At 32.3% G+C, this 55,472-nt stretch overlaps 2 protein-coding genes, 1 non-coding gene and 4 pseudogenes across 3 annotated transcripts; 2 read left to right on the forward strand and 5 right to left on the reverse strand.

Annotated features, from left to right (window-relative positions):
• The first annotated feature begins 9,165 nt into the window (after nucleotides 1-9,165).
• Nucleotides 9,166-16,348, forward strand: LOC107961423 (40S ribosomal protein S8). Its single transcript, XM_016897563.2, has 5 exons — nucleotides 9,166-9,231; nucleotides 9,299-9,371; nucleotides 14,996-15,326; nucleotides 15,548-15,717; nucleotides 16,125-16,348. Exons 1-5 carry the CDS (start codon nucleotides 9,228-9,230, stop codon nucleotides 16,204-16,206), a joined length of 660 nt encoding a protein of 219 aa, XP_016753052.1. The 5' UTR covers nucleotides 9,166-9,227; the 3' UTR covers nucleotides 16,207-16,348.
• A 1,750-nt stretch (nucleotides 16,349-18,098) lies between these two features.
• Nucleotides 18,099-18,171, forward strand: TRNAK-UUU (transfer RNA lysine (anticodon UUU)). The gene has a single exon. It is a non-coding gene; the product is annotated as a tRNA-Lys (tRNA).
• A 983-nt stretch (nucleotides 18,172-19,154) lies between these two features.
• LOC107961412 (probable sodium/metabolite cotransporter BASS3, chloroplastic) lies at nucleotides 19,155-22,401 on the reverse strand. The gene is made up of 5 exons (XM_016897555.2): nucleotides 21,904-22,401; nucleotides 20,510-20,605; nucleotides 20,094-20,400; nucleotides 19,752-19,999; nucleotides 19,155-19,634 (listed from the first exon to the last, which is right to left on the reverse strand). Exons 1-5 carry the CDS (start codon nucleotides 22,251-22,253, stop codon nucleotides 19,388-19,390), a joined length of 1,248 nt encoding a protein of 415 aa, XP_016753044.1. The 5' UTR covers nucleotides 22,254-22,401; the 3' UTR covers nucleotides 19,155-19,387.
• A 5,989-nt stretch (nucleotides 22,402-28,390) lies between these two features.
• LOC107954174 (linoleate 9S-lipoxygenase 5-like) lies at nucleotides 28,391-32,340 on the reverse strand (annotated as a pseudogene).
• A 4,776-nt stretch (nucleotides 32,341-37,116) lies between these two features.
• LOC107954192 (probable sodium/metabolite cotransporter BASS3, chloroplastic) lies at nucleotides 37,117-45,923 on the reverse strand (annotated as a pseudogene).
• A 1,201-nt stretch (nucleotides 45,924-47,124) lies between these two features.
• On the reverse strand, nucleotides 47,125-52,046 carry LOC107961446 (probable linoleate 9S-lipoxygenase 5; annotated as a pseudogene).
• Nucleotides 52,047-52,066: 20 nt separating this feature from the next.
• Nucleotides 52,067-52,658, reverse strand: LOC107954201 (linoleate 9S-lipoxygenase 5-like; annotated as a pseudogene).
• Between the last annotated feature and the right edge of the window lie 2,814 nt (nucleotides 52,659-55,472).

The raw sequence follows: 55,472 nt of genomic DNA on the forward strand, positions 1-55,472 counted from the left end.
CTATTCAATTCTTACAATAAAATCAACATATGAATAATTTAAAGCTCTAATTCCATGCCAAATAATCATATACTTCCAGCACATATGTATAGAAACTTTCAATTTCTTTCATAGAATCAAAAACTAATGAATTCAACAAGTGGACGTAGTTGTAAAAGTCACAAAAATACAAAAATTTCAAGAAATAATAAATAATTGAACTTAATTGGAGTAAAAATATGAAAAACTAGCTTAATTGAACTCCTCCATGGCTTTTTTCTGATTATAATGCAGAAAAATAAAGAGAAATCTAGATAATTCCACTTTAGTCCTAGCTTTATTAAGTAAATTTTGCAATTTTCCAATTTTGCCCTTAATTCTCCTTATTTTCTTGCTGATTTCATGCCCTTGCCGTCCAGCCCAAATATATCTTGGGTCTATTTTCCTTTTAAACCCTCTTTCTTTTATCAATTAAGCTATTTAATCATTTCCCACAATTTTGCATTTGATACAATTTAGTCCTTTTTGTTCAATTAACTATCAGAACTTTAAAATTTCTTGACGAAACTTTAATACTAACATATTAACACTCCATAAATATTTATAAAAATATTTATGGCTCGATTTAAAATTCCCGAGGTCTCGATACCTCGTTTTCGATTCTAATTATTTTAATATTTATTTTTAGTACACTATTCACTATTTCAAAATTTTTTCTAACTTCATATTTAATTTATACTCTCTAAATTAATAATATTTCCTACTCATTTTTCGGATTTAGTGATCTCGAATCACTGTTCCGACACCACTGAAAATTAGGCTGTTACAGTTTTACCTAACACGTCACACAACCTTTTGACGCGAAATAGGATGACAACCCAAGCACCCTACCCCGGTTACTCAGCTACTCACATCTTAAGCTGCACTCATAACCACAGAAACATTATTATTATTAAACGAAATTTTAATTTTTGGAGGACTTAGGATCAACAATCAAGTGTTAAAAATAAGTTTCAGCAACCGCCTTAATAGTCATGAACATATTTTAAGCATGCAATTGTATTAAGTGCCCTTTTTTCATTTAGACTTAATCAAACTTACTGAAAGCAAATTAGGATTAACTCTATTAATCATAATTATTTTAACTAAAAGAAATAAAACAGTGGAGATGAAATCTATCAAGCAAAATCATAATTAACTCAGTAGTTAAGAATCATGCATGGAGGTCAAACAGTGGTCAAGTCATAGTCAAATTCTTGGGCATGAAAAGAGGTAAAATATTCTTAAAAAAATAAATATGGACAAAAACGAGCATAAGGCAGTAGCAACAGTAACATAGCAGATAAAATGACAGAAATAATGAGGAACGCCTCCCCCTACTTAAAACACATTATCCTCGATGTGAAAAATAATATTAATAAATATGATGAAAAGAAAGAGTTTAGAACACTCCCCATGTCATCACTATCGTTTATGTAAAGATCCAAGTAGGAGAAGGTTTGTTGTCGCGTGGAGGAGAGGAATGAGGGGAAAGCGTTTGTCGGCTAAATTGACGTGTTGGGTCGCCAGGAATTGACGCCGGCGACTGTTCATGGTGAATGATGGTTCGGCGGCAGCTCGGCTTCGGGTTCTCACCATGGTGTTGGAGAAATCGGCGGTAGAGGGGGTAGAAGGAAGGTGTGGCGGCTGGTGGGGTTTTGGGTGAAAAATGAGATAAGTTTTTAGGGTTTTGGGGTGTATAGGTGAAGTGTTTGGCTGAAGGGTTGATGTTTGGTTGCAGGTTGTGGGTAGTTAGGGGCAAGAATGCGCTATTCCTAGTTAGAATAGGGATAGGATAAGGGTTGTTTCATGCCAATTTTTTTAGTTTTCTACTTTTTCTCCCTATTTTCACGCTGATGTACCTAGATAAAAGAAGAGAAATTTATTAATATCCAAAAATAAAATAATAAATAATAAAATAAAGTAAAATAAAATAAAAATACTAATAAAATAAAATGAAATAAAATAATAAACAATAAAATTAAGAAAAGTAAAAAAAATAAAGGTTGGGTTGCCTCCCAACAAGTGCTTGTTTAACGTCGCTAGCTTGACGTCGTAACTAATATTGGAGCTGTTCCAACTGAATTTTTTCATTTGTATGAGCTTGGGAATTCTCCTTTTCTGCTACATCCACCATATTTGGGTTCAATCGTCCTTGTGCCTCTTTCTTTGGTTTTGTTTTTTTCTCCAAGAAAATCTTATGTGTGCCCATCAAGGGGTTAATCCCTTTTAAGTCGTGTATGGTCCTATCATTTTCCAGAAATGTGTATTTGAGATGCTCAAAAAGTGGTTTTAATTCCAGATCTGGTGCCTGTACAACAGAAGGTAGAAGTTTAGTATCCATAGGAGCCAATAATTTATTAACAAAAAAATCATCAAACATCATTTTGGATTTATTTCCATAAGATGACTCAAAAGTTTTTTCTATTGATGAGTCAATTATATCAACGCGTTTTACGTCCAAGACTTCACTTGGGTGACTAATAGTGCCATAAACGTTAAACTTCACGATTTCTTCGTCAAACTCCATCGTGAGGGTTCTGTTTCCTACGTCAATCTTAGTATTTGCAGTACTAAGGAAAGGTCTCCCCAACAAGATGTCTAAAGACCAGGAGCTTTATCCTCTTCCATTTTTATCACATAAAAATCTGCATAGAAGATAAGTCCGTTGATTTTCACTAATACGTTTTCGAAGACTCATTCGGGATGCACAATGGACCTGTCTGCCAACTGAATGATAACACCTATTTTTGTCAAAAAACCCGCGTTAAGTGATTCATAAATAGAAAAAGACATGACATTTATGAAGGCCTCTAAATCACATATAGCCTTCTTAATTCCTAAATGGCCTATTTTGCATGGTATTGCAAACATGCCCCTATCTTTACATTTCGCTGGCATTTTCCGCTGTAAAACTGCAGATACATTCTCACCAACACTTACCTTTTCATTACCTGTTAATTTTCGTTTGTTAGTGCAGAGTTCTTTAAGGAACTTGGCATACCGCAAAACTTGTCTGATGGCATCCAACAGTGGTAAATTGATCTCGACATTTCTGAATGTTTCGAGGATCTCCTTGTCTTTTTTACCCTTTTGGTACTGATTTAATCGTCCTGGGAATGGAGGTTGAATTTTCGGAAATGGGGGTTTCACTTGGACCTGTTCATCATTCTCGGGCTTTTCTTGGGCAGAATCTTGGCCAATATTTTTGTCAATAATTGGTTCCAGTACCTTTCCACTTTGCAACGTCACTGCATTTGCTTGTTGTCTTGGATTAGGTTCTGTTTGTGACGGCAGCTTCCCTTGAGAGTTCAATTTCTCAATTGATATGGTCAACTCTCTTATAGATGTCTTTGTTTCTTTTTGGAAATTAAGAGTTTGCTGTTAGAAATCAAGGACATTAGCTGCTAATTTATTGACAATATTTTCTAGAGAAGTACCTGAATCTCGTGGCTGTTGTGAAAACTGATTTTGGTATGGTTGATTATACCATGGGTTGGCCCCAAACTCAAGTTAGGATGGTCCCTCCATCCTGGATTGTAGGTATTAGCGTAGGGGTCATATCGCCTTTGTGGTGGTCCAGGGAAGTTTCCCACAGCATCCAAATGAGCCATAGTATCATCATATAGACTAGGGCATGCATCTGTTGTATGTTTAGAGATAGCATATATTCCGCATAACCGGGCTGTTTTTGCTTTTTCTGCAATAAGAGAATTCATCATATTAGTAAGTCAATCAACTTTATCCTCTAAGGTTGAATTACTTAGCTGGGGAACCCTTTTAGGGGGTTTAGGATTGGCTCGAAATTGCTGAGAATTTGCAGCCATCGTGGAGATTAAGTCTCTTGCTTGTTGTGGAGTCATGTTGACCAACGCTCCTCCACTGGCGGCGTCTACCATATTCATCTGCATGGGTTTCAGGCCTTCGTAAAAGTATTGGAGGAGAGATTGCTCTATTATACTATGTTGTGGGCAACTTGCACACAACTTCTTAAATCGTTTCCAATAATCATAAAGAGACTCTGCTTCTTTTTGCCTTATTCCAACGATCTCTCTTCGTAACTCAGCTGCTCGTGATGTTGGAAAAAAACTATTGAGAAATAAATGAGAAAGATCAGCCCAAGTTGTAATAGATCCAAGAGGTAACTAAAATAGCCATTCCCTAGCTGAATCTGCTAGTGAAAAAGGGAGAGCGCTCAATTTAATTTGATCCTCAATTACCCCCTGAGGTTTCATACTAAGGCAAACCATATGAAATTCTTTCAAGTGCTTGTGGGGATTTTCGTTTTGCAACCCACGAAAAGTTTGCAGTAGTTAGATTAAGCCTAACTTTAATTCAAAATCGATATCCATAGTAGGATATGCGATGCATAGTGGCGGCTGTTCTACTGGAGCCTCAGCCAGTTGCCGAATTGTTTGAGCCATAAAATGAGGTGCTAGATCAGGGTTTTCGTCAACCCTAGCGTTAAGTACTTCTTCTGGGGAATCAACTTCTACTTTTTTGCCTTCAAAAGTTTGAATAAGGTTTTCATTAACCCTAGACTCTGCTTCGTTGTCGATTCTGATTTTTTTGCGGTGGATTACTTTGAGTCCCAACTACCGCTGACTGCTTTTTCCTTAGCTTTGTTTCCTTGCGATTAGCTCTCGCAGTCTTTTCAATCTCTGAGTCAAACGCAAGAGTACCTGGAGCAGATCTGGTCATAAGAAACAAAAAACAATATTAGTACGTTACCGGTCCCCGACAAAGGCGCCAAAATTTGATGCGATCGTTGAGAGCTTAATATCCTACTCCCTGTAAAATAGTAAAAATAACAGTAAATGGGAAGTAGGGTCGAATCCTTAGGGACCGGATTGTACAAATGCTCGTTTCTTGAAATCCTGGACAATTTCTTGGCCAAGAAAACCAGCGTTCCTGAAAAATAAAAATAAAAAACAGAATTAAGAATTTAGAAATAAAGTAAAAACAAAATTTAGAGTTAAATTGAAATTGCGAAATTAAATAAATTGCGAAAATTAAAATGGAGAATATAAAAATAAACAGATTTTGGGAAAAGAGGGACTTTCTTATGTGGCGAGATTCCAGCCTTCGGTTGTCTTGATCCGACTTGGGTTCAATCATTGGCTTTTAAGTAACCCTTCTAAAGCAGGATAAGCCAGTTATAATGGAAGAGGACGTCTACGACCACCAGCTCCAAGAATTAGACTTAAGATTTGGAGGAACCTAACTCTAGCCAATAATCGCTTCTGTGGGACTATCTTCTGCTAGGTCATAACTTTCCAATGGCGAATACCACGCCTTTTTGTCTCTTGGATTTGCCAAACTCTGACGCATAAAGCCAACGAACCGACTATGCAACTTTCCCAAAACGTACAAAGCGGCCGTTCTTTGCACAAGTTGAAAAGATCACCTATTAAGGGACATGGACGAAAGCGTCAGCCTCGTAATACGGAGAAGCGATGAATATCCTGTGGAGAAAGCTAAGTGCGAATTCTAAGCCTCATGAACCTTTTTAGGGAATTTCGACAACCTTCAGCTAGATTAGTTTAGTGGCTCATGATTTTTGGAAAAGAAATAAATATAATAGAAATGAGATTTTTATTGAAGAAAATATAGAGAGAACAAAAGACAGAGTTTTTGGGAGAGGGAGTGTTTTCAAAAAAAAAATGTCGAATATATGCCACTCCATCCCCTATTTATAGTACTAGAAAACCTATTCCTAATTAAATACTAAAAGATAAATACAAATAAATAAAGATAAATAAAGATAAATGAAAATAAATCCTAAAATTAAATCTAAATAAAAATCCTTAATAATTATCCTAATATAATTGAAACTAAAATAGAGTCTTGTACTATAAAATATCTTCTTTTGCATTGTAGCCCTTATGTCGTCCATGCTTGCATTTTTTGGCGCCACTTCTCTCTTACTTGGCATGTTGGCCAACTTCATCTCCAAATTCATGCTTTTTTTCCCTTAAATTTACTTCTGCCTTCAATTAAGTCCCTAAAAGATAAAAGATCATAAAATAACCCAAATTAGTAGGATCATACTCAAAATAATTATGCAATTAGCACATAAAATATGTCGTTCTAGAGTATTATCACACTTTCACCAATCTTAGGTGGAGATATCATGGTGGTTATGGAGGCTAACCATACATGTATCATGTATGATCTCTAGAGAGATTGAGAAGTTGGGCAGTAACACGACCACCATAGCTATACTCGGTCAATTTTTGACAGATCCATCAACTCGGTCCGTGTTTTTGCAGAACATTCCAAACAATACTACATCTGGAACACTGTAAGTTATAACTTGATTTTTTTATTTCCTTTTCCAGAGCTTTATATTGTCATTCTTTTGCCTTTGTTCATCTTTTTGTTAGCCTGCAACAATGCATAAAACAGAGTTATTTATAGTGTATATATTTTGTTCATAGATCACTAATATCGATCCTCGCTTTTGTTCATAGATCATCATATCATATATATTTTGCAGGGACATCATATCATATATACCTACATATGTATATCTATAAAACTACATTTACAATGGACACCTGTCCAATTCTTTTTCGTTCTTTTTTTTTTCCAAGGAGAATTTTATGGGTAAATTTCAATTCCAACTTTTAGATTATAAGAATGATTAAATTTCAATTTGATTCCTATATTTCACTTAAATTAGAAATTTAATTTATATATTTTAAATTTGACATAAATTGATACCTTAACTTTTGTAATACCATTAGTCAGTCTAAATACTTTATTCAAATTAAAATGATTATGTGAATTTTTTAAGAAATATTAGCACCATTAAAATTCTTTACTAATTTCAAGTTCGTTACAATGTTATTTTTTTGTTACATGAATATAAAGTTTATTTTATTTTATTTTTCAAAATGTCACACTAAAACAAAAGAATTCTAATAGTGTTAACAAATTAACCTAAATTTTTAAATTCGAAAAATAGAGAGACAAAAATTTTGAAAATAAAAGTATGGAGATTAAATTCTAAATATACGAAAAGTAGAAAAACTTTGAGCAAATTGTAGCCTTTAAGTTTTTACACCATAATTAGTTAAGAAATAAATAATTAACCCAATGCGAAATGTGTGTAAAAACCATACTATATATATTATTACAAGGTAAATATATATGACAACAATTCAATTTCGATTACTTCATAAAGTGACACATAAAAATCACAATGAATTTTTGAAGAGAAAATGGAGAAAGTAGAGGTGTCCATGGGTCGGGCCGGGTTTGGGAAAAATTTTAGGCGCGTTTCCTAGGCTTGAACTCAAAAAATGGGCCTAAATTTTTGCCCAAGCCTAACCCGAATAAAATATTAAAACCCAAGCCTGACCCAGCCTGCTCATATTAATTTTTATATTATTTTTATATAATTTAAAAAATATATATAATATATCAAAAATAAAAAAAACATTAAAATAAATATTTCCCAACAAATTGAAAATAAATTAAAAAATATGTATACTTAAATAACACTAAGATAAATGTAATTTAATAAGCAAATGTGAAAAATAGTAACAAAATTAACAATAAAACTAGAGTTATACAATATCTAAATAATAATAACAAAATAGTAATAACATAATTGTGAAATGGTAGCAAAATAGAGAAAAAATAGCAAGAAAATAATAAAAAATAGCAAAAAAAAGTAAAAAAAGCAACAATTTTTTTTTTCATTTTTGGGCTGGGCCAATAAAGCCTTATTCGAGGCTAGACTCATTTTTTAAATGGACCTAATTTTTTTGTCCAAGCCCATTTTTCAGACCTATATTTTTACCCAAACCCTCTCACTTTTCGAACGGGCCTTTGGGCTGGACTAAGTGGCTCGACTCATGGACAGATCTAGGAAAGAGTACTTTAAATTTTTTTTTTGGTGAATTACAAGAGGAGGTTAGAGCCTTAACAACAATGCGACTAGTGCGGCTTAAATCCAAGTCACATCTAGGACGGTAAATATCCTAATCATTAGGCCAATACATAAGGTTTGAGAATACCTTAAATTTATAAAAAAAAACTTAATATTAATTAGAAAAAAGTAAAACACCAAATGTTAACAAAAAAAATAAAGTAGTAAAAGTAATAGTGAACAGAACTAATTGAAAAAAACAAACTAAAATGCTAATAAATGCCGTTTTTTTAATTATGAAAATAGGTCGAATTTTTAAATATTTATGGGAGTTGAGTGATTTAAGTAAAATGCTTTTAATTAGAAGTGCTTTTTATCACAATAGGTTATAGACCTCAAAATCTTTTGTTTTCTTAAGCAATGTGATATATATTAGCTTGTTATTAAACAATGTGAAGTTACTTTTTTTTTAACTAACAACATAAAATTTAAAAGAAAAAATTTTTTTAACTAATATAAAAAAAATCTTTAAAAAAATCTTTCTATCGATAGAAACAATATTTATTGGTATTTTAGTCGAAAAAACAAGACAAAGGAAGAGTTACAATAAAGCTAATGAATATAAATTATTTATATAATATAATACATATAATCATAGAGATAATGATTACAGATTATCTCAATATATATATTTTACTTTTAAATTTAATTTGAATTTTTATTTTTTAATTTGAAATTTTACTAAATATTTAAAGATGAAGTAGATATAATTTTTAAAGTAAAATTTTAAAATGTTAAAGGTTATTTCTTTTAAAAAAATTAATTTTAAATGAATAAATAAATAAAAATGTTCTTATTTTATGTTAATTAGATAAATAAAAATTTACTTTTAAATTATTTTTTATTTTAAGATAAATTTTTTAATGAAACCTTTTTTATTTTAAATTTAAGTGTTAAGATAAAACATTTTTAACATAATTTGAAATTCAATTATTTTTTATATTTTTAATTTGAAAATTCACTAAATATTTAAAAAGGTTAAAATATTAAATTTTTTATTTTATAATTTAAATATCCATATTAATAATAAATTTAAACAAATAAAATAAATAGATATTTAAAAAAATTAAATTTAAATTAAAATAGATTTTATAATTAAATAGTAATTTAAATCAAATTTAGAAAAAAAAAATTGTTCAAAATATACCGAATTTGTAGGCGATTAGCAGCTAGCCTCTCAATATAAAAACAAAGGTAGAGGTTTGGTAGCGCCTGGGAGAGTGAAACCAAAGAGTGAAGCAGAACCCGTCCCTTAAGCCGTTCTGTCATCATGGGTAATTTTCTTGATACCTCCATTTTCTCACCCTCCAAACACTCTTTATGCTGTTTTTCTTTTCTCAGGTATTTCCCGGGATTCTATGCACAAGAGACGTTCCACCGGTGGCAAGCAGAAGGCTTGGAGGAAGAAACGAAAGTAATTTTCCATTTTGTGCCCATTTTTCTACGTTTTTGTTTTTGTTTTGGTAAATCTGCTGATGAATAATGCGTTGGGATTCCTTTTCCTTAAACAATGGATCTGTTAAAAAAATTGTTGATCAATTATCATTGATGGTAGAAATAGAGTGGGATTTAGCAAAGGTGCCTCTTTTTGAAGCATGACATTTGATTTTATGATTTATGATTAAATCTGACAAATTAACCATTCTTGAGTCAATACGTTTATATGTATGGATTATGGAAGATTCAAATCATGTAATACCTACATGACACGCATATATGTATAATATACATACTTATATATGTATATGCATGGATCTTAATTCAATCATGTATATATATTCATGGAAGATTGATATGTTTAATTTGGATGTTGCTGTGGTCTTCACGTATGGTTTTATGTTTGAAATCTTATGCTTAGATGATTCAAGTTTTATTTCTCCGATGCTTTATGTTTCTTGAGTTATGTCTGTGTGATATCGGTGTCTAATGTTACACCTGGACACGGAAATAAGGATATGACCTTCCAAATCCATGGAAAAACTCGCATCTGACACTTATTTCGAGTCCAAATAACATAAGATTCGAGGGCCAAGATTGTTGGCACATAATTAAATTAACCTTGCACAAATAAATTATGAAAAGTTAGAAGAGTGAAGAGACTTGAATATGAAAAGTGAAAAAACTTGAATATGAATAGTGAAGAGACTTGAAGATGAAAAGTTAAGAGGCTTGAATATGAAAAGATACCCACATGCATGAATAGTCACAACTCCTAGCATATAGTGATATAGATGAATAGTCACTTACAACTCCTATATAAAGAGTTGTATGTGATGAAGAATTATTAACTTTGTGTGCTTGAAATAAAAGATTATTTGAAAGAATTTTTCTATACAAAATTTATTTCTCTTCTCCATTATATTCTTTATCATTTTTTTGTTTTATTTCTCCAAATATTAATCATTCAACTACAAATTGGTATCAGAGCCTTGTTCGATCGAAATGAACAATTCTATTCCTCTTTCTTCTGTTCCCCAATTAACCAAAGAAAATTATGGCAAATGGAGTATCCAAATGAAGGCTCTTCTTGGATCTCTAGAAGTTTGGGAGATTGTTGAAAAAGGTTATAATGAAGTTGAGGCTGAAGAGGAGGAAGGATTAACACAAGTTCAAAAAGAGAGTCTAAGAAAATCAAGGAAGAAAAATCAGCAAGCCTTATTTTGGATATATCAAGGAGTTCAATCATATGAAGCGGCTTGGGAAAAAATAGCTTGTGCCACCACGGCAAAACAAGCATGGGAATTTTTACAAAATTCATTCAAAGGAGATGAAAAGGTGAAAAGAGTTCGGTTGCAAACTCTTCGAGGAGAGTTTGAAAGATTGCAAAAAACAGAGTTAGAATCAGTTTCTGATTACTGTTCACGGGTTTTGTCCATAGTCAATCAATTAAAAAGAAATGGTGAAACTATGGATGATATTCGTGGTGTTGAGAAAATCCTCCGTTCTTTAGATTCCAGATTTGACTACATTGTGGTTGCCATTGAAGAATCAAAGGACTTGAGTACCATGACTATTGATGAACTCACAGGTTCGTTGCAAGCCCATGAAGAAAGATTAAACAAGAAGAAAGAGGAAGTAGATCTAGATCAAGCACTCCAGTCAAAGTTGTCTCTAAATGAGAAGAAGGGAGATTTTAAAAATCAAAGAGGGAGAGATCGTGGTCGTGGAAGAGGAAGAAATTTTAGAGGAAGAGGCTCAAATTCTCGTGAAAGAGGTGAATATGTAAGCACGGAGAATGGATGGAAAGAAGCCAACCAAAGTCAAAATTTTAGAGGATCACAAAGAGGACGTGGACGTGGAAATCAAAGAGGAAGAGGTCGTGGCTATTTTGAATGTTATAATTGTCGCAAACCTAGTCATTTGGCAAGTGAATGCTGGTATAAAAAAGAAGAGAAAAATGAAGCTAATATAGTACAAAATAATCAAGAGCAAAAGCAAGAAACTTTGTTGCTCGTATCTCATGGTGGAGAGATTGATAATGTCTGGTACATAGACAGTGGTGCTAGCAAGCATATGACAGGTAACAAAAATTTATTTTCGAAGTTCTTTGAATCTGATTGTGGAGAAGTAAAAGTAGGAGATGGCAAAGCTTACAAAGTTAGCGGTGTTGGTGAGTTGGAGTTCAAAACAAAGCAAGGAAGGGTAGAGAAAATGTCTGAAGTTTATTTTGTTCCTGGTCTTAAAAATAATCTGCTTAGCGTTGGGCATCTCTTGAAGAAGGGGTATGATATTCATTTCCGAGACATGGCTTGCTATTTATCAAAGAAAAATCAGGTTGTTGCTAGAGTTGGAGTGGCATCAAATAATCTTTTCTCTCTTACCCTTCAAAATCAGAATATGTCTTGTTTTATTGGTGCTCATAAAGGAATTTCAAAGTTATGGCATGATAGATATGGATATTTAAACTATGGAAATTTGGAGATGCTTTCAAGGAAGATGATGGTTAGAGGTTTACCAAAAATCGATCGGCTTGATGATGTTTGTGAAGCATGTCAACTTGGAAAGCAACACAAAATTGCTTTTCCTTCTCAATCCTCGTGGAAAGCAAGAAGACCATTGCAACTTATTCACTCAGATCTTTGTGGTCCAATGACAGTTTCATCTTTAGGAGGTAATCGTTACTTTATCTCTTTCATTGATGATTACTCAAGAAAGTTATGGGTGTATTGTGTCAAAGAAAAATCAGAGGCTTTTCAGAGATTCAAAGATTTCAAGGCAGAAGTGGAGAACTTTACTGGGCTGAAAATTAACACCTTGCGTACAGATCGTGGAGGTGAATATTTTTCAAAAGAATTTGAGAAATATTACTGAGATAGTGGCATCCGGCATGAAATGACAGTCCGCCATACACCTCAGCAAAATGGTGTGTGTGAAAGAAAGAACAGAACAATTATGGAAATGGCTAGATGTCTTCTTAAGAAGAAGAGGTTATCAAGAAGATTTTGGGCTGAAGTTGTTTCCTGTGCAGTTTATCTTATAAACAGATCACCGACAAGAAGCTTGGAGAATTGCACACCACATGAGGCGTGGTATGGTATAAAGCCTAGTGTTAGTCATCTTAGAGTATTTGGGAGTGTTGCCTACTCTCATATTCCAGATGCAATGAGAAGCAAGTTGGATGACAAGTCAGAGAAATGCATTTTCATTGGCTATAGTGAAAGAAGTAAGGCATACAAGTTGTACAATCCGGTGACAAAGAAGATTGTGATAAGCCGAGATGTTCGGTTTGATGAAAATTCCATGTTTGAAGATATGGAAGTTGAAAAGGAAAATTTGCCAATTTTTCCTTTTGAACTTGAAAAAGAAGAAGAGGCAGTAATTGAGAATGCTGAAGATGATGCTCAAGTAGAAAATCCTCCTGCTTCCCCAAGTTCTTCATCAAATTCTTCTTCATCCAGCCCGATCCGAAAAACGAGAAGCATCCAAGAGTTATATGATGTAACGGATGAAGTTGTGCAAAATGATGCTGTATTCTTTGCCTTCTTTGCAGGAGAAGATCCAATTTCTTTTGATGATGCATATCAAGAAGAAATATGGAGGAAAGCCATGAAAGAAGAGATTTGCTCAATTGAAAACAATGATACATGGGAACTCACAGATTTACCACTGCACAAGAATTCAATTGGAGTCAAATGGGTGTACAAGACAAAGATGAATCCGAATGGCTCTATCAACAAGTACAAGGCAAGAGTGGTTGCAAAAGGATACAAGCAAAAGGAAGGAGAAGATTTTACAGAGGTATTTGCTCCAGTTTCAAGACTTGAGACAGTTCGGTTACTTATTTCTCTTGCTGCCCAAAACAATTGGAAAATGTTCCAAATGGACGTAAAATCTGCGTTTTTGAATGGTGTTCTCAAAGAAGAAGTCTATGTTGATCAACCACCAGGGTTTGTCAAAAAAGGAAAAGAAGAAAAAGTTTACAAGTTGAAGAAAGCTTTGTACGGGTTGAAGCAATCACCCAGAGCATGGTACAGCCGCATCGATTCTTATTTTCAGAAGTGTGGATTCCAGAAATCTCCATATGAGCATACTCTCTACATTAAAGGCAATTATCAAGGAAGATTCATGGTTGTAAGTCTCTACGTTGATGATCTTATTTTCACAAGAAATGATGTGAAGATGTTGAAAGAATTTCAGCACTCAATGATGGCAGAATTTAAGATGACAGATTTGGGAGAACTTCATCATTTTCTTGGCATTGAAGTTCATCAATCCGAGAAAGGAATTTTTATTTCACAAGAGAGCTACGCAAAGGAAGTTCTAAAAAAATTCATGATGGAAAATGCGAATCCAGTCTCTACTCCATGCATTACAGGTCTGAAGTTATTTAAAGAGGGTGAAGGAAAGCTTGTCAATTCCACCATATTCAGAAGTTTGGTTGGGAAGTTGATGTATCTGACTTCGACAAGGCCTGATATCGTGTATGCTGTTAGCTTGGTAAGTAGATTCATGGAGAAACCTTACTCCAATCACTGGGAGGCTGCCAAGAGAATATTAAGATATGTGAAGGGAACCATTGATTATGGAATTTTCTATAAAGCTAATACATTAGTTGATCTCATTGGTTATACGGATAGTGATTTAACAGGAAGCATTGATGATAGCAGAAGCACTTCTGGTTATGTTTTTCACCTTGGTAGTGGTGCAGTTTCATGGAGTTCAAAGAAACAATCAATTGTGGCGCTTTCGACTACAGAAGCTGAATATATCGCTGCATCTTATGCAGGATGTCAATTGATTTGGTTACGTGGAATTTTGGAAAGTCTTAAGCAGAAGCAAAGCAAGTCAACAATTTTGTTTTGTGACAATAGTTCTACTATTTCGGTCACAAAAGATCCAGTTCTTCATAGAAGGACAAAACACATTCTTATTCGATATCACTTCTTGAGGGAACTAGTGAATAATGGTGATGTTCAAGTTGAATATTGCAAGACGGAAGATCAGATGGCTGATATCTTCACAAAGCCTCTAAGTGGACAAGTCTTCAAGAAAAATGTTGAAAGGTTGGGAGTTCAAAGCAAGTTTAATTTAAGGGAGGCATTGTTGGCACATAATTAAATTAACCTTGCACAAATAAATTATGAAAAGTTAGAAGAGTGAAGAGACTTGAATATGAAAAGTGAAAAAACTTGAATATGAATAGTGAAGAGACTTGAAGATGAAAAGTTAAGAGGCTTGAATATGAAAAGATACACACATGCATGAATAGTCACAACTCCTAGCATATAGTGATATAGATGAATAGTCACTTACAACTCCTATATAAAGAGTTGTATGTGATGAAGAATTATTAACTTTGTGTGCTTGAAATAAAAGATTATTTGAAAGAATTTTTCCATACAAAATTTATTTCTCTTCTCCATTATATTCTTTATTATTTTTTTTGTTTTATTTCTCCAAATATTAATCATTCAACTACAAAGATGCCTGTTATTTGAGGTACTTGGGCAGTACTTTATGGATGAGTACTTTTGGGAATATAGATGCACTGAATTCCCGGTTTTCTTTATTGATGATTTCAGTTTTTCTCGGCGACAGGTATGAACTCGGCCGCCAGCCAGGAAATACAAAGCTATCAAGCAACAAAACCGTCAGGAGAATCCTTGTTAGAGGAGGCAACGTGAAGTGGAGAGCGTTGAGATTGGATACAGGCAACTATTCATGGGGTAGTGAATCCGTAACCCGTAAGACTCGTATTCTCGATGTCGTATATAACGCCTCGAACAATGAGCTTGTTCGCACACAGACTCTGGTAAAGAGTGCCATTATTCAAGTTGATGCGGCTCCGTTTAAGCAATGGTACCTTCAGCACTACGGCATTGACATTGGGAGGAAGAAGAAGATGGCCTCTAAGAAGGAAGCTACTGAGGTAGAAAGTTTATAAATTAGCTTTCCCTTACTGAAAATTGAAGGTCACTTTCAAACTATGTTGCTACATAATAAAAAAGCTTAAGAAATGAAATTGAACATGCTCATATTAGATACATACATATATAAGATACTCATACTCGAGTTAAAGTAACGTAGGTTTTGATGATTGGGTTTAGCTTTGAGTTGATATTTATTGTTTCTGCATAAAAAAACTGACAGGAACCAGAAGGGGCTGCCGAGGAAACCAAGAGGAGTAAGCATGTAGCAAGGAAGCTTGAGAAGCGCCAAAAAGATCGCAAACTTGATCCTCACGTTGAAGAACAATTTGGTGGTGGTAGATTGTTGGCATGCATATCTTCCAGGCCTGGTCAATGTGGCAGAGCTGATGGGTAAGTTTTGGTTTCTAATCTGTTTCTTATTGGGATTTGCATGCGAGAGTCGTGTATAATTATGCATATGACATGTTCAAGTTTTGTATTTGGAGGGTCATATTTAAAGGAAGTGAATAGATAGAGCAACACAAGTTATTACTAATCTTTATGTTATTTCAACATTTTTATTTGTTTGAAATATCTGTGTTTGACATATATTTTAAGTGTCTTTTAGATGATTATGGATTCTTCCAGTTTTTCTTAAGCTATCCTCCATCAAAGGACTTTCAAATACATCAAAAATTAATATATATATATATATATATATATTTAGCATGCATGTGTAAAAAGATGCTTGCATGCCATTTGACATGCAATTTTATTACAAAATATTATATTTAATTTACTATAATTTATATGTTTAGGTACATATTGGAAGGTAAAGAATTGGAGTTCTATATGAAGAAAATGCATAAGAAGAAGGGCAAGGGTGCGGGAGCTGCTTAGATGAATTAATTTGGTGTTTTTGTTTTTTCATTTAAAAGTTTGGTGACAATAAACTAGAAATAGTTTTTATATATTTTTATTTGGTTGAATTAATGGTATTCAATTGTTTTTTAGTATGAATAAAGTTTTTAGCTGTTTTTTAGTATGAATATGGTATATGTAGATGATTAAGTCTCATTATGTGTGCGAGTTTTAGTTCACTTAGTTTCAATTTGTTGGCTTTAGTTTAGATTATACCAATTTTTAGTCTGTAATAATTTGATTCTAGTTAGTGATTGCTTGGATAGTCTGTTTGTGATAGTTCGAATTGGACTTGTTACACTTTAAATTTAAATTTGCTATTAATCTCTATAGTTTGCAAAAGTTATGGATTTAGTCCATGTACTACTAAAAATTTATTAAGTTCAAGTTTTTGTATTTCTAATCTAATTGGTAGGCATATTATCATGTGTAATGCCTTATCAGTTTGTTATTTCAATATTTATGTGTAATTATCCAATTGGAGAATATGGACTAATTTTCAACTATGCACATAGTACATGATTAGTAATTGGATTTAATCAAATAATTAGATTTAATCAATAGTATTTAATTATTTGGGCCAGGACTAAAATTTTAAAATTTGAAAAATACAAGACTAAAATTGATCAAATTGAAAAGTATAAGAACAATAACATTGATCAAATTAAAAAATATGGACTAAATTTACAATTTTTCTAAAGTACATGAATTAATAATAGAATTTAACATAAAAAAATAAGATAGTAGTTTGTTTAAGGTTTAAACTCAGAATTATGTACCAATTAAAGATTTAAAATCAATGCGAGTTCTATCTCAAAATTATGTAACAAGCATCGTATTAATTGTTAGCGCTTTGTATTTGTTTTAAGGATTTATTAAACCAATTAGTTATTGAGTTGTACATGTTATGTTATATAAAAAGCGTTTCGATTCTTGTCATAATTGTACCATACTTCAAAAAAGTATTTTGAATTTCGAATTCTAAAAATATGTCTTGATTTATTTTCGTACATTTTCTTATACAAACATAGGATTTTTTTAGATCACTTCAAATTGATATATTATTTGTATATCCACTAAATTCGAAAAAAACGTTTTCTCTATAGGGTTGAAAACAAGGGAAGGAAATATAGTAATTCAGAGAAATAATGATTCATAAAATCACAAATTTTAAATTTAATGGATTAGTTTTGACAATCCAGTTAAAGCTCTTATATATGTGCTCCGCAATCCGCTACAGTATACATATAAAAAAAGTTATTATTCTATTATTTAATTATTTATTATTATAAATTGAATATTATAAAAATAACAAATTATTTTAACACTAACATAACAAATACAAATGGGCGATGGGAAAATAAGAACCCGGAAATGAAAAAAAAAATATTCAAAAATTTAAGAAATCAATATATATATTTTTTGTTGTATTGGTGAGAAATGATAAAATTTCATATAAAAATCACAGATAATTATTTTATACTCCACAAGCGGATATAAGATGATGTTAAATATCTGTTTTTAATTATTTAATTATTATCTTATTATACATTGAAAATAGATTACATCAATCTAAACCTACTTGTGGAATTTTTGTATTCCACCGACGGGTGTATAGAATGATAATCCAAAAATAATATCTTAATATAAATGTATGAATGCTATAACATAATGTATCCCGTAGAAGCCAGAGGTGATGAAACACAGTTACAGCTTCAACTGGGGAGTATTTGACCCTAACGTCGTAATTCCCTCCAAAGAGAGGGCAAAAGTTGAGTTTGGTTTGGCAATTTTACTCTACTCTGGGATCGCATTGATAAGTGCTAAGGTCGATACCATTTTAAAACAGAACTTTCAACTTTTAAATGTGTGCCGTCTTAGCTCAGCCGGTAGAGCGCATGGCTTTTAACCATGTGGTCGTGGGTTCGATTCCCACAGACGGCGAACGGTTGTGTTGAATTTTATTGTTTAGTTCCTTCTTTTCTTCTTTGTTTATGTTATTATTATGATAAAATCCAATACCATTAAATAAAATAAATTTGACAAATGGTTGATTTATGTCTTTAAAAAATTAGGGTTAAAGTTACTACCTGAAAAGTTGACATTTCAATCTTTATATGTTAAGTTTGTCATTAATTGAATGACACAATTTAACGGTTGTGCACAAAAAAACCGAAAACAATTTTAGGTAATAGCAAAATCAATTTTCTACCTTTACTCATTCTTCAAAATTATTATTTAACTTTTTAATTTTATTTAATGTCATATTAGTTATGCTATTCTATTAACAACAAATTAACATGCAATGATTAAAATGTCAGTTTTTCAAACATACAAGGACTACAATGCTCTTTTCAATAATAGAGGGATTAAAATGAACTTTATGATATAGTACAAGGACTTGTTGCGAACTTTAACAAAAAAATAGATTACCTTCTACTTCCATACCTTAAGTTTTATATGTAAAATATCATGTTTACTATATTTTTTAATTTGAAAGATGGAAAATGTTAGAAAAATATATTTAAAATAATATAATTTATTTTGTAAAATAATAATATTTTAATAATTATTTAATTGAGTTAATTTATAACAACCATTTAAAAATGTTTAATATGGAATAGATATTTATAAAATATATTTACTAAGCAAATATATTTATAAAAGTTAAATAAGACTTTAATTGAAATAGTAAAGTAGGTTTAAATTTTATTATATTGTTTATATTTTTTATAAAAATAAAAACGTAAAAATACCATCAAAATAATATAACTTACTTAAAAAAGTAGAGATATTTTAGTCAAAATTTTAATTTGAGCTCGAGTTTAGTGGCATTCAAACTTGGCTCAACTCAATTATACCCCTAGCGCACAAGGTGCAAATTTGGAAGAAAGGAAGAGAGAGAACAAAAGAATGCACATTCAGAGTGAGAACCTAGATTTTGTGATTTATATACCTTACCTATACATGCATACATACAAAGATTAGCAACTTTCAAGTTACAAGTACTGCTTTTCTAACTGTTATATGTTCTAGGAACAGTTGTCCTTTTACCTTCTATGAATTGTACAACATTCCTTTTCCTATTTCAGACCGTCTTGTGTCGGAACTTTAGCTTGATTCAGCTCTGAGTTCCAGGAACATGTTTCGAGTCTTCGATTCATTGCGCCTCCTGAACAGCAGGGCCAGTTTGTGGGCCAAGTAAAGACGGTAAGTCTCTAAGACGGTAACCACTGCCCCATAAAGAGGCAAGTGAAAGACCCATAATAGCCATTACTATGACAGAGCATGCCGCTGGAACTGCTCGACTGCTACCTCCTAGGAACTGGATTGCCAGAAGCCCTGCCATTGTCGAGCTTTGCATTCCACTGCATAACGATACTGTTCGGCAAACTTCTTCTCTTTGCCTGCGCATAACAATATGGTATCCCCATATCGGTAACCGGTTATGCGTTGGACGTGGTTAAAGCAATTTTCGAGGAGCTTCTAAATACATAGGATGTAATATAGGAGGTTTGAATTACCTGAAAGAAGGAATCTTCAATATCCAATATCCGATAGCGAATGCCACAGCGTGAAACGCCAAAATCGGAAGAACCAATTGGAGACCATCTTTTGATAGAATTTGACTCTGATTCAGTGCAAGAGGGCTACCGATGCACAAGGATGTACAGATCATAGCAACAAAAGGCATCACAGGTTGGAGGATAGTAACTACTGGTTTTGCATACGTATTAAGCACAACTCCAAGAGCGACCGGAACAAGAACCACCTAACACGAACAACCGAGCTAACATTTTACATTTTTGCACCATAAAACAAAAATGCTAACTCGAGAATGCACATCGGTTTAATCTATACATTACCTGTAAAATTGACTTTGACATCATTACTGCATCAACTGGAACAACGGATCCAATGAGGAGGCAAGTTAAAAGGGGTGTGAGGAGCACCGATGCAATGGTGGTAAAGCTAGTGAGAAGAATACTCACTGCAACATCTCCTTTGCTTAAAAAGCTAGCATAACTAGACAATTGAGCCCCTGCAACACACGATGTGAGTATAAAACCGGCATAAAACATTGGAGACATGCCGAACGCCTTTGCAATTAGAACCCCGAGACCCGGTTTGAGCATATACTGTACGATAAGTCCAACAGATAGTGGTAATGGTCTGTAATGAAACAAAAACATAAAAAACTTGAGAAAAACGTCTAAAATGAACTGGTAGCAGCATAATTAGAAACTATATATAATACATATATATATACATACAGTTATACCTTTTCACTGCAAGTGCAAAATCATCCAAGGAAAGCTTAATTCCAATTGACAACATAATTCCACCAAGAGCAGGAGCATATAATTCCTTAGATACCCTGCATAATAGTTTTATTTATTAATTCCAGAATCATTGTCCATTGTCTAATAAACTATTGAGCATTTCTGGTTCCAAAGCGAAAGCCAACTTTGAAAGAAAAGAACATGAGAACTTGACAAAAATATAATATAAAAAAACCTGTCAAAAGAACTAATATTTAAAACGCAAAAAGTGGGGCAAAAATAGTAATGAATAACCAATGTATATATATAAACTATCTTGAACACTTGAATTAGGCAATTATTCTCGACTCTAAATTTTTTTTTGAGTCCTTTATAATTATTAAACTTGATAATTATTTCACATTTAACTTAGATTAGAAGTGATATCGGTTTAATTCAATCGGGTTTTAAATTTTTTGAACAGTTCATAATTTAGTTCTCAACTTTTCGTATTTATTTTTTATTTTTTATTTTAGATTTATTTTAACAAAATGAGCATTGCTTTATTTTATAGTTTTTGAATATTATTTGACAAAAATTTAAAATCCTTTTTATAAATACTTTAAAAAAATCAATTTTCAACCGTTTTTAAATTATTTCACTGTAAAATGTTTATTTTTATATCATAAAAATTAAAAATTAATTATATATTAAATAAAAAATAGACTTCATTCTGTTTTCAAATTTACATTCTATTGACTGTTCAAACATTTCGATTCGAGTTGGTTTTTGATTTTTGAGTCTTTCCTACTTGACATTAAGTTGAATTGACCCAAATAATAGAGATAAAGTACCATTTAGTTTTAAACTTGATAATTCTTTAACTCTATCCTAACAAATTTTTTATCCACATCAGTTTCACAACTTGACAACTTTTTCACTTTTATCCCAAAATTTGAATTGCATTAAAGGTGTGATGGGTGATACTAAATTTATATAGAATTTTAAAAGTCTACAAAATACAAAAAAATATTAGGAAATTATAAAAAAAATAAAAAATTTTCAAGTCCTAAGAGTGTCTGCAGAATCCAAATTTAGGGACTAAATTATGAAAATCTACCAAACTAAAGGATTAAAGTGTAAAACATTGGCAAGTTCATGTGCTAAATGCTGCTTTATCCCAAAATAATATGCTTTCATGTATTGAAACTGTAGTTCTTCAAAAGGACTCAATTATATAAAAATAAGAGAGGTTTCCCAACAACGGATTCAGATTCAGAGTACAGAGTAAAGCAAAACAATGGAATTTACACACACAAAAAAAAAATCGAAAACCCAGAAAGTTTAAAGAAAACAATCATTGAAAAAACTGATTAAAAAGCCAAAAAAGAAAAAAAAACGGAAAGAAGCTTACCAAGTGAAAGTGGAGGGTTGAACAAGAGAAGCAACAGCAGTAGCAGCGACGACGAAAGGAAGCATCGCCGACAAAGCCTGAGACAAATCACCTTTCGTTGCCCCACCATCTGTCTTATTCCCAATCGAGACCCTTTGCGACCCAATTCCTCGTACGTACGGCGTCGTCGAACAGGCGAATACCAACAACCTTCGTCCATTACCTTTGCTGCCGACGTCGACACAACCGTTCCTCCCACACGGAATCGAACCAATTCTCGAATAACAACACGGCGTTACTTGTTTCGAACAGATTGAGAGCTGCTTCCCGGTGGGGACTGCGAGAGAAAGAAAGGGAGTGATCGACGTCATTGCGGTGGATCGATGTTTTCTTCACTATTTAAAGCCGGCGCCGGAGATAGGTGGTGGCCTGCCGGGGAGGTTTGAGTAATGGAAGGGTGGCGAAAACGAAACCAAAGGAGGTGATGGATTTGGTTTTTGTATGTTAACATGTAGTTTGGGAACTTTAGAGTGTGCTGATAGTGTAGTTTAAATTGGACGGTCACGATGAAGTCAAAGTCATTTTGTGATATTTGCAATGGAGTCCTTCAACCGTTACACATTTCTACTATCTTCCCAATTTAGATTCTTTTGTCTCATAAATAATCATTCTGGTTTGACAAAAAAGCAATATTATTTTTTCTTAAATGAAATTTATTGGGTATAATAATTAAGAAATTATTTTTAAAAATGGATATTTTTATTAATTTGCATACTCTTACCCTTTATGCATCTCTAATTTCCCTTTAATTACACATTATTAAACTTATTCACTTTAATTAAATTATTTTAATTTTCACCTCACTTCCTTTCAAAACTAATTTTCTAAAAAGTTTATTAACTTTGTTAGCGTGACATATACATGGATTGCCACCTGAAAGATATGTCAACATTTAATTAATTTTTTTAAAAATATTTTTTATACTTTTTTAATGATTTTGAATTTTTAAAAAAATGATTTTATAAAATTTTTAAATTTTTTAAAATTAAAAAATAATTAAATGTTGATATGTCATTAATGTGGTATTCCATGTGTATGTCAGGTCATCAAAGTGAAAAAATGTTATTTTTCATCTATTTTAAAGTGATTTGACAAGAAAGTACAAATTTAACGACTAAAAAGATGAAAAATAAATGAATGATTAAAATATTTTTTTATAAAGTTGGAGGGTAAAAAAAATCATTATGCCAATAATATTATTTAACCATCACAGTTTCAAAGTTTGAGATTAATAAAAAAAATACATATATATATTTTTAAAATAATAAAAATGCGAAGATTAATAAAACATAAAACATGGTTTATCGTAAAAAAGATTTATGGCTGGTAGCAAGATAAATTCGTATTTTTAATATATTTATTTTTAGCTAATTATCGGATAAAATGCTATTAAATTTGGGTTTTTCTTATCAGGAATGAAGTTGGTGTGTTGAATTTAAACTCTTACAAAAAAAAGGAGGGCTAAATTGGAACAAAAAGTAAAGAGGAGGGCTTGATTGAAAGATTGAAGATTTAAAGTTAGCTAGATAAAAATTAAAGGGTTGAAGATCTAAAAAAGTGGCTAGATAAAGATTGGAGTACACCGAGATAAAGGCTAAGCTTAAAAATATTTTATTTACCAATTTACTTTATTTGCTTAAATTTATTTTTGAAATTTTGATTTTGTTTTTATTTTATTTTATTACACTTCGTATTTTCTTATTTTATTATCTTTATCAATTTAAACCCCCTATTTTATTTTTTTTAGCATTGTTACGTACAGGTCGTGAGCACGACTATGATCGCAACAGCGAATCTAGTCACAAGAAAAGGTGAAATTAGATAATCAGTCCATGTGGATTGGACTTTACTCCTATATATTTTCAATTTATTGTTATATTTATCGTAAGAATTTATATTTGGTAGTTTTAACGTCCATTAATAGCTTATATATATTTAATTTGATCCATATATATAAATTATCACCATATTAAAATTTTATAAAAATATAAAATGTTTTTGACATGGCACACAAGACGAACGTATGAATTATCATTGGAGTAAAGGATCTAAATGAATTAAACACAAAAAGGTAAGGGGAAAAGAAGTATATGCTTGAACTCAAGGGCGTACGGAAATAAATAATCATATTATATGATACCTTAGGAAACTTGTCGAACATAATAAGTGGAGGATGGGAATTTGGTTGAAATGTGTTAGAAAATGATTGGATTCTAGTTTGGAATGTTGTTTGAAAGGTTTGAGTCTATCAAAGGCTCTGCATGTCCATGCATGTCAACTAACGTCACATCAATGCACCACGTGTTCTTATATCGTGTTTCCTTATATTTTAGAATTATCCAGATGTGTTTGGGGTTAATTCTAAAAATAGTCACTTATGTTTGGTAAAATTTATATTTTGATTATTAAACTTTAATTTATTACAATTTAATTTTTAATATTATCAATTTATAATATTTGGGTCATTGAAACGTAAACCTATTTAAGGGCCGAGTTATTTATCTAGGCCTGAAGATTTATCTGAAATTTGGAAGAGTTTGGATAAAATTAGGCCTAAAATTGGACTTCGATAAAAAATTAGGACTTGGGCTTAAACATTTAATGTCTGGGCCCGATAATACCCATTTTTAAGTTTACTATACTTTATATTATATCATTTTTATATATTATGTAATTTATTACAAATTAAAAAAATAAAATTTTATACTAAATATATAATACTACTCTAATGTAAATAATAAAATAATGTTAAGATGACTATATAAAAAAATTCAATTAATAAAAAATATATAAAATTATTAAATATTAAAATAATGTAAATTTTTTAAAACAAAATTAAAAATAATATGGGTGGGCTTAGTTTTTTTTTTTTGTAAATACGGGAGAATTTGGATAAAAATTTAAACTTATATTTCGAGTTTTATCGGACTTAAACAAATATAAAATACGTTAATATTATACTTAGATCTGATTTAAATCTGACCCGACCCGACCCATTAACATATTTATTAAATCACATATGATCCATTAAATGCTGATGTGACTATAATTTAAACACGTTTTTTCTTAAATTTTGAACAATTCTCTCCATTGTTTTTTCGTTTCTTCTGATTCTTCTCTCGTCTCTTCCTTTCAGCATCATCATCACCATTTTCTCTCAAATCCGAACGATAGTTGCGTTACTGCCATCATTTCAGGCGATATTGATTGTCGAAATCCACAACCAAATTCTTCTTCTCTTTCTCCTTTCCTTATTAGTTTGGATTTTGAGACTATTATTTTTTAACAATTACCTAAAAGCAAAATTTATTAAATAAACATTGTTATAGAATTTTTTTTGTCTTCTATGACTTAAACATCTTGTAGTCTTATTTTTTCATAAAATCATAATAACTTAAAAAATTCGATTTTGGAGAGATTCAATTAAACTGGAGTAAAATTATAGTAATACAAGTCTTAGAATTATGCATAGTTCATCTCTAACTCGTAAATAAGATGATAATACGCTTAAGCACACTCGAACTCACGTCCTCTTATATTGGTAACAACTCATGCCAATTGAACAAAAACTCAATTTACAACTTAATTATAATAGTTTATTTGTAAAATTTATAATTATTTATTTTAGAGAATTTGGTTTGCTTTTAATATGAAAAGAAAAGAAAAACTAAATTTTATAATATAAATCTTCAAGTTTTATGTTCTACTTAATACGACTTCACGTTAAGAAAACTGGATTTTTTTAATAATTTGAGTCTTTTTCTAAAGGCTTAATGGCAAATTTAATCACTAACATTTGCATGTTTTGTCAAAATAATCCTAATTGTATTTTTTAACATTTTTTCGCTATCAACTTTTGTAGGAATATAAGTTATTATAAATTATTAATGTGTGTGTCGATTTGGTTTTTTTTAAGTAATGTAAGTTATTATAATTTTATTTAAAATAAAAAAAATGGAATATTTCTTTTCAAAAAAATAAAACCATATAAAAAAATAATAATTACTATTAATCAAATATTTTTCGTAAAAAAATTAATCAAATAAATTCAAGTTCGTGACTTATCACAATATCAAAATTCAAAATTTAATAAAAATAAATTATTTTCCTAAAACATTCAATAAACATTTTTAAAAAAAAAGATACTTACATGAATAGTATGAAAATAAGAGGTATTTTTGACTAAAATTTTAAATTCAACGAGTTTACACTCTTTATTATAACATCTTGAAACGAATATAAAATTATGGGATGGTCGAAATGTTAGGAATCTCAATACCATAATCTTATTCTGGAGTATAATATTAAGAGCTATAATATAAAATTCGACAAACCAAACACCCCTTAAGTTATTCAAGCATATTTTATAAAAGAGAAAGTTACTAGTGTATGATTTATTTATGAGTTAATATTTAATATACTAGGAATATATTTCTTTAACACCACAAACACAGTTCAAAAACTTTCTGCGTCTCATTTTTTATATATATTTATTTTAATATTATAATATACAATATACATTTATAATCACTTAATTTTATTTGAAGAATCTAAAACCTTTATTGACAGTATACTTACCTAGCATTTCCTCAATGAGACAATACACTTCGCTTTCAGCTATATATTATAGGTTTAATGGTGTAAAAAGCTCTCAAACTTTTTCAAAACAAGAACTTAAACTCTTTTTGCACACAATTGGGTACTTAAACTGCTAAAATGCATAAAAAAACCTTTCAAACTTAAAAAAAAAAAGGCAAAATGCATAAAAGAAAGGCTAAAGGGTGGATCTAGGGGCTGGCAGGGGCCCCAACCCCCCTAAAATAAACTTTTTTTTTCCGTTTAGGTTATTTATAATTTATAAAATTTTAAATTAGTAATAGTAAAAATTCACTTTGCCTCCAAATGATAAAAATTTAATTTAATCCTCTAAAAATTATAAAGATATAGGTTATTAAAATGACGAAATTGCATTTTTTATCATAAAAATATATAATTTAATTTCGCCCCCCCAAAAAAAAATTCTGACTTTGCCCCTGCCCCTAAGTCGTATTTCTGGATCTGCCACTGAAAAATGCCCTTTGGCTGTTAAAGTTAGCCATCCCTAATTTTTTGAGTTAAAATCACCACATGTCACAATTACGACTTGACAAGTGGCAAAAAAATAAAAATTAAAAATCAATAAAAGTTGTAAAATTTATTAAATTTTAATAACAAAATATATAAAATATTTAAAACTTATTAAAAATTAGAAAAAAATATAAAAATATAAAAATCGTAAAAAAAGTGTAAAATTTTACAAATATCATAAAATATTATAAAATATATAGAAATATAGAAAAAATTTAGAAAATTATATAAAATTGTAAGAAAATTATAAAAAAATGTAAAAAATATAAAATTCGTAAAAAAAATTACAAAAATTATCGTACCAAAAGAAGTATTTTATAATTTTTCTATAACTTTAACAGTCAAAGGGCCTTTTTTAATGTTGGATCCAAAAATATGACTTACGGGGTAGGAACGAAGTCAAAAAAAAATTTCAGGGGTCAGAATTAAATTATATATTTTTATGATAATAAAAATGCAATTTCACCATTCTAATCGCTTATATCTTTATAATTTTTAGAGGATAAAATCAAATTTTTATTATTTTTTGGGGGTCAAAGTATAATTTTACCATTACTAATTTAAAATTTTATAAATTATAAAAAGCTTAAATGGAAATTTTTTCATTTTAGGGGGCTGAACCCCTACCAGCCCCCTAGATCCACCCCTGGCCTTTTTGATGCATTTTAGCAATTCAAGTATCTAATTGAGTGAAAAAAAGGGGCTTAATGACTTTTTTTTTAAAGTTTGACGGCATTTTTTATTAATTTTGACAGTTTAAGTACTCAAATCAGTGTAAAAAAAAGTAGGGCTTAATTGTTTTTTTTGAAAAAATTTGAGATTTTTTTATGCATTTTGAAAGTTTAAATACCAATTGAGTGTAAAAAAAAGGAGACTTAATTACTTTTTTTGAAAAAATCCGAAGATTTTTTTACAACTTTAAGCCTATATTATATTTACAAATGAACAAATTGTAATATTTTTTTTATTAATTGAAACAGATTATAAAACCCAAGATTTTTGTTTTGGATTAAGATTATAAAACATATTATATCCAAAACCTAATTTTTTTCAAATATTGGTATAAACGTATACTAATATGATACGATGTCGATACTCAGATATCAGCCATTGAAATCTCAAAATAAAAAAAATTAATATTTTAAAACTTGACATAATTACCAAGCAATTATTAAATTAAATATCAAGGGAATGTCTGTTATTGGATTCCAATAACTCAAATTAACTATTAATTTAGGTCATTTGGATGAATATTTTTGAATTAAAATTATTTTTATAAATATTAATTTTTTTTATCATATAGGTAAAATAGCCGAGAAAATTAAACGGAAATACTGTTAGGGATTCCCCTTTCATTAATATCCGTCTTCTCAGGATGATGTTTCCCTTTCTCCTTAGATGTTGGACGCATGGATTTTGATGTATCAGGGTACAAGAGCTTGTACGGTATCTTTGCATATCCCCACCTATTCATTAGAAGATATTCTTTATTCCTCTCCTTTATATTTCGCTCTATTGCTTCAAGGTTTTCCCCGAATTCTTTGAACTTTTTCTGAATTATAGAATCGTGACCCTCAATCAATGGCCACTCTTTTTGGGGTGATGTTTGACCCAAATAAATCTCATCTGATGTGTGTCGTGACAGAAGATCCATTACCGCAAGTGCCAACTTCATTTGGAACTTATCAGGCAACATCTCCTCCACGAACTTCATGATATTCACTTCTTTATAGACTTCTTCCTCTTTTGGGAGGAATTTTGGGACGATTTGGGGGCCAACCCCCGTATCCATACTGTCTGAAGTTCACTGCTGCATGCAAGCCTGAAGTGATCCATATGAGAGTTGCCAGAGCTTTTACGAGGCTTTCGAATGTATTAATGTCGTACCATCCCTCATTTCGATCTTTATGTCCTCTCGTTTTGACTTCATTCCACCATTCTTGGATTTCCTCATCTTCCTTCACATCATTGTTGTTATGGTAGAAAACACTGCAGTATTCTGTCACCCATGTTTCAATGGCGGTCCATATCTCAATTCCATCTTTTGCATAGGGATAGTCTTCTAAAACCAGCTCCACCTCAGCGTCAACCTCAAACATCGTCTGTTCTGCACCTGTCGCCGCCTTGTTGCTTGATTTGTCTGTCCCGACCTGTTCCATTGGCCCCGATACAACCTCATCTCTGACTCTGCGTTTCGCCATACCTCTGAAAATGTTATGGTCCTCATCGTTAGTTGTACAACTTGGAACATTTAAAGGAAGTGAATCCATTCAATTCTAATGGACTCAAGAATTACCAACCTTTCGAGAAGGTCTTCAGGAAGAGCCTGCTTATCAAATCTCCATTCTTTATACAAGTGAGAAGACAATTCCATGGAGTATTCACCAGTAAAAAGAAGAGTCTCCAGAATCCCTCCAGCATTAAGGAAGATGGCTCGAGCCAATGCATTTATATGCAGTGTGTCTTTGAAATGAGGATCCAATATTCTATGGATTGGATGCGTTACGCTCAACCGTCTTCTCGTCGCAATTATGAATGGCTCAACTACTGCATGTGTATGCAACCTTGATTTGGATGCATTGGCACATCAAAACAAACATATAAATTTAACAGATACGAAATTAATTGGGTTAATTTAATGATTACTACTTACCAATGGCTAACTAACTGGTGGTAAGCTGCATAAACTCCCATAGGAGAGTATCTTGTGGAAGCATCAATCTAGGAGAGTCACCAGGCAAGCTTAGTTCTATTCCTACTGGTTGAAGCGTTACGGACGATAAGTCCGGTGCTATTAGTATTGTTCGAGTTGCGTAAGCACAAACACCTTTCCCATTTATCATTGTCAGAAATTGCTCAAGGTAATGATGATCCAAGATGAATGCCCTATTGGCTTCAATTGCCTGCCATATAGTGTTATGTATGTATTCATAAAGTAGTTAATTTGAAAGGAAAAGAAATACATAAACTTGTTTTCTTTTTTACCTTAAACACATCTAGCAATTGCGGCTGTTTAAGCTTCTTTCCCTGTAGAACCTGCAACGTTTAAAATACTGGTTTATAAGCTCAAACATTATATGTTATAAACCTAGGAAAGAGATTGCTCAAGGTAATGGTGATCCAAGATGAATGCCCTAGTGGCTTCAATTGCCTGCCATATAGTGTCATGTATGTATTCATAAAGTAGTTAATTTGAAAGGAAAAGAAATACATAAACTTGTTTTCTTTTTTACCTTTTTGAAATCTTGCAATTGCGACTGGTTAATCTTATTGTCCAGCTGAACCTGCAACGTTTAAAATACTGGATTGTAAGCTCAAACATTATATGTTATAAACCTAGGAGAGAGATTGCTCAAGGTAATGGTGATCCAAGATGAATGCCCTGTTGGCTTCCATTGCCTGCCATATAGTGTTATGTATGTATTCATAAAGTAGTTAATTTGAAAGGAAAAGAGACACATATCTCTGCAAAATGATCTTGAACAAACTAGTTTTCTATTTCATACCTCTGGCTTATCTTCAGGTGACTCGTAATCCAACATTTTATAAAAAATTTCGTATAGAGGTAATAACTCCTCTCGCTGCAACGTTTATAATAATGTTAAGAGTTTCCAATCTATTAATTCTTAAGGCTCAAATATTATATATTATAAACCTAGGAAAGCGATACCTTCAAGTGCCGGATTCGAACAGGATTTGTTCCTGCAAGCATTTGGCGACCAAACTCCTTGTCCTCAGCCCAAGCGACTTTGTCCTCTTACAACAACAAACAAAGTAAAGAACATTAATCATAAACATAAATTGTAATTTCAATCAGCGTATCTTTAATCATATATTGTGGTTATTGTGATTGCAAACCTCGTGATAAATAGAAAAAACATCTATAGCAGCTATAAGTTCATGTTTCCCACCTGCTATAATTGAAGGCAATTGAGCACTGACATGTTGTCTTTTGAGAGCAAGAGTGGCAACAACTTGGTTAAGAATTTCCTTGGGTACCAATTTTTCTAGCCGCTGCTTGTCCGAATCAAAAATGTCTTCCACTTCTTTGTCTGCATAAAAGCCTATAATGTCTTCAAAAATGTCTTGTTCCCCACTTGGATCTGACACTGACCTGCTGGGACCTCCATGAGAAGATGGTAATTTTAGCTTTCTACAGAAATCTATTATGGATCGAATGAATCTAACATCTTTCTTTGATATCGCTGCCTTGGGTACAAAGAAATGTGCAACTTTAGTGACGAAGTCGGGACATTCTCGATCCCACAAGTGTTGGAGCGTTGATTCCGGCGCAAGAAATCGAATAAGAGCCTCGACGAAGTTGTTTTTCAGTTCTTGTAGTTTTTCGTCGCTCATTCGCTCATCGGGTCGAACATAAAACTGGAAGCAGCTTGCTGGTCCTGACTCCCTTGAATGGTCTATTTCACATACAACCAAAGATATCAAATGAAAGCAATTCAATGAAAAATAAATAATTAGACAAATTTAAATTTATATATTCTATTTATATGTACCGTGTTGGCAATTAGGATGGCCCGTTTTCAACCGACGTGGGTATGGAAATTTAGTGGAACCACCCAACACAGGTCTATCATACAGTCGACCATTTTCAGGATCTCCAAGATTATTATAGACATCATAATCATAAATTCGATCCCATGGGTTCCATTCACCCTTCCGTCTTGGGTCTTGCAGTTTCTGAAGTTCTTTTTTTATCAATTCTACTAAACCTTGTGGCGTTTTATTTGGACGATATAACTGTTAGAAGTACAACACTTCCAATCAGAATCAAATATTACATGCATTGAACTACATATAATTTAATTACTAAGTTATCTCAATTATAAATATGTAAGTATGTTAGCATACTTGATCTGAGAAGAAAATCCGTTTAAATCTGGTTTTGGTGATGGGGTAAACTCAAGAACCGCAATAAAAATGAAACTTTCATTCCTCGAGAATACTTGGATGCTTAATGTAATGCAATGTGACGGATTTGAGGAAAAACTCATGCTTCTTATCTCTGTTTTCAACAACAAAAGCTCCTGGAATCCCAAAATCTCGCGTCACCTCGAATTTCAATTTGAATTTGATCACTTTCGTGGACACCTTCACGCTTAAAACTTCATGTTTTTTCCTTTCCAGCTCTTTTCCCTTCATTACATATGCATTCTCACTTTTAATCCCTTTTCTCGTTGCTACAATATATATATTCGTATAACTATAAACTAGAATCAAATTATTACAATATGCAAATAAAAAAAAAACAGATTGATAATCGAAATATATTTTGACCTAAATCAAAATAAATTATGTGATTTAATAAAAGAAAAAATAAAAAATAAATCAAAATATTTTATTTTTAAAACATAATAATATAGCCATGTCTGGGTATGGTATGACAATGCATTGTATATATTTACTTGGATCCTTGTTGTCTTGGCTGTAAAGCCGAACAACAACAGATAATCCAGAGGCACAGAGGGAAAACCAAGGACTGCGATCGATCTCAAATTCTCCTTGGATAATGTATGTTTGAGGGTCATGGCGATGGCAACATGCTTGTAGTAATCCACAACAACCCGCGGTTTCTACCATAATTTGTTGCTTCCTTTTTCATTTCCTAAGCCTTTTTCTTTCGTACTTTTTTCTTTTAATCCAATAAAAAAAGATCGCCACCTGTTTGATGAATAGCATACAAGATATTTTAGCAAAGCTATGGAACTTAATCCGAGCTCCAGGAGAGAGCAAATATATAATGCTTGCAGTAGATCATTTTTCATGGTGACGCGATGGAGTCGAAGGAGCTAGCCAGCTAGCCCCATAAGCATGTGGAATGTTCTTGGCTTTAGTTGGGAGGTTAAGCTTTGAATCTAATACATTGCCTAGCCTTGTTCGCCACTCTTTTACCTCAAATTAGATTCCCACACCCTCGTGTTTTCTGCTTGCTTTCCTCACTACTAACAATAAAATAAAAATGTATTTTACATTTTCAAATTTAAATGAACTTTTTTTACTGGTCCTTCCAGGCTTTCTGTATCACTTTATCCTTACAAATAAAATCTTCCCCTAAGGCTTAAGTTCGACGGGTTTGGAACTAAAGTATGTGATGATAAAACCCAATACCATCAAATCAAACAAATTTAACAAATGGTTGATTTATGTCTTTAAAAAAAATAGGGTTAAAGTTACTACAAGTCCATTTACCATATCAAAAAGTTCAATTTAGTCCTATTTTATTTTAAAAGTCTTTGTATTTTTGAAAAGTTGACATTTCAGTCTTTATATGTTAAGTTCATCATTAATGAAATGACACGATTTCACGGTTCTTGACGTGGCATTAAATAAAAAATTAAATCAAATTTAAAAGTTTACTGGTTTTAAAAACAAATGGAATCACGTGGCTTAATGATGGCTAACGTGGACAAAACACAACAAAAATGTACAAAAAGAACAAAAAAAATTTGAAAACAATTTGAGGTAATAGCAAAATCAGTTTCTTACCTTTGTTCATTCTTCAAAATTGTTATTTAATTTTTTAATTTAATTTAATGCCATGTCAGCCATGTCATTCCATTAACAACAAAGTTAACGTGTAATGATTAAAATGTCAGCTTTTCAAACGTACTGATAACATGTTAATTTGCATGACATTTTGTGTTTAATTCGGTTTATTTCTGAATTGATCTTTTCTAAATTAGTACTTTTATGTTCTAATCTTATCAGTGATGCAATTGGGTCGCTAAGAGACAAAAACGAGTAGGAAAGGGCCAAATTGAAACACGATCAATAAAATGAGGCCGAATAAAAAAATGTGGAGAAAACCAATGACTCATCAGAATTTTTGGCTTTGTAAAAGCCAAAAATGGAAAAAAAAAAATTCTTATTTTATTTTGATTTTATGTTAAAGTGGTTAAGACGAAAATTAGTTAATTCCATGTATATAAATAGGGCCTTAATGCACTTAGGAAAGACATCCCTTAATTTTACATTCTGATTTCAATTTGGAATTGAATAGAATTAATTTCTTTTTTTTTTACTTTCAATTTGGCGTTAACCTTCTGTTGCATTGTTTCCAATTCTTGTTTCTTTTTCAAAATTCGTCTAATTACTTTTCAAGTCCTTTTCCTTCTCAATTTCCACCATCTTTCATCCAAATCCAATCACCTTCCATAACCTACAAGCATGATTAAATCCATGCTACACTAAATTCTAACTTAGCTTTAGGCCGGTGTTCTTTCCGGTCGGGAACAGTGAGATACGTATTCATACTTAAAATCCTTCCAATCGGTATTCATTTTTTTCCTAAGTATCGGGATAGACAAATCATTCTTTAAAGTTAAACTCGATTTCAAGACAAGGTGCACGTTGGGTTGGAGTTGTGTTTGTTGACAGCTAGAGAAACGAGTCAGCCGTGCTGTATTCAGATCTCCGAGAACAAATCAAGGAAGAAGTGATCGGGTTTAAACAACCCCATATGGTTGAGGCCGTTGATTCGAGTTGGGTTCTTCAGAGCACAAGGCTACCGGAATCTTGAATCAGGAACACGTGTATCTCGGTTAAATAATCGATAAAGGTTGGTTTATAGATCGTACTGGGACCAACTACGAGAGGAAAAATTGGTGGTTAGGACATTCTTAACTACTATAACCATCTTAGCTTTTGGAGGAAAAAATCAATTTTCAAGGATCAATTCTTAAACCGGAATCTTCCAAGTCTAGGGCTAAAGCTTATTATCTTTGATTACAAAATCCGAATTTAATTTCCAATTTAATTTCTAATTGATGATGTCACGAACTAACTAAAATTATGACAAAGGCAAGAGCACCTATCGAATGGTAGTATAAATATGGTGAGTCGGGAATATCGTATCCACAAGGACTAAAAGTACTAGTAGTTACTATCTTTTTATTATTTAGCCGATAAAATTGAAGAAATTTATTTTTAACCTAATTTTAACTAAACTAATTATTAAGACGAAACAGAGAGTAAAATAGGAAAATAATAGAATAAACCAATTGAAAGAGACAATACCTAAGAAAGAATCCACCTAGACTTCACTTATTATTCTAAATCTGAATTAAACGATTTATTCACTTGTCTTGATCCGTAGAAATACCTACCTTATGTTAATATCTCTTTCGAGAATAAAAACAACTGACTCTAGGTTGATTAATTGAAATCTCTTTCTAATTAAAACCCCTATTGTCGCATTTACTCGATTCATAGATTCCCCTATTAGAATTGACTCTAATCCGGTAGATTTGTGTTGTCCTATTTATAGGATTGCATGCAACTCCACTCAATTATGCCAGATCTACTCTTAAACAAGAACTTTTGCTCCACTGAATTAAGCACATCAATCACAAATTAATATCCTGAAAACATTAAAACATGAAATATGTACAAATAATTGAGATCAATAATCAAATAATAAGATCTGTCATAGGTTTCATCTTCCCTAGGTATCTAAGGAATTTAGTTCATAATTGAAAAGGAAAACATCTCAAAATTAGGAAAACAACAAGACATAAGAAACCCAAAAACTTCTAAAGAAATTGAATGAAGATCTTCAATCTTGAAGGAGATCCTGCTTCTGAGTTGAATCTGTTGGCGTTCTTTGAGTCTTTTCTGCGTTCTACTCTGCATGCTCCCTTAGATCTTCTTCTAGGGTGTATTTTTAAACTTTAGAATGCTCAGAAACCCTAAAAATTGGCTATTTCCACGTAAAAGAGAAACAGGGAGCGATATCGACACGGGCTGGAACATGGGCGTGTGGCCAGCCCATGTGGTTCACACGAGCGTGTGCTCAGCCCGTGTGGAACTGGCTTGGCAGTGTGGATCCTTAAGATAGCCCATTTTGTCTGATTTTGGCCCGTTTTCAGCTCCTTTTGCTCCACTATGCTCACCTAAGTATAGAAACATGAAATTAGAGGATTAGGAGCATCAAATTCACTAAATTATGTAATAAATCATCCAAAAACATGCCAAACATAGGATTAAAACATGTTACACTTATGGTTTATCACTAATTTATTTAATTATTTATTTATGTTGTTTCAATTATTTAGTTTCTAAACATTTTCAAAACCCCCACATTTATTTGTTAATTTTTTTTGCAAGTCCATTTGGAGTCATGGGCACGACTTTTGCCACGACCTTTGACACGACAAACGTTCTTTTCATAAGGTAAATGCAGAAGTTGATAATAACATCCAATCCCTGTGGACTCAACCCTACTACCACTCTTTATTACCATTTAGAGTTATTTCTGTAGGAATTATTTTTTGTGGTTTCGACGTCCATCACATACAAGGACTAAAATGTTCTTTTTAATAATAGAGGGATTAAAATGAACTTTATGATATAGTACAAGGACATGTTGCAAACTTTATCAAAAAAATAGATTACCTTCTACTTCTATACCTTAAGTTTCATATGTAAAATATCGTGTTTACTACATTTTTTAATTTAAAATGTTAGAAAATATATTTAAAATAATATAAGTTGTTTTGTAAAATAATAATTATTTAATTGAGTTGATTTATAACAACCATTTAAAAATGTTTAATATGGAATAGATATTTATAAAATATATTTACTAAGCAAATATATTTATAAAAGTTAAATAAGACTTTAATTGAAATAGTAAAGTAGGTTTAAATTTTATTATGTTGTTTATTCTTTTTTTTATAAAAATAAAAAAATAAAAATACCATCAAAATAATATAATTTACTTAAAAAATAGTGACATTTTAGTCAAAATTTTAATTTGAGCTTGAGTTTAGTGGCATTCAAACTTGGCTCAACTCGATTATACCCGTAGCGGACAAGGTGAAAATTTGAGAGAAAAGAAGAGAGAGAACAAAATAATGCACATTAAGAGCGAGAACCTATATTTTGTGATTTATGTACCTTACCTATACATGCATACATACAAAGATTAGCAACTTTCAAGTTATAGGTACTATTTTTCTAACTGTTATATGTTCTAGGAACAGTTATTCTTTTACCTTCTATGAATTGTACAACATTACTTTTCCTATTTCAGATCGTCTTGTGCCAGAACTTTAGCTTTGATTCAGTTCTGAGTTCCAGGAACATGTTTCGGGTCTTCGATTCATTGAGCCTCCTGAACAGCATGCACAGTTTGTGGGGCAAGTAAAGACATTAAGTCTCTAAGATGGTAACCATTGCCCCAAAAAGAGGCAAGTGAAAGACCCATAATAGCCATTGCTAGGACAAAGTATGTCACTGGAATTGCTTGACTGCTACCTCCTAGGAACTGGATTGCCAGAACCCTTCCATTGTCGAGCTTTGCATTCCACTGCATAACGATATTGTTCGACAAACTTCTTCTCTTTGCCTACGCATAACAATATGGTATCCCCATATCGATAACCGGTTATGTGTTGGACGTGGTTAAATCAATTTTTGGAGAACTTCTAAATACATAGGATGTAATATAGGAGGTTTGAATTACTTGAAAGCAGGAATCTTCAAGATCCAATATCCGATAGCGAATACCACAGCGTGAAAAACCAAAACCTGAAGAACCAATTGGAGACCATCTTTTGATAGAATTTGACTCTGATTCAGTGAAAGAGGGCTACCGATGTACAAGGATGTACTGATCATAACAACAAAAGACATCATAGGTCGAAGGATAGTAACTACCGGTTTTGCATACGTATTAAGCACAAGCCCAAAAGCGACCGGAACAAGAACCATCTAGCACGAACAACCGAGCTAACATTTTACATTTTTGCACCATAAAACAAGAATGCTAACTCGAGAATGCACATCGGTTTAATCTACACATTACCTGTAAAATTAACTTCGACATCATTACTGCATCAATTGGAACAACGGATCCAATGAGGAGGCTAGTTAAAAGGGTGTGAGGAGCACCGATGCAATGGTGGTAAAGCTAGTGAGAAGAATACTCATTACAACATCTCATTTGCTTAAAAAGCTAGCATAGCTAGACAACTGAGCCCCTGCAACACACGATGTGAGTATAAAACTGGCATAAAACATCAGAGACATGCCGAACGCCTTTGCAATTAGAACCCTGAGACCCGGTTTGAGCATATACTGTACGATAAGTCCAACAGATAGTGGTAATGGTTTGTAATGAAACAAAAACATAAAAAACTTATGAAAAACGTCTCAATTGAATTGATAGCAGCATAATTAGAAACTATATATAATACATATATATATACATACAGTTATACCTTTTGACTGCAAGTGCAAAATCATCCAAGGAAAGCTTAATCCCAATTGACAACATAATCCCACCAAAAGCAGAAGCATATAATTCCTTAGATACCCTGCATAATAATTTTATTTATTAATTCCAGAATCTTTGTCCATTGTCTAATAAACTATTAAGCATTTCTGGTTCCGAAGTGAAAGCCAACTTCGAAAGAAAAGAACAATAAGAACTTGACAAAAATATAATAAAAAAATTTGTCAAAAGAACGAATATTTAAAACGCAAAAAGTGCGGCAAAAATAGTAACGAATAACCAATATATATATATGCAAAAAACTATTTTGAAGACTTGAATTAGGCAATTATTGGACTCTGAAATTTTTCTTTGGGACCCTTTATAATTATTGATGTAACAACTCATTTTCGGTAAAAATCAAAACAGTGGTTTCGGAACCACAAATCCGAGTCCAAAAAATAAAATTATTTAAATTTCATAAAATGGTAGATATTGTGATAGAAATATAGCATGAAAATTTTTATAGAAAAATTTTATCGATTATGTGTCTAATTGCAAAGAGGACTAAATTGAATAAAATGTCAAAGTTGAATTCTAGAAGATGTAAGGATCAAATAGCAATAAAATTCAAAATGAGAGGTTCTTATATAGTAATTAGACCATTGATGAAAAACATGTAGATATTTTAGTGAATCATCTATGGAAAAATAGAAAAAGGTAAAGGACTAAGTTGGAAAGTGGAAAAGTTAAATGATATTAATTAAATTAAATGAAAAAGATATCATTTTATCATCTTCTTCCCCAAAAATTCCATGGAAACCCTAGGAAAGAGAAGGAAAGCTTTCATGGCCAAATTAGATTAGAATAAATCGAATGTGGAGTTAGAATGAGGAAATGAGAAAATGCCGGATTAATAGACTTTATGTATACGAACATCTATCGAGGTAAGTTCGTATAACTTAGCTATGTATGTCTTTGTGATTGATTTGAATTGTATTTGTGATTTATAAATGTACACGTGAAATGATTATATATCTAATAAAGCCCGATGATTGATAATGTTTGAAATAAATGATAATAGTCGTAAAGTGATCAATGACTAAAATGTCATTATTGAGCTTGAATTAAATGTGAAATGTAAATTACATTAATGCGTAAAATTATGAGATTGGACATATATCCAACAATTTCTTGATAAATGCTAAATCTCGTTTGAATAAATGAAAGTCTATTGATAAAGGTGATTACTGATATGAAATGAGATCTTGCATGTGTTGCAGAAAGGTTGTTCCGAAAGGGTAATCTTTTGATCTCATTATGAAAAGGAAATGTACACCTTGTACGTACCATGTGAAAAGGGATAGCTTCGGCTATCGAATGTGAAAAGGAAAGGTATACTTTGTGTATACCACATGAAGCTGCTATGTAAACTTTTTATGTACACTTGAAATGATATACTTTGTGTATATCATTTGAAAAGGAAAGGTATACTCTGTGTGTACCATTTGAAAAGGCTATGTACACTTTGTGTGTACACTTGAAATGGTATACTTTGTGTATATCATTTGAAAAGGAAAGGTATACTCTGTGTGTACCATTTGAAAAGGAAAGGTATACTTTGTGTGTACCATTTGAAAAAGAAATGTACACCTTGAGTGTACTACTGGAAAACGAAATATCCATCGATGTTTTCAATGATTCCACAGGTAAAATCATGACATGAAAAGAAAAGAGATTATTACATATGTTCACTTGGAAAATATGAAATGATGTTACATGAAATAGAATATGTAGATATGATATGTTTATGTGTGAATATGAACGGTTTGATGAATACATTCATCCATGAAAATATATTGCTACACTTTGAGCGTATCACCTGAGTGATTATCAGTACTTCAATCGATTATTGAATAAAGTTCTGACAAGAAATATACTAGAAATTGAGATGAAATGATATGAAATGTATCTGAAATACATGAAAATAATTGACATACATGTTATATGAATACATGAGGTGGAAAAACATATGTGTATGAAAATCCAAATATGGATGAGCTTGTATATGTATTATTGTGGTTTACATGAATCATAAAACTAACATAGGTGATGAGAATGTGTGATAGGGCTTGAGTACAAATGGTATAATTGTGCCTTGCATGTTTAATTTGAGTAAGAGTGGTTGGTAAGTTGATTACCAAGTTATACAGACTTACTAAGCATTATATGCTTACTCCGTTTATTTTTTCCTGTTTTATAGTAAATCAGAAGCTCATTGGATTGGAAGCTCAGTGGAGATCACTCACACTATCTATCGTTCCAATTTGGTAGAAAAGGTATAACAATTATGGTTATAATGGCATGTAAAGGTTAAATAGACAATGATTAACATGTAAATACTTGAAAGTGACTAGCCATTGGAATGGCTAGCTATAGACATACTTTGGTGTTTTGTATAAAAGTCTATATCATGATATACAAGTTGAAATGGATAATGAACGAATAAATTAAATTTGTATGTTTGGCACAATATGCATAAATATGAACGAGGAAAGTAGATAGACATGAATATAAATTGTCATTTGAGGTACCTACGGGTACATTGGTTGGATGTAATTATATGACATGTTTAAGACTTGATTTTGGTATGAATTAACTGTCTTGAAATGAGTTTATCAATATGCATATGTGTTAGTGTAAATGGATAACAAGTTGGGTGAGAAATATGGCTTGGAAAATAGCCTATTTTCGTCCACATGGTTAGACACACGGGCGTGTGTCTAGGCCGTGTGTGACACACGGCAAGCCCACGGGCGTGTGAAATGACCGTGTGTCCCTTGCATCCTTAAATATGAAGTCAAGATAGTACACGAGTGAAAGACACGGCCATGTGTCTTGGTCGTGTGAAGGACATGGGTTTCAAGCATGGTCGACTGTCAAAATCATGTGAAAAATGGCTTTAAAATGATGAAAAATCAATTTACCACACGGCCTAGCCACATGGGCATGTGCCTAGGCCGTGTGCCCTTTGATACTTAAGAAATTGCAAGTCAAAATTCCACACGGCCTTGGGATCCCTACAGGATGGCCACACGGCCATGTCCCAAGCCACACGGGCGTGTGCCCCTATCTTCAAGGATAAATTTTCAAAGTTACCAGTTTAGTCCCAAACCACTTCCAAAGCATGTATTGGGCCCTGTAGGTCCATATTAAGGACTTTATGGTGAAATTTGAAAAGTTTTGATTTGGAATGCAAATTTGTGACTCAGTTTTGTACAAATACTAGTGTATAAGTTTAGTAATACCTCGTAATCCTATTCCGGTGATGGATACGGGTTAGAGGTGTTACAATTGAACTTGATAATTATTTCACATTTAACTTGGATTAGAAGTGATATCGGTTTGATTCAATTCGGTTTTAAATTTTTTGAACCGTTCATAATTTGGTTCTCAACTTTTCGTATTAATTTTTTATTTTGAAATTTAGACTTTTTAACAAAAAAAGCTTTGCTTTATTTTATGGTTTTTGAATATTATTTGACAAAAATTCAAAATCCTTTTTATAAATACTTAAAATAAAATCAATTTTGAACCGTTTTTAAATTATTTTCATTATAAAATGTTTATTTTTATGTCATAAAAATTAAAATTTAATTATATATTAAATAAAAAATAGACTTCATTCTGTTTTTAAATTTACATTTTATTAATCGTTCAAACACTTCGATTCCAGTCGGTTTTTGATTTTTGAGTTTTTCTTGCTCAATATTAAGTTGAATTGACCCAATAATAGAGATAAAGTACCATTTAGTTCTAAACTTGATAATTTTATCCTTACAAATTTTTTATCCACATCAGTTTCACAACTTGACAACTTTTTCACTTTGTGAAAAAGACAGTCAATGGTGGTTCAATTATAACGTCATAAACACCTCCATGAAAATGGCAGTATTGCATCAATAAAAGTTACATTCTTGGCACTTGGCAACTTAATGTGTGTATAAATAATTTGGGTTTTTTTATAGAAAAATTACTCTAAATTTAAAAAATTATGAAAATCACTTAACTTCAAGATTAATTATGAGAGTGTCGTGATTTTTACAGTAGACTTAAGTGCCGCCACTTCGCTAGGTGGCACCACCCTAAATTTTCACCTAATCACCGGTCAATTATTTAGTGAAAAAAAAATTTTCCTGGAATAAAAGGAAAAAAATAAAAATAAAATTATTTTAGTAATTGCTCCAAATATGACGATGTTGCCTGACAACATGACCAGACAATCAATGGATCCCCTGCCTTTTCTTTTCCTTTTCAGCTTTTTTTTATTTTTTTATTTTTTCTTTTTCATTTTTTTATTTATTTTCAGCTATTATATAAAGGGGGTTTGGTCCCCCTTACCCATCCACCGTGAGAAAAAGAAAAAAAAAGAAGCTTGAGTTGTGTTCTTTTGTGTTTTGAAAGAAAGTTTGTGTTAGATTATTGTTAATTTTTAGATACAACTTTTAACATTATATTTATGTCTTAAAATATTAGATTTTTATTTATTTGTGTAGTCGATGATTAAAATTTATATTGTTTGTGTAGATATCGAAATGGGTTTTTCGATTAGAGCAAACGATCGTACAACAAGGATGATTAATGTGCCGGTAAAAAATTTTTTATTTTTTATTCACAAGTATATTTATAAAGTTGGACATAATTTATTATTTAATTGAATGATTTTAACTAATGTGGGAATTTAATATGGTCAGGGTGAATATCGTGTATTGAGGGCGCATGTTCATGGTGTTGAAACCCCTTTTGGAGCTCGATTTTTTATCTTAAAACAAAGATGGAGTCACCACCAATTCTTTTTATTAGGTGTGATTAGGTCACCTTGAGATTTAATCATTTTAACAAAAGAGGTTAATTTTACTAAAACAATAAATTTTCGGTCTACAAAATCCAAGAAGTGGGTTTGAGAGTCAATTACGTATGAGGAAGGGTTAGCACCCTCATAACGTCCAAAATTAATACCTAGTTGATTACTTGAAGTGTTAGTGTCGAAAGTGACGAATTCGATAATGATTTTAAAAAATACAACCCATTTATGCATGCAAATGGTATTATTTGAATACGTTACTAAAAAATATTACTAGTTAAATTGAACCTTACGGAGAAGGTACTCTTATTTCAAGTTAATCGAGAAGAAATGGGCATGTCCCGTAAGTCAGGCATGACATCTCAAATCCCCAAGAATAAGAATACTTGTCATTTAATTATTATCTAAATCTTATGTGTTTTAATTTTTTTTAAAGGATATTCGATTATTTTGGTTCAAAGAGAAAATTGTACTCTATAAGTTAGGGGCACAATTTCTCGAATCCCCTAATTAAAGAGCATCGCCTCGGTTCAAATTGCTAAATGTACATTGCATGAAAATGAATAGCTTCTAATGTGACATACTATGGACTTATTCGAATATAATACGTTATATGGGATACACGACTATGTATAAACAAGTTATATGATATCATAAGAACATAAATAATGCAATATATCATAACAAAAATAATAATGTTGTAAAAAAATGTCAATTAATGCTGATAATAATAATTAAGGACAAAATAAAAAATTGTGTAATTTTAAGGGGCAAAAATATAAATAAAAAAATTAAAAGTGCAGGGAATTAAAAAAGAAAATAAATGTGCTGAATAAAATAAATTGAGGGCTAAATTGAAATTTAAACCAAATTTAAAGACCAAATTACAAAAAAAAAGAAGCAGATAAAAGACTAAAATGAAATGAAATAGAAAAAAAATAAGGACCTAGTAAATTATTTTCCCCACCCCATACAAGTGTCATCCCCTTAATGGGTCAATAGTGGGTCAAGGGACTGATTTGTAAGAAAATGAAATCAAAGGGGTAAAAATAAAATAAATAGCAAGTGATATGGGACGATATTGAAATAGGAAAAAAATACGAAAGGGCATAGCCAGCAATTTGCCCAACCCTTCAAAAACACATAGATCTTGGAAAGTTTCGGGTCTGATTGTTGGGTTAAGCTTGAAATGACGTCATTTTGGGCATTATAAATCACCTCCAAAACGACCTCACATAATACCCCTATATAAATTTAAAAAAATAAAAAAGAAATCATTATTAACCCTGTTTAAAAAAAACTCATTTCTCCTTCTTTTTTTCTCAAAGCTCCCCTCCCTTTTGGTCACCGATCATTGGCGACAGAGACTGCGTCCTCTGGTGGTTAGAGATTTCAAAAAAAAATCCTTTTTAACCCTTCGAGAGCCCTAGAAACAGATCTAGGGTCGAAACCTTTCAAAACCTTAGCTAAAACCCAACAAGAACCCCAAAACCCTTTGGCTTCCCTTTCTCTGTCGAGGCCGTCAACGAACCCTAATGGGTTTGAAGACCCTTCGAATCGACAGAGAGCCACCCATGACAATGGTAGAAGATGAAGCGACAAGGTAAAGTTTTTTTAAACCTTGCTTTTTATTAACTTTTTTAAAGAAATAAAATAGAAGATTAACTAAAAGAACCACCTTTTTTTTAAACTTGATTTTTTTTTTTGGTATTCTCTGTTGAATCTTGAAGAGCAGTGATACAAAGTTTTTGTTCTTGGCTTTTATAGCCAAATACACTATATTTTATATTTTTTTCCGTTCATTTTTGTTCTCTCTATTATGCTCCATGTTTCTGTTTCTGTTTCTGCTTTTGTTTTTTTTTTCTTTTTTTCACCGAAGGGGACTTAGGATTTTTTTTTTCTGTTTAGGTTTTAGGATTTGGGCTATTGGGCTTCGAGTTGTTGTATTTGGGCCTTGGGTCAAGTTTAATAGGGTTAGCAGATGGATTTGGGTCATTGGGCTTGTAATTTGTGTCATTCAGGTTTAATATTTAGGTCGTTTTCTTTGTAAATGGACTGTTAGGGACTTTTATTTGTTTTGATTTATTTTGGTTTTATTAGGGCTGGACAAAATTTGGCCCTTATACATGGTTCGAGCTACTGGTTGGACGAATGGATTATGTCATATTTGGATGCTGACGATTTTGGATCAACAACATTGATGCAGATGCTTGAGTTGATGGGCAATTTAATATCTACATTGGTTGAACAGTAGCGCTCTGAGACACACAAATTTCATTTGCCATGTGCGGAGTGCACCATCACACTAGAAGATGTCGCATTGTAACTTGGGCTTCTAGTTGGCAGTTATGTGATCACGGTTTCAAGTAAAGTGTTCAAACCTGCAGTGTTCTGCTATCAATTGATTGGACGCTCACCTTGGGATGGTGAAGTTAGATTTATGAGTTCAAAATTTTCTTAGTTGGAAGAAAATTTTGAAACCTTATTGAGTAGTGCCATTAAGTTGGAGGCAGTGTGCATTGCTCGAGCGTATGTACTGCAGTATATAAGGGGCACTTATGTCGAACACAAATAATAAAGTCCACTTGATGTACTAGCCCTTATTGTCTGATTTGGAAGCTGCTTGTATGTATAGTTGGGGTTCAACAATATTAGCAACGTTGTATCGTGACTTTTGTCGGGCAACAGAGCATGAAACACAAGATAAAGGCGGGTGTCTGATATTGCTGTAGTCTTTGGCGCTATACAGGATGCCATTTTTGACATCAATGAGTCACTAAACACACATGTTCCCACTTATAAATAAGTAAAAATAAAAATAAAACTTAGATCAAGAATTGCTTTTTTATGAAAATGTGTCCTAACAAGTTTGCTTTATTTTTATATGGTATATTTGTCTGGATATCGAGAAGTTCGAAACCCTCGTTATCTAGCGACAGATTGTTGAGGCACATGCTAGGGAGGGAGTAAATTTTGTTTCCTAAAACAAAGTTATATTAATGTTATGTAATTACTTTATTTATTTATGTTATTTGAATCATGTCACTACAACCAAGTTATTAATTTTGCAATTCATGTGGATGTCATATATTGTGTCGAACGTTGTGACTGTCACTCATGTAGTGCATTAATGCACTCGTGCTGAATTTTTCAATAGTTGAGTGGTATAATGGAGATTGAGTTTTACGACAATTCAAGTGCAAATAACATGTTCCAAAACATTCCACAGAATTCTAAAAATATCCACGGAAATAAATAAAAAGAGAGGAAAAGATGCAAAGATTTAGGCATTTGAGTATTTTTATCCATGTCAAGCTTGGGCAAAAATATAAACCAGTTTTCTAGGTCAAGCCAAGTTTGAGCCTAAATTTTTTACTTGACCTAGCCTAGCTCATGGACAAATAACGAATTTAGGTTTAGGGGAGGAAATGAGTGAGATGCATGTGGCCGTTCACATTGGTGGTGGTGCCGTGTTCACGTTATGGCCTGTCAGATGGCGACATCTGGAACCCTAACGAAAACATAAACATAATGTGGGCTTGGGTCTTTGGCCTCTAATGAAAATGGACCAATAAAAGAAACAAATTATATAGACTCTTATTAAAACGATAAAAGAAACACTAATTTGGGCTTCTAACATTTAATTTGAGTTTAAAACATATTCAATTCTTTTTGGACTTTTAAAAGGAAAAGAAAAGTAGGTTTGGGCTTATTTTAAAAAATTAAAACCCAAATATAAAATTTTCATTTTAGGTTTTGCGAAACAAAATTAATTTATTTCACAAAATATTTATTTAAAAATAGATTACTTTGTGAAAATAAATTTATTTTTATCTTTAAACAAGAGCTTGATTTATTATTATTATTTAAAATTTAAGTCAAAGGGAATTATTTTAATCCATTTTAAAATTTAAGTTTGGAGAAAATTAAGTGTGTACAAAATGTAACTCTTAAAATATAAAAATAATTAATTGATTAATAATTTAAAGTAATATTAGAAACAAATTGAAAAATTGGAACTACCAAAGAGAAAATTAAATGGAAATACTATTAGGGATTCCCCTTTCATTAATATCCATCTTCTCAGGTTGATGTTTCCCTTTCTCCTTAGATATTGGAGGCATGGGTTTTGATGTATCGGGGTACAAGAGCTTGTACGGAATCTTTGCATGTCCCCACCTATTCATTAAGATGTATTCTTTATTCCTCTCCTTTATATTTCGCTCTATTGCTTCAAGGTTTTCCCTAAATTCTTTGAACTTTTTCTGAATTATAGACTGATCCTCAATCAATGGCCACTCTTTTTGGGGTGATGTTTGACCCAAATAAACCTCTTCTGATGTATGTCGTGACAGAAGATCCATTACCGCAATTGCCAACTTCATTTGGAACTTATCAGGCAACATCTCCTCCACGAACTTCATGATATTCACTTCTTCATAGACTTCTTCCTCTTTTGGGAGGAATTTTCTCAATAACATGGGACGATTTGGTGGCCAACCCCCGTATCCATACTGTCCGAAGTTCACTGCTGCATGCAATCCTGAAGTGATCCATATAAGAGTTGTCAGAGCTTTTACGAGGCTTTCGAATGTATTAATGTCGTACCATCCCTCATTTCGATCTTTATGTCCTCTCGTTTTGATTTCATTCCACCATTCTTGGATTTCCTCATCTTCCTTCACATCATTGTCGTTATGGTAGAAAACATTGCAGTATTCTGTCACCCATGTTTCAATGGCGGTCCATATCTCAATTCCATCTTTTGCATAGGGATAGTCTTCTAAAACCAGCTCCACCTCAGCGTCAACCTCAAACATCGTCTGTTCTGCACCCGTCGCCGCCTTGTTGCTTGATTTGTCTCTCCCGACCTGCTCCATTGGCCCCGATACAACCTCATCTCTGACTCTGCGTTTCGCCATACCTCTGAAAATGTTATGGTCCTCATCGTTAGTTGTACAACTTGGAACATTTAAAGGAAGTGAATCCATTCAATTCTAATGGATTCAAGAATTACCAACCTTTCGAGAAGGTCTTCAGGAAGAGCCTGCTTATCAAATCTCCATTCTTTATACAAGTGAGAAGACAATTCCATGGAGTATTCACCAGTAAAAGAAGAGTCTCCAGAATCCCTCCAGCATTAAGGAAGACGGCTCGAGCCAATGCATTTATATGCAGTGTGTCTTTGAAATGAGGATCCAATAGCCTATGGATTGGATGCATTACGCTCAACTGTCTTCTCGTCGCAATTATGAATGGCTCAACTACTGCATGTGTATGCAACCTTGATTTGGATGCATTGGCACATCAAAACAAACATATAAATTTAACAGATACGAAATTAATTGGGTTAATTTAATGATTACTACTTACCAATGGCTAACTAACTGGTGGTAAGCTGCATCGTTGGATGCAACGTGAAATTTTGCAAACTCCCATATTAAATCATTTTCTGGAACAAGGAACATGCTGCAGCCATCGTCAGAGTCTTCAGGCAAGCTTAGTTCTATTGCTACTGGTTTAATCGTTTCATACGGTCGTTCATCTGCAATTAGTATCGTTCGAGTTGCGTAAGCGCAAACACCTTTCCCGTTTATCATTTTCAGAAATTGCTCAAGGTAATGGTGATCCAAGATGAATGCGCTACTGGCTTTGATTGCCTGCCATATAGTGTTATGAATGCATCCATAAAGTAGTTAATTTGAAAGGAAAAGAAATACATATCTCTGCAAAATGATCTTGAACAATCTAGTTTTCTTTTTTATACCTCTTCTACAATAACTTCAAGAGCTTTGAGATCATTCCGGTTACCCTGGTACTTTTTCTGAAAACTTTCCATTAGAAGTGAGAACTCCTCCTTCTGCAACGTTTATAATGTTAGAGATTCCAACCTATTAAATCTTAAGGCTCAAAAATTATACATTATAAACCTAGGAAAGAGATACCTTCAAGCGCCGGATTCGAACAGGATTTGTTCCTGCAAGCATTTGGCGACCAAACTCCGTGCCCGCAAAAGAAGCGAATTTTTCCTCTTACAACAACATAAATCGTTTCAATAAACGTATCTTTAATCATATATCATGGTTATTGTGATTGCAGACCTCGTGATAAATAGAAAAACATCTATAGCAGTTATAAGTACATGTTTCCCACCTGCTATAATTGAAGGCAATTGAGCACTGACATGTTGTCTTTTCAGAGCAAGAGTGGCAACAACTTGGTCAAGAATTTCCTTGGGTACCAATTTTTCCAGCCGCTGCTTGTCCGAATCATCCAGTTCTTCCACTTCTTTGTCTGGAAAAAAGCCTATAATGTCTTCAAAAATGTCTTGTTCCTCACTTGGATCGGACCTGCTCGGACCTCCATGAGACGATGGTAATTTTAGCTTTCTACAGAAATCTATTATGGATCGAATGAATCTAACATCTTTCTTCGATATCGCTGCCTTGGGTACAAAGAAATGTGCAACTTTGGTGACGAAGTCGGGACATTCTCCATCCCACAAGTGTGGGAGCGTTGGTTCCGGCGCAAGAAATCGAATAAGAGCCTCGACGAAGTTGTTTTTCAGCTCTTGTAGCTTTTCATCGCTCATTCGCTCATCGGGTGGAACATAAAACTGGAAGCACCTTGCTGGTCCAGACTCCCTTGAATGGTCTACTTCACATACAACCAAATATATCAAATGAAAGCAATTCAATGAAAAATAAATAATTAGACAAATTTAAATTTATTTATTCAATGGTCTATTTATGTCTACCGTGTTGGCAATTAAGGTAGCCTGTTTTCAACCGACGTGGGTATGGAAAAGTAGTGGAATCACCCAACACAGGTCTATCATACAGTCGACCCTTTTCAGGATCTCCAAGATTGTTATAGACATCATAATCATAAATTCGATCCCATGAGTTCCATTCACCCTTTGGTCCTGGGGCTTGCAGTTTCTGAAGTTCTTTTTTTCTCAATTCTACTAAACCTTGTGGCGTTTTTGTCGGAAGATATAACTGTTAAAAGTACAACACTTCCAATCAGAATCAAATATTACATGCATTGAACTACATATTATTTAATTACTAAGTTATCTCAATTATAAATATGTAAGTATGGTAGCATACTTGATCAGAGAAGAAAATCCGTTTAAATCCGGTCTTGGTGATGGGGTAAACCCAAGAACCACAACAGTAATGAAACTTTCGTTCCTCGAGAATATTCGGATGGTTAATATAATGCAATGTGATGGATTTGAGGAAAAACTCATGCTTCTTATCTCTATTTTCAACAACAAAAGCTCCTGGAATTCCGAAATCTCGAGTCACCTCGAACTTCAATTTGAATTTAATCACTTTCATGGGCACCTTCATGCTTAAGACTTCATGTTTTTTCCTTTCCAGCTCTTTCCCCTTCATTACATATGTATTCTCACTTTCAATCCCTTTTCTCGTAGCTACAATATATACATATATATTCATATAACTACTAATTAGAATCAAATTATTACAACATACATTTAAAAAAATAGATTGATAATTAAAATATATTTAGACTTAAAAGTCAAAATAAATTGCCATTAATACGTGTGATGAGACTCACACTCAAAATCCCCAAAACTTAAATCTCAATGTTAATTCAATGATCAACCATTTCATATATTATAAATATTGCTTAGATTTTTTTTGACCATTTGCTTTTATACAAGTAAAGGACCCTTCAAATTAAAAATTATAAGCTATATTTTCAAAACAACTTAAAAGTATATGTTTTTCAAAAGTATATGTTTTTCAATTACGTAGTAAGAGGTATTATTTATCAGAATAATTTACGATAGGATATATACTAAAAACTAAAGTTTTTAAGACACCAATAAAATTTGTCACATCATCAAAATTTAAAGACATAAAATTATTATTTTACACTCATCCCTAAAGAAATTATTTTATGAACTCTTCTCGTTACTTTATTCATAACATTTCAACAATTTTTTTATCTCATTAACACAAAATATTAATTTTTTTTTACCCTGAACTTAAAATTTAAAATCTCAACCCCTAAACTTAAAATTAAATCTATATATATATAGCCATGGTTGGATGTGGTATGACAATACATTGTATATACTTACTTGGATCCATGCTGTCTCGGCTGTAAAGCCGAAAAACAACAGATGATCCAGAGGCACAGAGAGAGAACCAAGGACTGCGATCGATCTCAATTTCTCCTTGGATAATGTATTTTTGAGGGTCATGGCGATGGCAACGTGCTTGTAGTAATCCACAACAACCCATGGTTTCTACCATAATTTGTTGCCTCCTTTTTCAGTTCCCAAGGCTTTTCCTTTTAATCCTGTAAAAAAGATCACCACGTGTTTGATGAATAATAGCATACAAGATATTTTAGAAAAGCTATGGAACTTAATCCGAGGTGGGGAAGGAGAGCGCAAATATATAACGCTTGCAGAAGGAGTTCATTTTTCATGGTGGCGCGACCGAATCCAAAGAGCTAGCCAGGCAGCCAGCCAGCCCAATTAGCGTGGGGAATGTTCTTGGCTTTAGTTGGGAGGTTAAGCTTTGAATCTAATACATTGCCTAGCCATTGAGTTTTCTTGTTCGCCACTTTTTTACTTTAAATTAGATTCCCCCACCCTCGTGTTTTCTGCTTGCTTTCCTCACTGTTTAAAATCCTTGTTTCGTTTTATACTGACTGTCTCCTTCTGTGCAGCATGCATAGATGCTTCCATTGTCAATTTCTTCACATCCATCAGCCCACAAATATTCTCATCCATCAGCCCACAAATATTCTTTCTTTCAACTTGTATGCTCCTGCAAACAAAAATAACCCATCTTTTCGCGTTCGAGGAAAGTGTTGAATGTTGGCCAGCAATGCAGCAGCAAGGATTTATTCATTATTGTGAATCAGTATTCTGTCACCCATGTTTCAATGGCGGTCCATAACTCAATTCCATCTTTTGCATAGGGATAGTCTTCTAAAACGAGCTCCACCTCAGCGTCAACCTCAAACATCTTCTGTTCTGCACCTGTCGCCGCCTTGTTGCTTGATTTGTCTCTCTCGACCTGCTCCATTGGCCCCGATACAACCTCATCTCTGACTCTTGGTTTCGCCATACCTCTGAAAATGTTATGGTCCTCATCGTCAGTTGTACAACTTGGAACATTTAAAGGAAGTGAGTCCATTCAATTCTAATGGATTCAAGAACTACCAACCTTTCCAGAAGGTCTACAGGAAGGGCCTGCTTATCAAATCTCCATTCTTTATACAAGTGAGAAGACAATTCCATGGAGTATTCACTAAAAGAAGAGTCTCCAGAATCCCTCCAGCATTAAGGAAGATGGCTCGACCCAATGATTTTATATGCAGTGTGTCTTTGAAATGAGGATCCAATAGCCTATGGATTGGATAAATTACGCTCAACTGTCTCCTTCTGGCAATTATGAATGGCTCAACTACAGCACGTGTCTGCAACCTTGATTTGGATGCTAATCATGACACGTATAAGTATGGGTTTCTAATCATGACACGTTAGCAGCATCCTTTCTTTTTTTTGGGGGGGGTTTGGAGCTGGGTGGGAAAGAAAGAGAGAAAAAAAGCATAATTATTTATCAATCTCTTATACTTTTAAAAATTTTAAAATTTAGTCCCTTTTTCTTTTACTTTTAAGAATTTAGTCCTTTTGTTAGAATGTAGTCCATCTACTTTTTGTATTTAATAAATAAAGGTTAATTGACAACATTATTAATCGATATCTATAAAATTTATTTAATCTATACATACTTTGTTTGCAACTAAAAAAACATTAAAATAGTTAGTTTGTAAACTTATTTACAGTTTCATTTAATATCCAAATATAACCCATTTAAAGAGTTTTTTTTTTTTTACATTTTTGCTTTAGATAGTGTATTTAAAATATTGTTATAGATTATCTAGCTAAACAAGCTTTGATCGGAACAAATAATTTACAAGTGTTCGATGCTCCTCATCCAATGACGCACACTTTAATGGAATTGGACAAAAATAATAATTTTTTCATTTTCAGAATAATTAGTTTGATATTTCTTATTTTCACCAAAAGAAAAGATAATTTTTGTCATAAACATGCCTCGGCAATCATTTTAACATATTTATTAACCGTAAATTATTGCCATAAACTTAATTTTCATAATAAAAAAGTTAATATCAAATAAATTATGGAAGAAATTATAAATCCCCATGCGTAAGCGGTGAATTTAAGTTTAAAATACAATTATGACTATAACTGAAATTTTTTTGGTGAATAAAACATCATTACAAAAAATTCCTTCGGTATTACAAAAAATTAAGTGCCGCCATTATTACTAACAGACATCTTAGTCAAACAATCAGCCTTTTTGTTATAAATTCTGGAAACATGTTGAATAGATCATTGTAATAAATTAGCTAATTATAAATTAATTATTTTGACTAAAGCAGAATTTGACACTTTAATAGTATTCTCTTGTAGAACTTGTACCGCCTCTACACTGTTTGAAAAGATAAACATTCTGTCAAACCCTGTAACAACCGTTTTCAGTGAAATTAGAACGGTAGTTTCAAGATCACAAATTCGAAGTCGAAATAAAATTTATTTTAATATTATTTTATGGTCTATAGTATTATAGAAATATCGTATGGAAATTTCGTTAAGAAATTTTACCGTTTACATGCCAAGCTTGATAAAAAGGACCAAATTGTATAAAGTGCAAAAGTTGAATTCTAGTAGCTAAAGGTATCAAATAGCTATGGAATTTAAAATTGGAGGTCCTTATATGGAATAAACCATTTAGAGGAGTTAGTAGATAAAGATGATTATTCATCATTGGAATTTAGTAAATTATTAAGGTTAATTTTGGAAAGTAAATGATAAAATGATGATAAATAAATAAAATAAAACAAATTTTCATCATTTTCATCATCTTTTCTAAAATAAAACATGGAAACCCTAGCCATGGAAGCTTGAAGATAGACAAGTTTATTTTGCTTAATTAGGTGAGTATTATTGTCCCATTTTTAATTATGTTTCCGAGATTGTAATAACTTAATCTAGCTATCTCGAGGATTAATTTGCAAAACCGTTAAAGTATTAGCGTTTTTCCATGGATGGGTATAGTTGAATTTTAAAGTTTTATGGTAGAAAATGAAAGGTTGTTGTTAGATAAACAACATTTGTAAAGAGAATTTTGATGAAATTATGATTTAGGGACTAAATTGAAAAGATGATAAATTCACGAAAAAATTTTGAATTTTATGAAATTTATGGGCTGCTATTGATTTGTATGAAAATCGATTAGGCTTGAAATAAGAATTAAATTGTATGAATTTCATTTTCCGAGCCTAGGGACAAAATTGTAATTAACTAAAAGTATAGGGGAAAAATAGTAATTTTACCAAAAAAGTGTATTGAATTGAATTGAATATGAATTATATTGAATTAAGTTAAATTCATTCGTATAGATCTGGATAGACCTAGTACGAAATTAGATCGAGGAAAAGAAAAAGTATCAGATTAGTATCTTACAAATCTACGTATACTTGTCGAGGTAAGTTTGCGTAACTAAATTATACATTTATATGTTTTAAATTGAATATTGTTATGTGTGTGAAATGTATAATTGCTTTGTAAAATATTGATCACATATCTGATAATTTTCGAGTCTCGTTTAAACCTTAGAAATTTGATAGATACAAATGACATGCCATTAGGGTTCCCGGATTGGTTGTGGTCCTGCATGTGTTGTGGACACACCACAGCTCTTATGAGCTTCCCGATACTTGGCTCTCATGAGCTTCCCGATATTTGGCTCTCATGAGCTTCCCAATTAATGGCTCTCTTGAGCTTCCTGATGAATGGCTCGTATGAGCTTCCCGATATACAGCTCACATGAGCTTCCTATTATATGGCTCAAAAGAGGTTCTCGTTTACATGCTCGTATGAGCACATATGTTTACGAATTGACAGATTACTGTTTTGTACACCTCGTGTGTACTACCCGTGTATCCAACGATATTTAAATGGTTCAACGGGCAAAGTTCTGATATGAAACAATATGAGTTCAAAATGAACAATTACGGGTATATACTCGAATTACATGGAAATGAGATTACATGATATATTGAAATATGATATGGATGATACCTATATGTGAATCTTGCCTAGTGATTATATACATCCATGTGTATTGGTTATTGAAAGTGTTACATGGCTAACATGTTGAGGATATGTATTTAGGCTTTTGGCCAAATTGGTTTGGTTATATTAGCAAACTTACCTTAAATGTGATT

This window comes from Gossypium hirsutum, chromosome A08 (genome assembly GCF_007990345.1).
Source record: "Gossypium hirsutum isolate 1008001.06 chromosome A08, Gossypium_hirsutum_v2.1, whole genome shotgun sequence".
Lineage (NCBI taxonomy): Eukaryota > Viridiplantae > Streptophyta > Magnoliopsida > Malvales > Malvaceae > Gossypium > Gossypium hirsutum.

Coding starts and splice junctions, on each gene's coding strand:
- LOC107961423 (XM_016897563.2), top strand. Junction 9,372..14,995: donor GCTTGGAGGAAGAAACGAAA/GTAATTTTCCAT, acceptor TCTCGGCGACAG/GTATGAACTCGGCCGCCAGC. Junction 15,718..16,124: donor CAATGTGGCAGAGCTGATGG/GTAAGTTTTGGT, acceptor TTATATGTTTAG/GTACATATTGGAAGGTAAAG.
- LOC107961412 (XM_016897555.2), bottom strand. CDS start 22,253: ATGACGTCGATCACTCCCTTTCTTTCTCTCGCAGTCCCCACCGGGAAG. Junction 20,606..21,903: donor CAACCCTCCACTTTCACTTG/GTAAGCTTCTTT, acceptor ACTATTATGCAG/GGTATCTAAGGAATTATATG. Junction 20,401..20,509: donor TTTGCACTTGCAGTGAAAAG/GTATAACTGTAT, acceptor GTTTCATTACAG/ACCATTACCACTATCTGTTG.